General features: G+C 43.6%; 2 protein-coding genes and 1 long non-coding RNA gene across 4 annotated transcripts in view; 1 reads left to right on the forward strand and 2 right to left on the reverse strand.

The window, feature by feature from the left end:
- Positions 1 to 249: 249 nt before the first annotated feature.
- On the reverse strand, positions 250 to 22,034 carry LOC110487201 (myosin heavy chain, fast skeletal muscle). Its single transcript, XM_036972995.1, has 41 exons — positions 21,955 to 22,034; positions 21,085 to 21,130; positions 20,748 to 20,975; positions 20,220 to 20,366; positions 19,711 to 19,867; positions 19,139 to 19,166; positions 18,802 to 18,910; positions 18,544 to 18,636; positions 18,309 to 18,369; positions 18,115 to 18,213; positions 17,677 to 17,780; positions 17,032 to 17,170; positions 16,684 to 16,802; positions 16,367 to 16,516; positions 16,102 to 16,272; positions 15,584 to 15,887; positions 15,182 to 15,246; positions 15,001 to 15,088; positions 14,767 to 14,884; positions 13,765 to 13,888; positions 13,184 to 13,320; positions 12,137 to 12,392; positions 11,368 to 11,610; positions 10,845 to 11,021; positions 10,603 to 10,748; positions 6,503 to 6,593; positions 5,830 to 6,219; positions 5,582 to 5,708; positions 5,275 to 5,393; positions 4,814 to 5,010; positions 4,495 to 4,678; positions 4,234 to 4,399; positions 3,793 to 3,917; positions 3,323 to 3,631; positions 2,898 to 3,101; positions 2,621 to 2,746; positions 2,322 to 2,492; positions 1,315 to 1,419; positions 1,123 to 1,218; positions 624 to 755; positions 250 to 270 (listed from the first exon to the last, which is right to left on the reverse strand). Exons 3-41 carry the CDS (start codon positions 20,961 to 20,963, stop codon positions 250 to 252), a joined length of 5,814 nt encoding a protein of 1,937 aa, XP_036828890.1. The 5' UTR covers positions 20,964 to 20,975; positions 21,085 to 21,130; positions 21,955 to 22,034.
- LOC110485382 lies at positions 20,214 to 34,628 on the forward strand. Its single transcript, XR_005042044.1, has 2 exons — positions 20,214 to 20,252; positions 34,521 to 34,628. It is a non-coding gene; the product is annotated as an uncharacterized LOC110485382 (long non-coding RNA).
- Positions 34,629 to 61,642: 27,014 nt separating this feature from the next.
- Positions 61,643 to 72,089, reverse strand: part of LOC110494893 (myosin heavy chain, fast skeletal muscle-like) — an 18,582-nt gene continuing 8,135 nt past the window's right edge. For both annotated transcript variants that reach the window (XM_036972993.1, XM_036972994.1), the window contains 23 exons: positions 71,895 to 72,012; positions 71,624 to 71,747; positions 71,067 to 71,203; positions 70,341 to 70,596; positions 69,884 to 70,126; positions 69,360 to 69,536; positions 69,118 to 69,263; positions 68,848 to 68,938; positions 68,154 to 68,543; positions 67,906 to 68,032; positions 67,600 to 67,718; positions 67,104 to 67,300; positions 66,784 to 66,967; positions 66,507 to 66,672; positions 66,225 to 66,349; positions 65,756 to 66,064; positions 65,441 to 65,644; positions 65,163 to 65,288; positions 64,864 to 65,034; positions 63,368 to 63,472; positions 63,176 to 63,271; positions 62,643 to 62,774; positions 61,643 to 61,775 (listed from right to left, as the gene is read on the reverse strand). In XM_036972993.1, coding sequence (XP_036828888.1) covers positions 61,755 to 61,775; positions 62,643 to 62,774; positions 63,176 to 63,271; positions 63,368 to 63,472; positions 64,864 to 65,034; positions 65,163 to 65,288; positions 65,441 to 65,644; positions 65,756 to 66,064; positions 66,225 to 66,349; positions 66,507 to 66,672; positions 66,784 to 66,967; positions 67,104 to 67,300; positions 67,600 to 67,718; positions 67,906 to 68,032; positions 68,154 to 68,543; positions 68,848 to 68,938; positions 69,118 to 69,263; positions 69,360 to 69,536; positions 69,884 to 70,126; positions 70,341 to 70,596; positions 71,067 to 71,203; positions 71,624 to 71,747; positions 71,895 to 72,012 — 3,764 coding nt within the window. In that variant the 3' untranslated portion in view covers positions 61,643 to 61,754. The remainder of the gene's footprint in view (positions 61,776 to 62,642; positions 62,775 to 63,175; positions 63,272 to 63,367; positions 63,473 to 64,863; positions 65,035 to 65,162; positions 65,289 to 65,440; positions 65,645 to 65,755; positions 66,065 to 66,224; positions 66,350 to 66,506; positions 66,673 to 66,783; positions 66,968 to 67,103; positions 67,301 to 67,599; positions 67,719 to 67,905; positions 68,033 to 68,153; positions 68,544 to 68,847; positions 68,939 to 69,117; positions 69,264 to 69,359; positions 69,537 to 69,883; positions 70,127 to 70,340; positions 70,597 to 71,066; positions 71,204 to 71,623; positions 71,748 to 71,894; positions 72,013 to 72,089) is intronic.

Consider the following 72,089-nt stretch of genomic DNA (forward strand, 5'->3'; position numbering starts at 1 on the left):
ACCATAAAAACGGACTGCTTTTTCGGGGTGACCACGTTTGTTGTTGGAATCCCAGATTGCTCCATTATTTAAAGTACAATATATTATGATATTAAAAAGCTGTTTGTTGAGTAATAAATCCACAGTCACAAAGGAAGTGTATGTAGATCCACATGTTTTTAATCAATGCTCAACATTTCACCATGAAAATCATATTTTATGCATCACAGGAAAATGGTAAGACTTTGATCTTCAATACTTTGGTCTTGTTTATTCAGCAACCTCTTTACCCTGTAAGAAGAAATAAATAATATAATGGATCAGTAATAATAATGAACATGATAAATATATGGATAGAATATAATGGATCAGTAATAATAATCAACATGATAAATATATGGATAGAATATAATATATCAAGCATTTAGTGCGCAGTACTCAGCTTGGATATTAGATGTTGAAGTACTAACTGAATTACTCTCATTAGATTGTTTAGCCCTTCCTGAAATGTTCTTCTTAGAGATCTTCAATACAGTTGAGTGTAAAAGGTCTGTATTGACCTCTGAGAAGACTGAATCATAGGTGGTGTTGATGTGGTCATATCTGAACATGAGTCAGGTACAGGTTTAGCAGCAGTTCTGTACCTTTCCAGAGTCACGGGTCTTGGCTCTGAGCTTGTTGACCTGAGTCTCAGCGATGTCAGCACGCTCCTCAGCCTCCTCCAGCTCATGCTGAACCTTCCTGAACTTAGACATGTGCTGGTTTGCTGCTTCCTCCTGGGTGAGGAAAAGAGAGGGAGAGCAGAACATCAGCATTTAAAGTTTGATGCTTCAGGTAGCAAATTAATATTCTCTTGTTAGGATAACAATGTATACAGGGAGCTGGATGATACAGCAGAGGAAGTGAGTGGCAGAACAGGGGATCAAACCACTGCCTCCAGCACGATCACTAGACCAGCCCCTGGTGCAGCAAATTCATATTCAACCCCACCTCCTTTAAGTTGGAAACGAATAGGAGGCATTTAGAAATGTGCATCATTTCATCAGCATTTACTTGTACTGTCAATTGTCATTGTTGACTGATGTGTTGTTTCTGTAGCAACCCGTCAAACTGTATGGATATGAAGTTTTGTCAGTGACTCACCGCTTCCTCAGCCTGCCTCTTGTAGGCCTTCACTTTCATCTGCAGCTTATCTACCAGGTCCTGAAGTCTGCTAACGTTCTTCTTATCCTCCTCAGTCTGTGAGAGAAGAGCAAAGAATCAATGTCACGAGAGTTTTATACACAAACCTGTCATTGTAAGTGTCAAGAGTGTAAAGAATGCACTTTCTCTTACCTGGTAAGTAAGCTCCTTGACTCTGCGCTCATACTTGCGGACTCCCTTGACTGCGTCTACACCTCTTCTCTGCTCGGCCTCCACCTCAGTCTCGAGCTCACGCACCTTTGTGGAATAAATACATGTAGGCATTTGTTTGAGGTGGTGAATCAAATCTTTGTAAGCAGAGGTAGAGTCTTCTACCCAGTCAAGGAGGCACAATTGTTGTCTTTCATTATGTTCTTTTCCAAGTGGTTCCCAAAGTGGAATTTACATTTAAATTTGTGAATGAATATTGCTAGCAACAACAGATGAAACTACCAAGGATCTGTGGAACAAGATTAGAAGGTCCAATACAATGTAATATTATTCATCCACTGTTTATGTTCTTAACCCTTAGATGTACAACATGGGCCTGGGAGGCTCACGGGGATATTAGTAGGCCCACTATTCCCACAATGATCATTTTAATAGTCAATTCTTCTTGAAGTTATAATATATAGGACTCTTTTTTTATTTGACCGATTTTGTCGTGCATTTAGCAGTGCATGTTGCAGTACCAGTATGGCCAATAGAGGCCGCCACTCGTCTGCTTTAATGTTATGAGTTTGCTTCTGTTATGGGGGATTGCGAAGTTTGCCAAGTGAGTCCACAGCAAGACAGAAGCACCGACATAAATACATTTTTACGTCTTTATTTTTAAGGTAAGTGAGAGGAGAAGCACAATTTTCTAGAGAGTAATGTTTTTATGTTCTTTCCCGGGGGCCAAGACTTGATTAGTCCAACTATGCACTGCTGAAGTCATAGTAAAACTGTGTGGATAATATTTATATCTGACTCTAAAGTAAGAGTTGTGTTCTGATATTATGAAGGGGTCCCTGATGCAAAGAAGTTTGGGAACTCCTGACTAAGGTGGGTTAATGAGAGAGAAAGTTGTTACATAATTCTCCTCTGTATTTTACATGATCAAATACATTTCCAGCAATCAGTCTTTCAATCCACCCTAATCCACCCTGGTGGTAACTCACCCTGGACTCCAGTTTCTGGAGCTGCTTCTTGCCTCCCTTCATGGCCAGATTCTCAGCCTCATCCAGGCGGTGCTGCAGGTCCTTGACTGTGATCTCCAGGTTCTTCTTCATCCTCTCCAGGTGAGAGCTGGTGTCCTGCTCCTTCTTCAGCTCCTCAGCCATCATGGCCGCCTGGAATAATAGTTTGTTTAATTTATGCACCAATGATAATGTCCCTCTCAGATCTTTGTTGTTCTTATCCAGCCCAGCTACCATTGTCACACGGGGACAAATCAAGTTGATGTAATTCAAGGACTCACATCAGTGATTGCCTTCTTGGCTTTCTCCTCTGCATTCCTGGCCTCCTGGACGATGTCGTCTACCTCTCCCTGCACCTGCACCAGGTCAGTCTCCAGCTTCTTCTTGGTGTTCAAAAGGCTGGTGTTCTGAAAGAGGAAACAATACTATTTGTTTAGCTCTAAAGAGAACTTACAAGGCTGAAATGATTCAACTCTCAAAGCAAGAATTGTTGAATTCAAGGTGTGTTTAAACGGTATGCTTGGTTGAGTTTCATTAGAAACGGCTTTTGACCCATACCTGGGAGTGCAGCAGTCCAACACGCTCGCTGGCGTCTACCAGCTCAGTCTCAGCCACTTTGCGGCCTCTCTCTGTCTGCTCCAGAGCAACTCTTAGCTCCTCGATTTCAGCCACCATCAGACCGTTTCTGCGCTCCACCATGGCTGCCTGCTCCTTCATGTCTTCTGCGACACGGACGGCATCATCAAGGTGCAATTGGGCATCCTGGGGTTCACAATGACATACGTTCATTAGGACTTGTGGAAGTAGGGGTGATAGGATGTGTGATAGAAATGTTCACTGGGAAGAATTTCCCCAGTATCCCTCCCTTTCTACAGCACATTGTTCACTCTATTCAATTTCTCTGTTGTATTATTTTCTACAGATTCACAAACAAATCCCTCTCCATGTTCAGGTTTTTGAACCTGATGTCCCAGTCCCTTTACCTTGAGCTGTCCCTGGACATTCCTCAGCTGTTTCTGGGCCTCAGCGGCCTGCCTGTTGGAGTGGCTCAGCTGGATCTCCATCTCGTTCAGGTCTCCCTCCATCTTCTTCTTCACCCTCAGGGCATCATTCCTGCTCCTGACCTCAGAGTCCAGGGTGCTCTGCATGGAGTCAACCACCCTCTGGCTGTTCCTCTTGATCTGCTCCATCTCCTCGTCCTTCTCAGCGATCTTCCTGTCCACCTCACCCTTGATCTGGTTCAGCTCCAGCTGCACACGCAGAATCTTAGATTCCTCGTGCTCCAGTGTTCCCTGGACAAACAGAAGCAGTCAGGCCAATTGTGTTCAATACATTTGGATGTGGGAATTAAATATATATGACTACAATAACCTCCAATACAAGGATCATTGGACTGTAGCTGGTGTTGGCAAGTGTAACACTGCTTTTCCCATCAAACAGCTGTAGTTTGTACCTCAGCCTCCTCCAGAGCGGTCTGGATCTCAGACTTCTCTGTCTCCACGGTCTTCTTGGCCTTCTCCAGCTCATGGATGCTCTTGCCAGTCTCTCCAATCTGCTCAGTCAGGTCAGAGATCTCCTCTGCACACACACAAACACACAGGAGCAGTTTAGACTCATGGGATTTCCAGCGGATATCACCAATGTACTGAAGTTGATATTGAATCATAACTGTTCATTAATTAACAGCAATTCATATGGTCCTACAAATGTAATTGCGCTGAACTTCCTACTGTTGTTAAAGGAAATAGCAATTACAAGTAAAATGATATATACAAATGATACTGTACATGACATTTCTGAAATGGTGTAATAGTAGTTTTGATGATTGCAGTTCCCTCCATTTTCAAAACACTAGTCAAACATGGGCCAAATAGAACTGCTGTCAAATGCTCACGTTGCAGGTTCTTGTTCTCTCTCTTCAGAGTCTCCAGATGATCCAGAGCCTCCTCGTAGGAGTTCTTCATCTTGAAGAGTTCAGTGCTCATAGAGCGAGCCTCCTTCTGAGCTCCTTCCAGCTCAGCCTGGCCCTCCTCATACTTCTGCTTCCACTCTGCCAGAACCTAGGAGAATCCATGGAATTTTCATGAGAAGTCATAGATGAAGCGTTATTAAATTAGAAATAAGAAAGAAAAAATATAGGTTTATTCATTTTCACCTTGTCAAAGTTCCTCTGCTTCTTGTCGAGGTTGGCGGCCAATGCGTTGGCTCTCTCAACATCAATCATGAGGTCCTCCACCTCTCCCTGCAGCCTCTGCTTGGTCTTCTCCAGGGAGGCACATTTGGAGTTGGTCGCCTCAATGGTCTCCTCAGCATCCTGCAGACGCTGGGCCAGCTTCTTCCTGTTGGACAACAGAGGGTGTTTTAATGGAGTGAGAGATATGTTACAATACATATTGATGTAACATTTTGTCAGAGCCCCCTACCACCCTCACCATCCACACCATATCTGAGTTTTTCTGTTGCGTGCGACTCACTTGGCCTCCTCCAGCTCCTCTGTGCGCTGGATGGCATCAGTTTCATACTTAGTCCTCCACTGAGCCACCTCACTGTTGGCCTTGGACATGCCGCGTTGCAGCTCTGCCTTGGCCTCCTGCTCCTCCTCAAACTGCTCCCTCAGGAGGTCACAGTCATGGCGGGCAGACTGGACACCGTGGGCCAGTGCGTTTTTAGCCTGTGAGAAAGAAAGACAAAGACAGATTAGAGAGAGAGTCAAACAAATGACAGTAGGAGTCTCTGAGGGTGGAGAGACAGTAGGAGTCTCTGAGGGTGGAGAGACAGTAGGAGTCTCTGAGGGCGGAGAGACAGTAGGAGTCTCTGAGGGCGGAGAGACAGTAGGAGTCTCTGAGGGCGGAGAGACAGTAGGAGTCTCTGAGGGTGGCGTAGTCACCATCTATGTGAAGATATGGCTCTAAACTCTCCATCTTGGGTCCCTTACCTTGACCTCCTCCTCAACCGCCCTCTTTAGCTCCTCCACCTGCTGGGTGAAGGCCTGTTTGCCTCTGGTCAGCTGAGACACCAGGGCTTCCTTCTCCTCAAGCTGGCGACCAAACTCACCTGCAGGGACAGAGGGGCATCTTGTAAATAGGGTCTCTGTTCTCTTGGATTGAAAATGTATTTTGAGGTATCGTAGGGAAATGTAAGGTGGTGAATTATGCAGTATAAACTATGTGCATATAGCTCCCAGTACATTATTGTGTTTTACTGAAGGAAGGCATTGGCTTGTTGTTTATTGTTGATGGTACCATTTTCTGTCAGGAGTCTGGCTCTCTGTCCGCTGATGTCGTTGACCTGGCGAACATTCTCATCATTCTTAGTCTTGAGCTCGCTCAGCTGGTCCTCAAGAGTACGGCATATCTTCTCCAGATTGCCCTGTTAGTGAAACATGTTCCATCGTTACTTTATATATGTGACTCCTGTCAACATCAGTTGAGTTGAATGGTGATGTAGTTGACCCTCCTCAACACTGCTTGACCAAAACATCACTACTCACCTTAGCCTTGGCGACGGCCTCCATGTTGCTAGAGAGGTCATCAATCTCCATCTTGTACTCGCTCTTCTCCTTCTCCAGCTTCTGCTTGACGCGCTGCAGGTTGTCGATCTGCTCCCCGAGCTCAGCCACACTGTCGGCCTGCTTCTTGCGCAGAGCGGCGGCTGTGGCCTCATGCTGCAGGGTGGACTCTTCAAGATCACGACGCAGCTTCTGGAACTCAGCCTCACGCTTCTTGTTCATCTCAATCTGAGCAGCAGTGGCGCCTCCGGCCTCTTCCAGCCTCTCGCTGATCTCCTCAAGTTCCCTGGAGAGATCGGCCCTCTGCTTCTCAACCTTAGCCCTGGCAGCTCGCTCAGCCTCAATTTCCTCCTCCAGCTCCTCAATACGGGCCTAGAACAGGGGACAGTAGTAGTTGAAACAATTGAAACTCACAAAATAATAATAGTATTTATATTTTGCATAAATGTGTTTAATAAAAACCCAGTTACACTAATATATTCAGTAGACAGTGTCCCATGCAGGAACCAAAACCACAATGTTCAGAACCACCATCTTCCAACCTACTCAGCTGTCAGAAGCCACCTGGAAAAATGTTTGCTACCAGAATAATGTTTTTCAGGAAATGATTCAAGTCTGTGCTTTTCTGTACTGGAGCTTATATCCTGTACTGTACCTGGAGTTCCTTGATCTTCTTCTGCAGCTGAGCTCCCAGAGACTGCTCATCCTCAACCTTGCTGAGGAGCTGGGTGGTCTCAAACTCCTTCCTAAGAAACACAAACAGGTAAATTGCAGAGTTGGTTTTGTTTCTATAGTGTAAAGCAGTGGTCACCCACATTTTCTGAGTCAAAATGCATGCCGAGATCTACCGCTCTGATTTTTTTATTAACATAACTTTCAACATGTAAGCCTATGCAACATTAACCAATTAAAAACAGTACTGTAGCAATGTGGTTTGTTCAGTAAGCTATAGGCCCAATACATTATCACTGCATTCGGGCTTTGCTTGAATTTACCTGCCAATGCATTGTTGTTCAGGTCATTAAAAAAATACATATATATTTCAAAATTTGAGGTAGGCTATATGATCACACCAGTAATAGATCCGTTGTTGTACTACTTGTGAGGCACAGCTGAGTGAGCAGACATTTACATTATCTGCTTTTACTTCTATTTTACTGGGCTGATGGTGCCTGCATCTGAGGGTCCGTCTCAGCAGAGGGAGAGAGTAGCAGACTGAGGGTCTGTCTCAGCAGAGGGAGAGAGCAGCAGACTGAGGGTCTGTCTCAGCAGAGGGAGAGAGCAGCAGATTGAGGGTCTGTCTCAGCAGAGGGAGAGAGCAGCAGACTGAGGGTCTGTCTCAGCAGAGGGAGAGAGCAGCAGATTGAGGGTCTGTCTCAGCAGAGGGAGAGAGCAGCAGACTGAGGGTCTGTCTCAGCAGAGGGAGAGAGCAGCAGATTGAGGGTCTGTCTCAGCAGAGAGAGAGAGCAGCAGACTGAGGGTCCGTCTCAGCAGAGGGAGAGAGCAGCAGACTGATGGTCCGTCTCAGCAGAGAGAGAGAGCAGCAGATTGAGGGTCTGTCTCAGCAGAGAGAGAGAGCAGCAGATTGAGGGTCTGTCTCAGCAGAGGGAGAGAGCAGCAGATTGAGGTTCTGTCTCAGCAGAGGGAGAGAGCAGCAGATTGAGGTTCTGTCTCAGCAGAGTGAGAGAGCAGCAGACTGAGGGTCTGTCTCAGCAGAGGGAGAGAGCAGCAGATTGAGGGTCTGTCTCAGCAGAGGGAGAGAGCAGCAGACTGAGGGTCTGTCTCAGCAGAGGGAGAGAGCAGCAGATTGAGGGTCTGTCTCATCAGAGGGAGAGAGCAGCAGACTGAGGGTCTGTCTCAGCAGAGGGAGAGAGCAGCAGACTGAGGGTCTGTCTCAGCAGAGGGAGAGAGCAGCAGACTGAGGGTCTGTCTCAGCAGAGGGAGAGAGCAGCAGACTGAGGGTCTGTCTCAGCAGAGGGAGAGAGCAGCAGACTGAGGGTCTGTCTCAGCAGAGGGAGAGAGCAGCATATTGAGGGTCTGTCTCAGCAGAGGGAGAGAGCAGCAGATTGAGGGTCCGTCTCAGCAGAGGGAGAGAGCAGCAGACTGAGGGTCTGTCTCAGCAGAGGGAGAGAGCAGCAGACTGAGGGTCTGTCTCAGCAGAGGGAGAGAGCAGCAGATTGAGGGTCTGTCTCAGCAGAGGGAGAGAGCATCAGATTGAGGGTCTGTCTCAGCAGAGGGAGAGAGCAGCAGACTGAGGGTCTGTCTCAGCAGAGGGAGAGAGCAGCAGATTGAGGGTCTGTCTCAGCAGAGGGAGAGAGCAGCAGATTGAGGGTCTGTCTCAGCAAAGGGAGGGAGCAGCAGATTGAGGGTCTGTCTCAGCAGAGGGAGAGCGCATCAGATTGAGGGTCTGTCTCAGCAGAGGGAGAGAGCAGCAGACTGAGGGTCTGTCTCAGCAGAGGGAGAGAGCAGCAGATTGAGGGTCTGTCTCAGCAGAGGGAGAGAGCAGCAGATTGAGGGTCTGTCTCAGCAGAGGGAGAGAGCAGCAGACTGAGGGTCCGTCTCAGCAGAGGGAGAGAGCAGCAGATTGAGGGTCCGTCTCAGCAGAGGGAGAGAGCAGCAGATTGAGGGTCTGTCTCAGCAGAGGGAGAGAGCAGCAGACTGAGGGTCCGTCTCAGCAGAGGGAGAGAGCAGCAGATTGAGGGTCCGTCTCAGCAGAGGGAGAGAGCAGCAGATTGAGGGTCTGTCTCAGCAGAGGGAGAGAGCAGCAGATTGATGGTCTGTCTCATCAGAGGGAGAGAGCAGCAGATTGAGGGTCAGTCTCAGCAGAGGGAGAGAGCAGCAGATTGAGGGTCAGTCTCAGCAGAGGGAGAGAGCAGCAGATTGAGGGTCTGTCTCAGCAGAGGGAGAGAGTATCAGATTGAGGGTCTGTCTCAGCAGAGGGAGAGAGCAGCAGATTGAGGGTCAGTCTCAGCAGAGGGAGAGAGCAGCATATTGAGGGTCAGTCTCATCAGAGGGAGAGAGCAGCAGACTGAGGGTCTGTCTCAGCAGAGGGAGAGAGCAGCAGATTGAGGGTCAGTCTCAGCAGAGGGAGAGAGCAGCAGATTGAGGGTCAGTCTCAGCAGAGGGAGAGAGCAGCAGATTGAGGGTCTGTCTCAGCAGAGGGAGAGAGTATCAGATTGAGGGTCTGTCTCAGCAGAGGGAGAGAGCAGCAGATTGAGGGTCTGTCTCAGCAGAGGGAGAGAGCAGCAGATTGAGGGTCAGTCTCAGCAGAGGGAGAGAGCAGCATATTGAGGGTCAGTCTCATCAGAGGGAGAGAGCAGCAGACTGAGGGTCTGTCTCAGCAGAGGGAGAGAGCAGCAGATTGAGGGTCAGTCTCATCAGAGGGAGAGAGCAGCAGATTGAGGGTCTGTCTCAGCAGAGGGAGAGAGTATCAGATTGAGGGTCTGTCTCAGCAGAGGGAGAGAGCAGCAGATTGAGGGTCCGTCTCAGCAGAGGGAGAGAGCACCAGATTGAGGGTCTGTCTCAGCAGAGGGAGAGAGCAGCAGATTGAGGGTCTGTCTCAGCAGAGGGAGAGAGCAGCAGATTGAGGGTCTGTCTCAGCAGAGGGAGAGAGCAGCAGATTGAGGGTCAGTCTCAGCAGAGGGAGAGAGCAGCAGATTGAGGATCTGTCTCAGCAGAGGGAGAGAGCAGCAGATTGAGGGTCTGTCTCAGCAGAGGGAGAGAGCAGCAGATTGAGGGTCAGTCTCAGCAGAGGGAGAGAGCAGCAGATTGAGGGTCTGTCTCAGCAGAGGGAGAGAGCAGCAGATTGAGGGTCAGTCTCAGCAGAGGGAGAGAGCAGCAGATTAAGGGTCCGTCTCTCAACATCCCTCTGCTCTCCCTTTCCTCCACTGACACTGACCATAAAGGGGTCTTCCAGCTGATGGCGAAACTCGTGTCGCGCTTATTATTATCGCATTATTTCTGCCTCGTACACAAATTCATGTTGTTACTCCTATGAACAGAGAAAGGGAAATATTCATTGATATTAAAAGAGACCCAAAGCCGCTAATAATAACAACAACAACGCCTGTAGATACACTTTCCAATTCATTCATTACTGTTGCTCTGCTTGTTGTAGCGCTGAGTGGAAATAAGAAGAACGCGCATTTTATGGCTTATAAAAGTGTTGAAAACAAAGTGTTGACAGGGCTGAGTAAGAACTTAAACACGAACTCTCTCATAGAAACAGCAGCTCTTTGGTGTATTCGTTGACAGTCTCTCTCTCTAGTCGTGGTTTTGTAATCTCACAGTATCAATTTTGCCGTATCTTTCTTCCACGTTACTGCAGACTTGGTCATTTGAGCAATCTGATTGGCCAGCGGAGGCATAGTGCACTTGATTTTCTCTCCAGGCCCACCAGGAAGGCAGTGGTTGTACCTTCAGACACATTAAATGGCAACAGTTTGCCTACCCGGCCCACAGGGCAGCTGAATTGGCTGCACCTGACACCAACAGCCCGAGACAAAAATAAAAAATAGGGACAGAAGGCTTTATCATTGGGTTTTTACAAAAATGTTTGGCGATCGACTAGAAATGCCTTGGAGATCGACAAGTCGATCGCGATCGACCGGTTGGTGACCACTAGTGTAAAGGGAGAGAATAATACCATTCACTTTGCTTTTAAGAATCACAAGCAAGTGGTAATTCATAATTACAATAGTTAGTCAAGAACAACCATTATAGCAGGTAATACTGTAGTCATTTGTTTGTGTTTACTTCTTGATTTTCTCATCAGCTTGCTGCTTGTCATTCTCCAGGTCCATTATGGACTCCTGGGCCAGTTTCAGATCTCCCTCCAGCTTTCTCTTGGATCTCTCAAGGTCCATACGGAGCTTCTTCTCTTGCTCCAGAGAACCCTCAAGCTAGAAGATAAAAACACATATATTATTAAAATCTAAACAACTGAAGATAATATCATCTTACATACTATCATGGCCAAAATGTCAAACTCCACTCACGTCGTCCACTTGCTGTTCCAGCTTGGTCTTGGCCTTGGTCAGAGTGTTGACTTTGTCCTCCTCTGCCTGCAGGTCATCCAGTGTCTGCTGGTGGGCCTCTTGGAGGGCTTTCTTCTCCTTGGTCAGCTTGGCAACACTCTCATCCATAGACGCCATCTCCTCTGTCAGGTTTTTAACCTGAAAATGGCCACAACATAATTATACTTCACCATAAAGGGGAGATTTAGTTTGTTAAATATTGCATTAATTTAATTTAGATTAGAAATTAATCAACAACTACAGTAGATTCAACACTAGATGTCAGTGTTCACCATGCCAGTGTACTGAGTGGAAGTCATAAATGAGGGGGAGCAGAACATACAATGAATGTGAATGAGTACCAAGCAAGTGAAATTCCCCTATTGTATCTTAATATTTCCTGCACCCATAATACAACTTGAATTCCATTTCTGTTATGCTATGTTTTGAGTTGTTTAATGTTTGGATTATTGTTGGTTAGACTGTCTATAGTAAGACACAAGACCTTGTTTTCAGTGGCGTGCTTCTCCTTCTCCACTTTGGCCAGGGTGAGCTCCAGGTCATCAATATCCTTCTTCAGCTCAGAGCACTCATCCTCCAGCTTCCTCTTCTTTGCAGTCAACTCAGCATTGATCTCCTCCTCATCCTCCAGCCTCTCGGTCGTCTCTTTGAGCTTAGCCTCCTGCTGGATCTTGCTCTTGATGAGCCCCTCACACCTTTCCTCAGCATCGTTCAGACTCTCTCCTTCCTGGTTTCAGAACAGGAGTAAACAAAATCAGAGGCCTCACTTTGTGTATTGAAGGTCGAGCAAATCAAAAGAAATTAATGAATTTTATAAAGTATATAACACTGGCAATAAAAATGTGTCAGTTAACCACGTACTTTAGTGTGTTCGTATGTGTGTGTAAATCAAATAAAATGTATTTATATAGCCCTTCGTACATCAGCTGATGTCTCAAAGTGCTGTATAGAAACCCAGCCTAAAACCCCAAACAGCAAGCAATGCAGGTGTAGAAGCACGGTGGCTAGGAAAAACTCCCTAGAAAGGCCAAAACCTAAGAAGAAACCTAGAGAGGAAACAGGCTATGTGGGGTGGCCAGTCCTCTTCTGGCTGTGCCGGGTGGAGATTATAACAGAACATGGCCAAGATGTTCAAATGTTCATAAATGACCAGCATGGTCGAATAATAATAAGGCAGAACAGTTGAAACCAAGATGGTCAAATGTATTCATGTGTATGTAAATGTGCCCTCCTGAAGGTCGTTGCTGACTCACAGATGCGACTTGGAGTGACAGGTCGTTCTTCTCCTGTGTCAGGGCCACCAACTTCTCCTCCATTTGCTTCTTTGTGGACAGAGCCTTGGCCAGGTCTGTCTTCATCTTCTCATAGTTCTCCTTCATGTTGGCCAGCTCCTTCTCAGTCTCAGCGCTCTGCAACAGGGGCTTGATCTTGAAGTACAACTTCATCCATGGCCAGGTTTTGACATTCATGAATGAGCGGATGTTGTACTGGATGGCGTAAATTGATTCTCTGGTCGACAGAAAGGATGGAGTGGCATGGTGAGTGACATGGTGAGTGGCATGGTGAGTGACATACTTAAAGCTACATTCTGGGATTAGACTACACTACACTACATTACATTACATTGATAACTTTTTTTAAATCCAGGTTGTTTCAACGTCATCACATTTAATTTGGGGGTTGAAATGACCAGTGGGATGTTTCATAAAGCTACATTCTGGGAGTCGAAGAATAACTAAATGGAACCCCAACCACTGTCTGTTTACAGCTGAGGGAGGGGGCAAGGACTGACAGATTATCATTACGGGAATCGAAGAATAACTAAATGGAACCCCCACCACTTTCTGTTTACAGCTGAGGGAGGGGGCAAGGACTGACAGATTATCATTACGGGAATCGAAGAATCACAAAATGGAACCCCAACCACTTTTTGTATACAGCTGAAAGGGGCTTGGGAAATGTAACCCCTCTTAAATTCAAAGACAGTGCTCTAAATGCGAGGACTGACAGATTATGCTAAGCTCATGAGACATTTTTATATTCTTCAATAAGGAATGGGTTAATATCACACATTAAATGACAATTGAACAGCCAAATCCCAAACTGCAGCTATAAAGCTAGAATCCTTAGTTGCTACATCCATTTCTGGACTAAATGAATGAACCCTAAAGCTTTAGTAGACCATTATAAGATGTACTTTCTCATTCTGAACAACTCACAGCATATACAGTATGTAATCATAATGCATTAGATACAGGTGGTTGACAGAAAGCTTTGCCAAGATGTCTACTATTCCTCACCTCCTCTCCATCATCTTGCTAAACTCTCTCCTCATGAGGAATCCACGGCTGAGAGCCTGGACCATGCCGACCAGAGTGGCCAGCTTCTCATCTCTCATCTCCTCCAGGACACCCAGCAGACCGGCTTTGAAGAACACCTGAGACACAGGTTAACACGGTCAATGGAACCACAGATTGTGACAGATAGAAAGGCTTGATTCAAAAGAGGGGAACAACACCACTAGATTGATTTAAACAACATTAACTCTGCAATAGTTGCAACCAAACCATGTGACAGGTTGTTTCTAAGTTGTTAGTTATTGTACAGTTGTAGATTAATAATGTACACAGATACAGATAACTGCAGCCATACCACTCTAACACAATGTACATGATAATGAGTTTAGATTCTCTTCTATACTTGTGATGTATGACTTTGAAGAAAAACACTACAATGTTTTTCCACCTTTTCCATTAGTTAAATGAAGAAGAAAGAACAAAAGGATGGATAGATCAACTAGAGAGATTTTATATGGTACGGGTTTAAATTATCATTCCAGCTGTGTTTTGTTGTCAGATTTTTCTGGGGGGTTTTGACTGACCTTGGTGTGTCCAAACTTGTAATCCTCATGATTTACATCAATGGACCCAAGCAGCTTCTCTGAAGCCTTCTTGTTGTCCATGAACTGGCCCTCAGGGATGACACTGGCATTCAGTACTTTGTACCTGAATGAGAGGACAGTTTTAAAATATGCCAAATTGTCATTGGTTGGTTGGTTATAGAGTGAGGTTCATAATGATCGGCACCCTTGATAAAGATGAGCAAAATAGACTGTATAACATGAATAACACAAATACTGAGCTATATTCTATGGTCTAAAAGCTTTTTGGATTAAAAAAAATATGTATATGAAGAAAATAAACCCAAACCTGTAAAATATGGTGGTGGATCTCTGATGTTATGGGGCTACTTAACGTCAACTGATCCGGGGGCCTCGTTAAGGTCAACGGCATCATGACCTTTACCCAGTACCATGACATTTTAGCCAAAATCTCGGTTGCCTCAGCCAGGAGGCTGAAACGTGGCCACGGGTGGGTATTACAGCAAGACAATAACCCCAAGCACACATCAAAATCCACAAGGAAAGGGTTCATCAACCACATAATCAACATTTTACTATGGCCATCTCAGTATCCAGACTTGAAGCCCATTGAAAACCTGTGGTTTGAATTGAAGAGGGCCGTCCATAAGTGCAGACAATGGATATCAAGGATCTGGAAGGATTCTGTAAGGAGGGTCCAACATCCCTCCCATTGTGATCTACAATCTCATACAACATTCTAGAAAAAGACTCAGTGCCATTGTCCTCGTACTGAAAACAGGGGTGCCAATCATGATGCACCCTATCTTAAAATAAAATAAGAATTGTTGAACAAAATCTCGTTCTCTGAGTATAAAATAATATAATTCACAAATGTTTGACCGTACAATATAGCTCAGTATCAGTGTTATTTGATAGTCTTTTCTGCTCATCTTTATCAAGAGTGCCAATCATTTCTCTGTGTGTGTGTGTGTGTGTGTGTGTTTGTGAGAGTGTGTGTACCTCTGCTTGAAATCAGCATAGATGATTCTGCTGGGGAAGCCCTTTCTGCAGATCCTGATACCCTCCAGTACACCATTACACCTGAGCTGGTGGATAACCAGGAAGTTCTCCATCAGACCTGGTAAAACAAAACAAGTCTCTTTTAATACTCATAAACAGGTTAAAGATTGGAATGGTTAAGGTTACTCATACTGTACTGATAAGATGACATATTTAACTCAATATTTCTTGTACCTGGAGTCTTTGACTCGTTGGGGATCAGGCAGCGCACAAAGTGAGGATGAGTGCTCCTCAAGTTGGTCATCAGCTTATGTAAGTTCTCCTGTAAGAGGGTTACAAACCATTTTCTCAGACATCATTTATGATAATCAATGCAACTTTTGAAGGACTGAATATGCAGATCTCAAAAGCTCACCCTGAACTGGGAGGACACAGTCTGCATGGAACCACCCTTCTTCTTGCCTCCTTTCTTGGCTTTATCTGTTAAAATGGGGGAAAGTAAAAGATAACTAGAAAAGTACATTTCCTAGAGCGGGTGGAATAAATATAATAATAATAAGAGTATGTAAGAAATCTAGAGTGGTCTTGTCTTCAGCAAGCACACTAATTATAAACCAGAGAATCTCTGGTTAACTTCACACTTATCTAGAGGCAAATGCTGCCAATGAGATTGTTTAAAATAACATCTGGTGTATGAGTAAATCAACCAGGTGATAAACCCTGAGAAATTGTGATACATTGAAAGACTTTAAAGAACATTTGGTTCTTAGTTATAACTATTATTTAGTTAAATATTGTGACGTGATGCTAGTCTTACCCTCAGGAGGGGGAGGGGGATACAGGGCAGCCAGAATTTTCACTGGGGACTTCCCGTACAACTGACAAACTGAGTCGTTCAGGGGGTCCTTGTTCTTCTCCAGCCACCCAGTGATGTTGTAGTCCACAGTGCCGGCGTAGTGAACCAGGGAGAAGTGTGCCTCTTGCTTGCCTTTGGCAGGCTTGGGCTTCTCAAACGACTTTGTTTTGCCAAGATGCTGGGAGTACAGCTTGTCCTTGAAGGTAGTGTCTGAAGACTTGGGGAACATGCACTCCTCTTCAAGGATGGAGAAGATGCCCAATGGCTTTACAAAAAGAGATGTATATCAAATTAGTGATATTTACACTTTGGATTACATTCATTCCTTTAGTAAACATGCTGTTATAGGATTATATTCATTTAGAGGCACATAATTGGAAACATATTGAGATCTCAACAGTCAGATGCTGATAATATCTCACACAGCGTTCCATTTGAGCTTTGCTGTTGAGGTCCATTATAATCCTCAGACATCTTACCTTCTCAATAAGCTCAATGCAGGCAGCCAAGTCCATGCCAAAGTCAATGAAGGCCCAGACGATTCCCTCCTTCTTGTACTCCTCTTGCTCCAGGACGAACATGGTGTGGTTGAAAAACTGTTGCAGTTTCTCATTGGTGAAGTTGATGCACAGCTGCTCCATGCTGTTGTACTGTTGATGGAATTTTAAAAGGGATAATTTCATCATACAAGATTGTAATCAATCTGAATCACAACTAATTGTCTTGTTCTGGTCTCATACTCACATCAAAGATCTCAAACCCGGCAATGTCAAGCACACCAATATAGAACTGTCTTGGATTCTTGGTGTCCAACATCTCATTGATACGGATGACCATCCACAAGAACATCCTCTCATAGATGGACTTGGCCAGAGCACTGACTGAGTTATTAACCTGCAATGATAATACCTCAAATGAATACATGAGATGTTGACCATGTCCAGTGATAAGGTGATACGAGCTTGGAAAAAACAACATCACTATTCAAAAAAGCATAGCAGTCATCTCCACAAAGATTCCTGTGCTCAGAAAATGTTAGATGCTGTGTTTGGCAGTCTTACCTGAGCCACAGTCTGTCCCTTGGTCACATACTCGTTGCCGACCTTCACTCTGGGGTAGCACAGAGCCTTCAACATCTCAGCTGAGTTCAGGCCCAGCAGGTAGGCAATTTTATCAGCCACTGGAGAGAGAACCAACAACAACAGACTCAGGGACACAAGATCAATTGTTTATGATGTCATACTGACAAAAATTGTTTGGCACAATCATATCCGAATGTAGTATTTTGGTCTCCAAAAATGATCTCCTGCCTGACTTTCATGTGGCACTGTCTGTCTTAGGTGTTCTATTTCTATGTTGGGGAATGGGACTAATGCTCTACATATTGTATATCTATGAGTGGGACTCACCCTCTGTGCCGTCTGGCTCGGCCTGCTCCTCACGCTGCTTCTGCTTGAATTTCAAGTTTCCATGGTGCACTACAGCTCCTGTCAGCTTGTAGATGCCAATCTTCTCTTCATTAGTGAAGCCCAGGATTGTAATGGCATCCTGGCATTAAAGAGGAAGTACAACAGAGATTAACTGAACAGTTGTTTGCTCAGTTACACTACAGTTCTGGGCTCACTCCAGAACCAATGGGATGAATAGATATGACTCTGTGCCAACACATTAGTGATGGAAACACAAAAGGAGTTTTACACAGTTCCACAAGGCACTTAGCTCTCTTATGGAAGCTTTACATGACGAAATGTGAAGTTATGAAGAGTGGCTTGAGGCACATGCCTAACTAACACAAGTAATTTGTCCCATGTAGCTCAGTTGGTAGAGCAGGACACTTGATACCCCAGGGTTGTGGGTTCAAATCCCATGAGGGACCAGTATGAAAATGTATGCACTTACTAAGTTGCTATGGATAAGGGAGTCTCCTAAATGACTAAATTGTCAATGAGATTAAATCATGACAATTCCCAGCCGCTACTAAGTTGTATTTTCACACCGCATTCAGTGTGTATGGTGGTCCTACCCATTCTATATCTAGAGTTTGTTTAACTCACGTCTGTGGCATCCAGCTCGTCATTGTCGTTGATGCTGGCCACAGCGATCTGACCCTGACTACACATGGGGAAGTCGTAGGGGTTGGTGGTGATGAGCGCCATTTCTGTGGACAACAGAGAACAGCTTGTTAGTTAAAAATGTTAGAATTCTGCTCTCCTACCTTTACAGTATCTCTCCCTCCTTTACTCAATAGATGGACTCAATGATACATGTAGTATATAATGAATAGCATAAAGAGGAGACTGAGACTTGTGGACTAGTGCATCACAGTGCATTACTTGATAGATATTTCCCAGAGACCTAACCCGTGTCTAGATGTCTTGTTACCTTGGATGTAATCATTGTAATAGTATTATTAGTGTGGACTATGAATATTTTTAACAAGTTCCACAGATGGGGGTGGGAGTAATTTCCCCTGAACCTCTACTTTTTCGTACCAACTATCTCAGGTTTGTGGCCTGTCATCATCTGGAAGAAGATGTGGTAGCCTCTCTCATCGGGCAGCTGGAAGGACACCCTGGACTTCTCCAGCAGGTCTGAGAGAGAAAGAGAGAGAGAAAATGAAGATGATATAATTACATTTTATCTGTGAACTTAGGAAAGCATTGAGAAATAATCAAAGCCAACTCACAGGTCTCAATGTCAGCTTTAGCCAGTTTGCCAGCTTGGAAGTGAATCCTGATAAATTTACCCTACAGTAGAGCATGGGGGTTTGAAATAGGTCAACAAATAATTCTAACATTTTACTTTGATAAACCCTTTAAATGTTACAGTTTGTTGGACATCTATTGATTTAACAAAAGGGAACTACTGCAATAAATTTTTCCAATATAAGGTAACTTCCACAGTATGCCCTTCATACTTACAAAGCGAGACGAGTTGTCGTTCCTCACTGTCTTGGCATTACCGTAAGACTCCAGCAGAGGGTTAGCTGCAATGATCTGATCCTCAAGAGACCCCTGATTGAGACAAACACAAGTTTCTCAGAAACTGGAAAAGTGTTCAAGTTTGTTTTTCTCTATGACTTGAACAAATTTCTTGAAACATGATTCACTGATGGAAAAAAGTTTGCTCAGAAAACCAAACTGAAATGTGTTAAAAAGGCAAACATAAGAACAACCTACCTGCATTTTGTTGGGGTCTGCTTCCTTCTTGCCACCAGACACTGCAATGGTGGCAAAGTACTGGATGACACGCTTGGTGTTGACAGTCTTTCCTGCACCGGATTCTCCGCTGGTTTATATGACAGAGAAAGAGGGGTTTTAGTTACATGTTTGAGTGTCAGATTGTCTTTCACTAAGAAATAGCATAGAAAAATACACTGTTAACCTGTGTTCTGACATAAGTCTTTAACAAATAATCCTTCTCATCGACTCGATATTACACATAACCTGATGCTCTAATCCATTCATAATGTCATGTATTTTCATCATCAAAGTGAAATTTTAGTAAACAACTCACGTAATCAGGATGGACTGGTTCTCCTTATCTGGAACCAAAAAACATATTACTTATCATACTCAAGAAACATTATGGGGACATTATTTAATTCATAGCATCATCATGAATTTCATTTTTGAAAATGTTCCATTGAAGTGAAGCTTAGTGAAAATCAGATATTGTTAGAAACTGTTAGAAAACAGTAGATACCTGTCTGAGGCAGTTTTTAATTTCCATTGACAGATCCATCCATCTTTCCATATGCACTTATGTCCATCCATCCATCCATCCATCCATCCAACCAAACAATACATCCAACCAACCATCCATCAGTCCGTCCATCCATCCATCCATCCATCCATCCATCCATCCATCCAACCAAACAATACATCCAACCAACCATCCATCCATCCATCCATCCATCCATCCATCCAACCAAACAATACATACAACCAACCATCCATCCATCCATCCATTCATCCATCCATCCATCCATCCATCCAACCAAACAATACATACAACCAACCAACCATCCATCAGTCCATCCATCCATCCAACCATCCATCCATCCATCCATCCATGAGATTTCGTACCAATCATCATGAACTGAAAGGCGTTGTCAGAGACGGAGAAGATATGGGGTGGAGCCTCCATCCTCTTCTTCCCTCTGTAGGCGTTGACAACCTCTTCGTCGTACACTGGGAGCCACTTGTAGGGGTTCACCGTGGCACAGAAGAGCCCAGAGTAGGTCTGGATGAAAGCATAATTAATTTAGGAGATTAACAAAGTCATATGGACTTTTACCTGGATTGATGTGAGGATGTGGGTGTATTTTGGTTTACTGATGTGGGTCTACTGTATTGATATGTTTTGGTTTCTACCATTCATTTATGTGTAGGACTGTATGTGTATATTTATTATGTTCATGTGTGTGTGTTTATTATCTTCATGTATGTGTGTATTTATTATCTTCATGTGTATATTTATTATCTTCATGTATGTGTGTGTTTATTATCTTCATGTATGTGTGTGTTTATTATCTTCATGTATGTGTGTATTTATTATCTTCATGTGTATGTGTTTGTATGTGCAGGTTTCTTACATAGATCATCCATGCTGCATAACGCTCTTTGAGGTTATACAACACAGAGGCTTCATTCAGGTAGGTCATCATGGCCATGTCCTCAATCTTGTCGTACTTAGGGGGGTTCATCTCATAGATGTCTGCATCTTTGAACTCTTTTCCTTCCTGAAACAGTCAGAAATCTAGATTACAACACAGATCAAACTGGACATGACTGAATACTTCTTGCTCATTAAATAAATAAGTTTAATCATTAAAAAAATATACATCCGCATTTAATCCAACTACTTAGTTATCACCCACTGACACATAACTGGTGATTCTTGACTAGTCAACATTCTATGTCATGTTTAAATAGCAGCAATACAAATTATGTGTTTTAAGGTGATACATTGTCTGCAAAACAAAATGTAATGCTTCTTAATCTATTTTTTTTGTAACTGATTTCTAATTGCCTTATAGACATTGTTTGGATTTTCAGTGATTTTTTAAGAAATAGAGTAACTTCACAAAATTAAACTTGACTACTTTTCAGATCAGACTTACCTCCTTACTTCCGTCAGGTCTCGTGACTGTCACAGTACATTTCCCTTCTGTCCTGGCAGTGACTAAACCCTTAAGGTACAGCTCCACCTTGTCTGTAACGTAGCAGGCGTTCTTTGAATCAAAGGGTGCGGCTTGTGCCTCAATCCTCTCCCTCTCAGGCTTACGGAGGTATATGGCAGCCTTGCCGTAGATTTGCATCTCTGCGTCCGTACTCATGGTGACGGATAACTAGGAAAGAGATGAAACAACCACAGAGTCAGTCAACAGAGTTAGGTGAGCGGTATCTCTCTCAGAATATTCTCACACTTTTTATGTGAAGAGTCAAACCATGTCTCACCTTATTTTTCCCCTCCTACAGATGAATGTGTACTTCTTGGAGGACCCTGTGAAACATGAGTGTTGTGAAAACCCACAAGTCTAAAGCCTTATCATAGAACCCCTGAAGGGCTAGAAAACATTTAACTCAATCATTACATGTCAAATTCAACTACAGGTGCAACTGGTAACTTTCATTTTCCTAGTGGCAACTCACTTTACTACACATTCTGTCAGGAATTCAAATAAATTCCCATAAAACTCAGTTACATTCTAGAACACCAACTCAATTTACTACACATTCTGTCAGGAATTCAAATAAATTCCCATAAAACTCAGTTACATTCTAGAACACCAACTCAATTTACTACACATTCTGTCAGGAATTCAAATAAATTCCCATAAAACCCAGATACATTCTAGAACACCAACTCAATTTACTACACATTCTGTCAGGAATTCAAATAAATTCCCCTGAAACTCAGTTACATTCTAGAACACCAACTCAATTTACTACACATTCTGTCAGGAATTCAAATAAATTCCCCTGAAAACCCAGTTACATTCTAGAACACCAACTCAATTTACTACACATTCTGTCAGGAATTCAAATAAATTCCCCTGAAACTCAGTTACATTCTAGAACACCCTTTCAAGTGCAGGAGCACCACTGAAAGTTACAGATTTGAAATAAAACACATTTAAGTATAACACATAATACAAATATATATATATATATATTTTTTTTTATAAATGCCACTTGATTGCATATTGTCAAATCTTACAAGAGACATGCAGAAGTCAATTCAAACAGTGCAGTTAGCTACTGCCTCAGATGCTGAGTACAAAGATGAGATAAATGTAAACATCTAAGGAGGTGGAGAGGTCTTACCACAGAGGAAGAAGGTATCTGACTTATGGATGCTGGGGCCTCAGCCTCCTTATATCTGGTTGGAAGTGCCAACCAAGCAAAAGTTAATTATGGACCACTCTGGGAAAGGAAATAAATTGGATGAGAGAGCTGTTTATTTCTGTGTCTCACTAGCACCTCCCACTTCCAGGAGCACCACACTCCCATGACATTACTTTTTAATATCATATTTGTCTCTGAATTGAATTTCACTGAATTTACGTAAATGATAGATGTCATTATTAATAATTATGACGATAACAAAAGTTTGATTCTTCCCAATGTAACTTCCACTTTCACTGAACCTCATATACTGTAATGGACTGAGCCCACGTTGCTTGTGGCTGAATGGATGCAAGTCCACACAGCAATGTTCTAGTAGAAAGCCTTATCAGAGGAGTGGAGGCTGTTATAGCAGCAAAGGGGAGGCCAATTCCATATTAATGCCTATGATTTTAGAATGAGATGCCCGACGAGCAGGTGTCCACATACTTTTGGTCATGTAGTGTATTTATCTTCAGTTTGATAGTCGTTCCACGAAATGAGTCCCTTTCACATCCCTTTGACATTTTATGTAGACATTGTGTACAAATATTGCATTTTAAAAGCCTGTGGTATTAAATGAAATGCTCTGATTTCTAATATGAATCAAGACTTGCTAAAGTGGCATAATGCATTTAGGAATGTCCCTGTGTGAACCCTCTGTGACTTCTAGGAAGATTTTAGCCTCCTTAACCCCAAAATGCATTTAGGAATGTCCCTCTGTGAACCCTCTGTGACTTCTAGGAAGATTTTAACCGCCTTAACCCCAAAATGCATTTAGGAATGTCCCTCTGTGAACCCTCTGTGACTTCTAGGAAGATTTTAGCCTCCTTAACCCCAAAATGCATTTAGGAATGTCCCTCTGTGAACCCTCTGTGACTTCTAGGAAGATTTTAACCTCCTTAACCCCAAAATGCATTTAGGAATGTCCCTCTGTGAACCCTCTGTGACTTCTAGGAAGATTTTAACCTCCTTAACCCCAAAATGCATTTAGGAATGTCCCTCTGTGGACACTCTGTGACTTCTAGGAAGATTTTAACCTCCTTAACCTTATTATTTATGTCATGTGATTCATTTTAAGGTCAACGTGAACTGAACTCTCATTTTAATATGATGCATCTGTTCCCTTTTGAAACATTTTTGTTCAAAGCAACATTGAACATGGAATAGTCAGGTCTTGGTGCAGCTAGAAACACAAGCATTATGGACTAGTCAGGTCTTGGTGCAGCTAGAAACACAAGCATTATGGACTAGTCAGGTCTTGGTGCAGCTAGAAACACAAGCATTATGGACTAGTCAGGTCTTGGTGCAGCTAGAAACACAAGCATTATGGAATAGTCAGGTCTTGGTGCAGCTAGAAACACAAGCATTATGGACTAGTCAGGTCTTGGTGCAGCTAGAAACACAAGCATTATGGACTAGTCAGGTCTTGGTGCAGCTAGAAACACAAGCATTATGGACTAGTCAGGTCTTGGTGCAGCTAGAAACACAAGCATTATGGACTAGTCAGGTCTTGGTGCAGCTAGAAACACAAGCATTATGGACTAGTCAGGTCTTGGTGCAGCTAGAAACACAAGCATTATGGACTAGTCAGGTCTTGGTGCAGCTAGAAACACAAGCATTATGGAATAGTCAGGTCTTGGTGCAGCTAGAAACACAAGCATTATGGAATAGTCAGGTCTTGGTGCAGCTAGAAACACAAGCATTATGGAATAGTCAGGTCTTGGTGCAGCTAGAAACACAAGCATTATGGAATAGTCAGGTCTTGGTGTAGCTAGAAACACAAGCATTATGGACTAGTCAGGTCTTGGTGCAGCTAGAAACACAAGCATTATGGACTAGTCAGGTCTTGGTGCAGCTAGAAACACAAGCATTATGGACTAGTCAGGTCTTGGTGCAGCTAGAAACACAAGCATTATGGAATAGTCAGGTCTTGGTGCAGCTAGAAACACAAGCATTATGGAATAGTCAGGTCTTGGTGTAGCTAGAAACACAAGCATTATGGACTAGTCAGGTCTTGGTGCAGCTAGAAACACAAGCATTATGGACTAGTCAGGTCTTGGTGCAGCTAGAAACACAAGCATTATGGAATAGTCAGGTCTTGGTGCAGCTAGAAACACAAGCATTATGGACTAGTCAGGTCTTGGTGCAGCTAGAAACACATGCATTATGGACTAGTCAGGTCTTGGTGCAGCTAGAAACACAAGCATTATGGACTAGTCAGGTCTTGGTGCAGCTAGAAACACAAGCATTATGGACTAGTCAGGTCTTGGTGCAGCTAGAAACACAAGCATTATGGACTAGTCAGGTCTTGGTGCAGCTAGAAACACAAGCATTATGGAATAGTCAGGTCTTGGTGCAGCTAGAAACACAAGCATTATGGACTAGTCAGGTCTTGGTGCAGCTAGAAACACAAGCATTATGGAATAGTCAGGTCTTGGTGCAGCTAGAAACACAAGCATTATGGACTAGTCAGGTCTTGGTGCAGCTAGAAACACAAGCATTATGGACTAGTCAGGTCTTGGTGCAGCTAGAAACACAAGCATTATGGACTAGTCAGGTCTTGGTGCAGCTAGAAACACAAGCATTATGGACTAGTCAGGTCTTGGTGCAGCTAGAAACACAAGCATTATGGACTAGTCAGGTCTTGGTGCAGCTAGAAACACAAGCATTATGGACTAGTCAGGTCTTGGTGTAGCTAGAAACACAAGCATTATGGACTAGTCAGGCCTTGGTGCAGCTAGAAACACAAGCATTATGGACTAGTCAGGCCTTGGTGCAGCTAGAAACACAAGCATTATGGACTAGTCAGGTCTTGGTGCAGCTAGAAACACAAGCATTATGGAATAGTCAGGTCTTGGTGCAGCTAGAAACACAAGCATTATGGAATAGTCAGGTCTTGGTGCAGCTAGAAACACAAGCATTATGGAATAGTCAGGTCTTGGTGTAGCTAGAAACACAAGCATTATGGACTAGTCAGGTCTTGGTGCAGCTAGAAACACAAGCATTATGGACTAGTCAGGTCTTGGTGCAGCTAGAAACACAAGCATTATGGACTAGTCAGGTCTTGGTGCAGCTAGAAACACAAGCATTATGGAATAGTCAGGTCTTGGTGCAGCTAGAAACACAAGCATTATGGAATAGTCAGGTCTTGGTGTAGCTAGAAACACAAGCATTATGGACTAGTCAGGTCTTGGTGCAGCTAGAAACACAAGCATTATGGACTAGTCAGGTCTTGGTGCAGCTAGAAACACAAGCATTATGGAATAGTCAGGTCTTGGTGCAGCTAGAAACACAAGCATTATGGACTAGTCAGGTCTTGGTGCAGCTAGAAACACATGCATTATGGACTAGTCAGGTCTTGGTGCAGCTAGAAACACAAGCATTATGGACTAGTCAGGTCTTGGTGCAGCTAGAAACACAAGCATTATGGACTAGTCAGGTCTTGGTGCAGCTAGAAACACAAGCATTATGGACTAGTCAGGTCTTGGTGCAGCTAGAAACACAAGCATTATGGAATAGTCAGGTCTTGGTGCAGCTAGAAACACAAGCATTATGGACTAGTCAGGTCTTGGTGCAGCTAGAAACACAAGCATTATGGAATAGTCAGGTCTTGGTGCAGCTAGAAACACAAGCATTATGGACTAGTCAGGTCTTGGTGCAGCTAGAAACACAAGCATTATGGACTAGTCAGGTCTTGGTGCAGCTAGAAACACAAGCATTATGGACTAGTCAGGTCTTGGTGCAGCTAGAAACACAAGCATTATGGACTAGTCAGGTCTTGGTGCAGCTAGAAACACAAGCATTATGGACTAGTCAGGTCTTGGTGCAGCTAGAAACACAAGCATTATGGACTAGTCAGGTCTTGGTGTAGCTAGAAACACAAGCATTATGGACTAGTCAGGCCTTGGTGCAGCTAGAAACACAAGCATTATGGACTAGTCAGGCCTTGGTGCAGCTAGAAACACAAGCATTATGGACTAGTCAGGTCTTGGTGCAGCTAGAAACACAAGCATTATGGACTAGTCAGGTCTTGGTGCAGCTAGAAACACAAGCATTATGGAATAGTCAGGTCTTGGTGCAGCTAGAAACACAAGCATTATGGACTAGTCAGGTCTTGGTGCAGCTAGAAACACATGCATTATGGACTAGTCAGGTCTTGGTGCAGCTAGAAACACAAGCATTATGGAATAGTCAGGTCTTGGTGCAGCTAGAAACACAAGCATTATGGAATAGTCAGGTCTTGGTGCAGCTAGAAACACAAGCATTATGGAATAGTCAGGTCTTGGTGTAGCTAGAAACACAAGCATTATGGACTAGTCAGGTCTTGGTGCAGCTAGAAACACAAGCATTATGGACTAGTCAGGTCTTGGTGCAGCTAGAAACACAAGCATTATGGACTAGTCAGGTCTTGGTGCAGCTAGAAACACAAGCATTATGGAATAGTCAGGTCTTGGTGCAGCTAGAAACACAAGCATTATGGAATAGTCAGGTCTTGGTGTAGCTAGAAACACAAGCATTATGGACTAGTCAGGTCTTGGTGCAGCTAGAAACACAAGCATTATGGACTAGTCAGGTCTTGGTGCAGCTAGAAACACAAGCATTATGGAATAGTCAGGTCTTGGTGCAGCTAGAAACACAAGCATTATGGACTAGTCAGGTCTTGGTGCAGCTAGAAACACATGCATTATGGACTAGTCAGGTCTTGGTGCAGCTAGAAACACAAGCATTATGGACTAGTCAGGTCTTGGTGCAGCTAGAAACACAAGCATTATGGACTAGTCAGGTCTTGGTGCAGCTAGAAACACAAGCATTATGGACTAGTCAGGTCTTGGTGCAGCTAGAAACACAAGCATTATGGAATAGTCAGGTCTTGGTGCAGCTAGAAACACAAGCATTATGGACTAGTCAGGTCTTGGTGCAGCTAGAAACACAAGCATTATGGAATAGTCAGGTCTTGGTGCAGCTAGAAACACAAGCATTATGGACTAGTCAGGTCTTGGTGCAGCTAGAAACACAAGCATTATGGACTAGTCAGGTCTTGGTGCAGCTAGAAACACAAGCATTATGGACTAGTCAGGTCTTGGTGCAGCTAGAAACACAAGCATTATGGACTAGTCAGGTCTTGGTGCAGCTAGAAACACAAGCATTATGGACTAGTCAGGTCTTGGTGCAGCTAGAAACACAAGCATTATGGACTAGTCAGGTCTTGGTGTAGCTAGAAACACAAGCATTATGGACTAGTCAGGCCTTGGTGCAGCTAGAAACACAAGCATTATGGACTAGTCAGGCCTTGGTGCAGCTAGAAACACAAGCATTATGGACTAGTCAGGTCTTGGTGCAGCTAGAAACACAAGCATTATGGACTAGTCAGGTCTTGGTGCAGCTAGAAACACAAGCATTATGGAATAGTCAGGTCTTGGTGCAGCTAGAAACACAAGCATTATGGACTAGTCAGGTCTTGGTGCAGCTAGAAACACATGCATTATGGACTAGTCAGGTCTTGGTGCAGTTAGAAACACAAGCATTATGGAATAGTCAGGTCTTGGTGCAGCTAGAAACACAAGCATTATGGAATAGTCAGGTCTTGGTGCAGCTAGAAACACAAGCATTATGGACTAGTCAGGTCTTGGTGCAGCTAGAAACACAAGCATTATGGAATAGTCAGGTCTTGGTGCAGCTAGAAACACAAGCATTATGGAATAGTCAGGTCTTGGTGTAGCTAGAAACACAAGCATTATGGACTAGTCAGGTCTTGGTGCAGCTAGAAACACAAGCATTATGGACTAGTCAGGTCTTGGTGCAGCTAGAAACACAAGCATTATGGAATAGTCAGGTCTTGGTGCAGCTAGAAACACAAGCATTATGGACTAGTCAGGTCTTGGTGCAGCTAGAAACACATGCATTATGGACTAGTCAGGTCTTGGTGCAGCTAGAAACACAAGCATTATGGAATAGTCAGGTCTTGGTGTAGCTAGAAACACAAGCATTATGGACTAGTCAGGTCTTGGTGCAGCTAGAAACACAAGCATTATGGACTAGTCAGGTCTTGGTGCAGCTAGAAACACAAGCATTATGGAATAGTCAGGTCTTGGTGCAGCTAGAAACACAAGCATTATGGAATAGTCAGGTCTTGGTGCAGCTAGAAACACAAGCATTATGGAATAGTCAGGTCTTGGTGCAGCTAGAAACACAAGCATTATGGACTAGTCAGGTCTTGGTGCAGCTAGAAACACAAGCATTATGGACTAGTCAGGTCTTGGTGCAGCTAGAAACACAAGCATTATGGACTAGTCAGGTCTTGGTGCAGCTAGAAACACAAGCATTATGGAATAGTCAGGTCTTGGTGCAGCTAGAAACACAAGCATTATGGACTAGTCAGGTCTTGGTGTAGCTAGAAACACAAGCATTATGGACTAGTCAGGCCTTGGTGCAGCTAGAAACACAAGCATTATGGACTAGTCAGGCCTTGGTGCAGCTAGAAACACAAGCATTATGGACTAGTCAGGCCTTGGTGCAGCTAGAAACACAAGCATTATGGACTAGTCAGGTCTTGGTGCAGCTAGAAACACAAGCATTATGGAATAGTCAGGTCTTGGTGCAGCTAGAAACACAAGCATTATGGACTAGTCAGGTCTTGGTGCAGCTAGAAACACAAGCATTATGGACTAGTCAGGTCTTGGTGCAGCTAGAAACACAAGCATTATGGAATAGTCAGGTCTTGGTGCAGCTAGAAACACAAGCATTATGGAATAGTCAGGTCTTGGTGTAGCTAGAAACACAAGCATTATGGACTAGTCAGGTCTTGGTGCAGCTAGAAACACAAGCATTATGGAATAGTCAGGTCTTGGTGTAGCTAGAAACACAAGCATTATGGACTAGTCAGGTCTTGGTGCAGCTAGAAACACAAGCATTATGGAATAGTCAGGTCTTGGTGCAGCTAGAAACACAAGCATTATGGACTAGTCAGGTCTTGGTGCAGCTAGAAACACATGCATTATGGACTAGTCAGGTCTTGGTGCAGCTAGAAACACAAGCATTATGGAATAGTCAGGTCTTGGTGTAGCTAGAAACACAAGCATTATGGACTAGTCAGGTCTTGGTGCAGCTAGAAACACAAGCATTATGGACTAGTCAGGTCTTGGTGCAGCTAGAAACACAAGCATTATGGAATAGTCAGGTCTTGGTGCAGCTAGAAACACAAGCATTATGGAATAGTCAGGTCTTGGTGCAGCTAGAAACACAAGCATTATGGAATAGTCAGGTCTTGGTGCAGCTAGAAACACAAGCATTATGGACTAGTCAGGTCTTGGTGCAGCTAGAAACACAAGCATTATGGACTAGTCAGGTCTTGGTGCAGCTAGAAACACAAGCATTATGGACTAGTCAGGTCTTGGTGCAGCTAGAAACACAAGCATTATGGAATAGTCAGGTCTTGGTGCAGCTAGAAACACAAGCATTATGGAATAGTCAGGTCTTGGTGTAGCTAGAAACACAAGCATTATGGAATAGTCAGGTCTTGGTGTAGCTAGAAACACAAGCATTATGGACTAGTCAGGTCTTGGTGTAGCTAGAAACACAAGCATTATGGACTAGTCAGGTCTTGGTGTAGCTAGAAACACAAGCATTATGGAATAGTCAGGTCTTGGTGTAGCTAGAAACACAAGCATTATGGAATAGTCAGGTCTTGGTGCAGCTAGAAACACAAGCATTATGGACTAGTCAGGTCTTGGTGCAGCTAGAAACACAAGCATTATGGAATAGTCAGGTCTTGGTGTAGCTAGAAACACAAGCATTATGGAATAGTCAGGTCTTGGTGTAGCTAGAAACACAAGCATTATGGAATAGTCAGGTCTTGGTGCAGCTAGAAACACAAGCATTTCGCTACACACGCAAACACATCTGCTAAAAGTGCGTGACCAATAAAATTTGATTTGATCATGTGGAAGGACCCATGTTCCTATTAAAGATTCTAGAGGCACTTTTATTTGTCTCACATTTCAGTTGGCTAAAACGGTCCAGTAGGATTCTTATGACACATATCACCAGTACAGTATTTCAACAATCTTTTCCACTCATATTGCTGACAGCGATATAACTGCCTCAAACGTTTATTACACTCTGAAGTTAACCGCTTAGCAGCTGAGCTGGCTTCAACGATGACCTTTATTTATGACCTTTTCTGTTTGGCCATGAAGTTTCTGAGCGACCACAGAGCATCACTCAGGGCAAAATATACATATCCTGCAAAGGGCCTAAATGTAAGAAAATAAATGTGCCTAATGATTTCCTCTGGCCTGAAATGGCAGAACACTGAGAGAACTCATCAGAAGACAGTGTGGAGAAACACAACTTGATTTAGACGTGGGGTATGAAACATTTTGTTATATCCTATATTCTGAAATGGTCAAAAAATGATGTGAATAGAGAATACACCCCCAAGTCAGGAAGGTTTACAAGCTGAACAACAAGCCTTATTGGAATGATGAGTTAAGGGACCTGTGGTCTGTAATGTGCAGAGCGGAGCACTTATTTATACAGTGTAAAGATAGGAATACAAGAGGCCATCTAAGAAAGGAATTTAAGATAAAAGACTGCCTATTCTAACACAGATATCAGAGAGGGCAGTTATTAAACCGTGAGTAGATACAGATATGACATACTCTACAGTTCTGGAACCTAATAAGTTAGGAACAAAACAACACAAAAAATTCCAATGGAAGTCCAGGATGAGCAGGGGGAGGTTGAACTCTGATAACACACAGGTACTTAATGAAGAGCAGGGGGAGGTTGAACTCTGATAACACACAGGTACTTAATGAAGAGCAGGGGGAGGTTGAACTCTGATAACACACAGGTACTTAATGAAGAGCAGGGGGAGGTTGAACTCTGATAACACACAGGTACTTAATGAAGAACAGGGGGGAGGTTGAACTCTGATAACACACAGGTACTTCATGAAGAGCAGGGGGAGGTTGAACTCTGATAACACACAGGTACTTAATGAAGAACAGGGGGAGGTTGAACTCTGATAACACACAGGTACTTAATGAAGAGCAGGGGGGAGGTTGAACTCTGATAACACACAGGTACTTAATGAAGAGCAGGGGGAGGTTGAACTCTGATAACACACAGGTACTTAATGAAGAACAGGGGGAGGTTGAACTCTGATAACACACAGGTACTTCATGAAGAGCAGGGGGAGGTTGAACTCTGATAACACACAGGTACTTAATGAAGAGCAGGGGGAGGTTGAACTCTGATAACACACAGGTACTTAATGAAGAGCAGGGGGAGGTTGAACTCTGATAACACACAGGTACTTAATGAAGAGCAGGGGGAGGTTGAACTCTGATAACACACAGGTACTTAATGAAGCGCAGGGGGGAGGTTGAACTCTGATAACACACAGGTACTTAATGAAGAGCAGGGGGAGGTTGAACTCTGATAACACACAGGTACTTAATGAAGAGCAGGGGGGAGGTTGAACTCTGATAACACACAGGTACTTAATGAAGAGCAGGGGGAGGTTGAACTCTGATAACACACAGGTACTTAATGAAGAGCAGGGGGGAGGTTGAACTCTGATAACACACAGGTACTTAATGAAGAGCAGGGGGGAGGTTGAACTCTGATAACACACAGGTACTTAATGAAGAGCAGGGGGGAGGTTGAACTCTGATAACACACAGGTACTTAATGTAGAGCAGGGGGAGGTTGAACTCTGATAACACACAGGTACTTAATGAAGAGCAGGGGGGAGGTTGAACTCTGATAACACACAGGTACTTAATGAAGAGCAGGGGGGAGGTTGAACTCTGATAACACACAGGTACTTAATGAAGAGCAGGGGGGAGGTTGAACTCTGATAACACACAGGTACTTAATGAAGAGCAGGGGGGAGGTTGAACTCTGATAACACACAGGTACTTAATGTAGAGCAGGGGGAGGTTGAACTCTGATAACACACAGGTACTTAATGAAGAACAGGGGGGAGGTTGAACTCTGATAACACACAGGTACTTAATGAAGAACAGGGGGGAGGTTGAACTCTGATAACACACAGGTACTTAATGAAGAACAGGGGGGAGGTTGAACTCTGATAACACACAGGTACTTAATGAAGAGCAGGGGGAGGTTGAACTCTGATAACACACAGGTACTTAATGAAGAGCAGGGGGAGGTTGAACTCTGATAACACACAGGTACTTAATGAAGAGCAGGGGGAGGTTGAACTCTGATAACACACAGGTACTTAATGAAGAGCAGGGGGAGGTTGAACTCTGATAACACACAGGTACTTAATGAAGAGCAGGGGGAGGTTGAACTCTGATAACACACAGGTACTTAATGAAGAGCAGGGGGAGGTTGAACTCTGATAACACACAGGTACTTAATGAAGAGCAGGGGGAGGTTGAACTCTGATAACACACAGGTACTTAATGAAGAGCAGGGGAGGAGGTTGAACTCTGATAACACGCAGGCACTTAATGAAGAGCGGGGGGAGGTTGAACTCTGATATCACACAGGTACTTAATGAAGAGCAGGGGGAGGTTGAACTCTGATAACACACAGGTACTTAATGAAGAGCAGGGGGAGGTTGAAGGGGGGGTTGAACTCTGATAATACACAGGTACTTATGCTTAATGAAGAGCAGGGGGAGGTTGAACTCTGATAACACACAGGTACTTAATGAAGAGCAGGGGGAGGAGGTTGAACTCTGATAACACACAGGTACTTAAAGAAGAGCAGGGGGAGGTTGAACTCTGATAACACACAGGTACTTAATGAAGAGCAGGGGGGAGGTTGAACTCTGATAACACACAGGTACTTAATGAAGAGCAGGGGAGGAGAAGAAGGGGTTTGCAAGTTTGTTCTCAGGTAACAAAAATGTGGCGTATTTTGAGTAAGAATTTTATAAAAACGTTCACTGAACACTGGAAAACACAATGTCAGAACCCTGTTATTTCTAGCATTATATATAACATTCCCAACATAAGAACAGAGTTTGGTAGGATATAATTTTATATAATGTTCCCAACATAAGAACAGAGTTTGGTAGAATATAACTTTATGTAACGTTCCCAACATAAGAACAGAGTTTGGTAGGATATAACGTTCCCAACATAAGAACAGAGTTTGGTAGGATATAATTTTATATCATGTTCCCAACATGAGAACAGAGTTAGGTAGGATATAATTTTATATCATGTTCCCAACATAAGAACAGAGTTTGGTAGGATATCATTTTATATAACGTTCCCAACATAAGAACAGAGTTTGGTAGGATATCATTTTATATAACGTTCCCAACATAAGAACAGAGTTTGGTAGGATATCATTTTATATAACGTTCCCAACATAAGAACAGAGTTTGGTAGGATATCATTTTATATAACGTTCCCAACATAAGAACAGAGTTTGGTAGGATAATATTTTATATAACGTTCCCAACATAAGAACAGAGTTTGGTAGGAGTGCTTTTAGCTTTGCCCCATCACCATGGAACATTTTACAAAAAGGATATAAAGCTGGATCCTTTTATTCTGATTGATGATTTTGGACAGCTGTTTTGTTTTCTTTTAGGTACTTTGGGGTTCCTTCGGCTTGTTTTGGGTCTGAATACTTATATTCATAAATGTGCAAAAATGTCTAAAACAGTTTTTCACTTTGGCATTATGGGCTATTGTGATGTCATTATGGGATATAGATGTGTAGATGTGTAGATTGATGAGGAAAAAAGTGATTTAATCAATTTTAGAATAAGGCTGTGACGTAACAAAATGTGGAAAAAGTCAAGGGGTTTGAATACTTTCCGAAGGCACCATATTTATTTGTTCCCTCTCTAGGGTTATTGTTATTGCTTGGATTACCTTATCTACTATTATGTATTGATATTGATACGTTCTTTATGCCCAGTGTCCACACAGCACATCAGTACAAGAAGCCTCATATCTGCTGGATACACTAGTTGAGCAGGGTGACCATCTGGAAGGATCCCATCAAGGCCTTTTCATTTCTTGGACTGTGCTCTCGTCTTCGCTGCAGCCAAGGTTTATTGTTTGGTATATCAGCCAACACAGCCTAATTCTGGCACTGATACCACTGTTATTAGACAATATATTTACTTGCCGTGTTTGTGGGTGCAGAGAAAATTAGCACCATGCAGACTAAACGTTTATGACATGAAGTTATTTGAATGTGCAAAGATCTTGCATGATATATGATCTGTGTTTTTGTATTTGAGGGACATGTTTCTCTAAGCTCCAAACTTGCTCTGGGCAGAAGTTACCCTCTGGGAAATGTACAGCTGTCATACCCAACTAGACAACTGTGCATTTGGCCACAAAGACCTCATCTGACTTTACAGCCATGGTCTTCTCACAATGCAGTGAGCACTGTGTCGTTGTATTTTAAAATGTTAGACAAACCACTTCCCATGAGACAATAGCTTGTCATTTAGTGGGTTAGGCCAATAGTCTACCCTTTTGCAGTGTGACTTTGAGGTTATACAACACAGAGGCTTCATTCAGGTAGGTCATCATGGCCATGTCCTCAATCTTGTCGTACTTAGGGGGGTTCATCTCATAGATGTCTGCATCTTTGAACTCTTTTCCTTCCTGAAACAGTCAGAAATCTAGATTACACACAGATCAAACTGGACATGACTGAATACTTCTTGCTCATTAAATACAAGTTTAATAATTAAAAAATATATATCCATATTTAATCCAGCTACTTAGTTAACACCCACTGACACATAACTAACTGGTGATTGTTGACCTGTCAACATTCTATGTCATTTTTAAATAGCAGTAATAAAAATGATCTGTTTTAAGGTGATATATTGTCTGCCCTTTTGCAGTGTGACTTATCGAGGAAACTTGCGGGGCGGGGGACTATGCGGGGCGGGGGCCTATGTGGGGCGGGGGCCTATGCGGGGCGGGGGCCTATGCGGGGCGGGGGCCTATGCGGGGCGGGGGACTATGCGGGGCGGGGGCCTATGCGGGGCGGGGGCCTATGCGGGGCGGGGTCCTATGCGGGGCGGGGGCCTATGCGGGGCGGGGGACTATGCGGGGCGGGGGACTATGCGGGGCGGGGGACTATGCGGGGCGGGGGCCTATGCGGGGCGGGGGCCTATGCGGGGCGGGGGACTATGCGGGGCAGGGGACTATGCGGGGCAGGGGACTATGCGGGGCGGGGGACTATGCGGGGCAGGGGACTATGCGGGGCGGGGGACTATGCGGGGCGGGGGACTATGCGGGGCAGGGGACTATGCGGGGCAGGGGACTATGCGGGGCGGGGGACTATGCGGGGCAGGGGACTATGCATTTATGTAAACAACAGCTGGTGCACGATATCTAAAGAAGCCTCAAGGTTTTGCTCGCCTGAGGTAGAGTATCTCACGATAAGCTCCAGACCACACTATCTACCTAGAGAGTTTTCATCTGTATTTTTTGTACATGTAGCTGTCTACATACCACCACAGAGTGAAGTTGGCACTAAAACCGCACTAAATGAGCTGTATACCGCCATAAGCAAACAGGAAATGCTCATCCAGAGGCGGCGCTCCTAGTGGCCAGTGACTTAAATGCAGGGAAATTTAAATCAGTTTTACAGAATTTCTATTGGCATGTTAAATGTGCAACCAGAGGGGAAAACATTCTAGACCCCCTTTACCCCACACACAGAGACAAGAACAAAGCTCTCCCTCGCCCTCCATTTGGCAAATCTGACGCTAACTATCATCTTGATTCCTGCTTACAAGCCAAAATTAAAGCAGGAATCACCAGTAACTCGGTCTATAAAAAAGTGGTCAGATGAAGCAGATGCTAAACTACAGGACTGTTTTGCAGCACAGACTGGAATATGTTCTGGGATTATTCAGATGGCATTGAGGAGTACACCACATCAGTCACTGGCTTTATCAATAAGTGTGCCGAGGACGTCGTTCCCACTGTGACTGTACGTACATACCTCAACCAGAAGCCACGGATTACAGGCAACATTCGCACTGAGCTAAAGGGTAGAGCTGCCACTTTCAAGGAGCGGGACTCTAACCCAGAAGCTTTTAAGAAATCCCACTATGCCCTCCGACGAACCATCAAACAGGCAAAGCGTCAATACAGGACTAAGATTGAATCGTAGTACACCGGCTCCGATGCTCATCGGATGTGGCCGGGCTTGCAAACTATTAGACTACAAAGGAAAGCACAGCCGCGAGCTGCCTAGTGACACAAGCCTACCAGATGAGCTAAATTACTTCTATGCTCGCTTCTAGGCAAGTAACACTGAAACATGCATGAGAGCATCAGCTATTCCGGATGACTTTGTGATCACGCTCTCCGCAGCCGATGTGAGTAAGACCTTAAAACAGGTCAACATTCACAAGGCCGCTGGGCCAGATGGATTACCAGAACGTGTACTCTGAGTATGCGCTGACCAACTGGCAGGTGTCTTCACTGACGTTTTCAACCTCTCCCTGTCTGAGTCTATAATACCAACACGTTTCAAGCAGACCACCATAGTCCCTGTGCCCAAGAACACTAAGATAACCTGCCTAAATGACTACCGACTGGTAGCACTCACGTCTGCAGACATGACATGCTTTGAAAGGCTGGTCATGGCTCATATCAACATCATTACCCCAGAAATCCTAAAACCACTCCAATTTGTATAGCACACCAACAGATCTAGCCATTATGCAATCTCTATTGCACTCCATACTACACTTTCACACCTGTACAAAAGGAACACCTATGTGAGAATGATATTCATTGACTACAACTCAGCGTTTGACACCATAGTGCCCTCAAAAGCTCATCACTAAGCTAAGGACCCTGGGACTAAATACCTCATTGACCTCATTGACCTCATTGACTCTGTACCGGTACCACCTGTATATAGCCTCCACATTGACACGTTGACTCTGTACCGGTACCCCCTGTATATAGTCTCCACATTGACTCTGTACCGGTACCCCCTGTATATAGTCTCCACATTGACTCTGTACCGGTACCCCCTGTATATAGCCTCCACATTGACTCTGTACCGGTACCCCCTGTATATAGTCTCCACATTGACTCTGTACCGGTACCCCCTGTATATAGCCTCCACATTGACTCTGTACCGGTACCCCCTGTATATAGCCTCCACATTGACACATTGACTCTGTACCGGTACCCCCTGTATATACCCTCCACATTGACACGTTGACTCTGTACCGGTACCCCCTGTATATAGCCTCCACATTGACTCTGTACCGGTACCCCCTGTATATAGCCTCCACATTGACTCTGTACCGGTACCCCCTGTATATAGCCTCCACATTGACACATTGACTCTGTACCGGTACCCCCTGTATATAGCCTCCACATTGACTCTGTACCGGTACCCCCTGTATATAGCCTCCACATTGACTCTGTACCGGTACCCCCTGTATATAGCCTCCACATTGACTCTGTACCGGTACCCCCTGTATATAGCCTCCACATTGACTCTGTACCGGTACCCCCTGTATATAGCCTCCACATTGACTCTGTACCGGTACCACCTGTATATAGCCTCCACATTGACACGTTGACTCTGTACCGGTACCCCCTGTATATAGTCTCCACATTGACTCTGTACCGGTACCCCCTGTATATAGCCTCCACATTGACTCTGTACCGGTACCCCCTGTATATAGCCTCCACATTGACACATTGACTCTGTACCGGTACCCCCTGTATATACCCTCCACATTGACACGTTGACTCTGTACCGGTACCCCCTGTATATAGCCTCCACATTGACTCTGTACCGGTACCCCCTGTATATAGCCTCCACATTGACTCTGTACCCGTACCCCCTGTATATAGCCTCCACATTGACACATTGACTCTGTACCGGTACCACCTGTATATAGCCTCCACATTGACTCTGTACCGGTACCCCCTGTATATAGCCTCCACATTGACTCTGTACCGGTACCCCCTGTATATAGCCTCCACATTGACTCTGTACCGGTACCCCCTGTATATAGCCTCCACATTGACTCTGTAGTGGTACCCCCCTGTATATAGCCTCCACATTGACTCTGTAGTGGTACCCCCCTGTATATAGCCTCCACATTGACTCTGTACTGGTACCCCCCTGTATATAGCCTCCACATTGACTCTGTACCGGTACCCCCTGTATATAGCCTCCACATTGACACATTGACTCTGTACCATTAAGCATTTCACTGTAAGGTGTGTCACCTGTTGTATTTGGCAGATGTGACAAATACAATCTGTTTTGAAGTGTTTGCAACTGATGTTGGGACTTTATTAGATATGCAGTGAAATGAAGTGTGACATTTATCCTAACTGAGTGCAGTGAACCACTTCTATATGGAAATGAAAGGCGTGTGAAAAGGCAGAGGAGAGGTGATTGGGGAGTGGTAACAGGTTTGGAGGATAGGGGAGTGGTAACAGGTTTGGAGGATGGTGGAGTGGTAACAGGTTTGGAGGATAGGGGAGTGGTAACAGGTTTGGAGGATAGGGGAGTGGTAACAGGTTTGGAGGATAGGGGAGTGGTAACAGGTTTAGAGAATAGGGGAGTGGTAACAGGTTTGGAGGATAGGGGAGTGGTAACAGGTTTGGAGGATAGGGGAGTGGTAACAGGTTTGGAGGATAGGGGAGTGGTAACAGGTTTGGAGGATAGGGGAGTGGTAACAGGTTTGTAGGGAAGGGGCGTAATTAGGAGCAATTGGGAGTCCTGTTTATATGACCATGTTCAGAAACGGGTGTGTCAGAAATACATCCAGTTTGCACAGCAATATATCTCAGGTAATTTGGCTTTGGTTTATTGACAGATTTGCTGCCATTTGAGAGAGAGGATATGACCATACAGACTCCACCATATAGACACACCAATGATCAATGTTTAGAAGTAGAAAACTTCACATTCAGTAGCCAAATTGGAAGACTGATTTAAATCATGGGAAAAATTGAAAATATTCCTGTCTGTGTGTAACCTTCATTTAACTAGTGGCATGACCCTTCACAACAAGTTGATTTTGCCAAAGATTGTGTATTATATTGACAAGATATTCGAGTGACCACTCTAACAATGGAAATACATGTCCTCAAAGATGGAAGGCAGGGGGGAGGAGACGAGATTAGGCAGGACCCTTTTAGCCAATGAGAGGGCAGATACACGTGTTAACAACAGATAGATAGAGGACTCATATTTGTATCTGTGCCATTATAGTGTCTCTGACCGCATGGGCAGTGCCATTGAGGCTATCTCCATTTTAGAGCGGTCAATTATATTCTTCTTCATTGGCTGATGGCTCCCAACTCATAGGAATCCCAACCTGATTTCTAGTAATTAAGGGCTAAATTGAAGGTTATGATAATTTGATTTAGCTGAACCCACTGTGTTAGTGCTGGTATGGAATAAAAGCCTGTACCCCATGTGGATGGGCTGTCCAGAACAGGAGTTGCAGGCCCCTGATATACTGTTATTAACTGACAGATGTCATTAAGCAGTTGAGGAAACTGTCATTATAAAAGTGTGATTGTACATTTGTATTTTAGCAGGGCTTTGGGGGGATCGGATAGTAACTGCTGATCCAATACATTTTGCTCTGTAAAATGACCTGCAAAGTTGTTTTGCCTGAGACGCCCCAGAGCCTTGGCTCACGTCAGCATTTCATTTACATGATTCAATCCATTAAAATGTCAAAGCCACAAAAAATCTAAATCTGGATGTGGTATGTCACATGCTGTGGCATGGACCCACAAAACATCCAATCTTGGCTCGGTTAATTCAGATTTTATTTTCCATATTACATATCTCACTGTAAATCTATTACGGTGTCAGCAATGTGATGACCTCATGGTCGATTAATAAGGTCAAAATAATGTGCTGGCCTGTATCAGATCTCTCTGTGGTCCACAGTATAGGTATGAGGTCTTCACCTTTTAGCACGCAGTGTGAAATCAATGGAAGACTAAATGTAATATGAATCTAATGCATTTACAATAAGAAACACTTGGATCAAATGGGGAGCTGTTGTGTTTTACAGAATGCTTTACAGATCTTTGGACAAACAAGTCCACAATTATTACCCCCTGCCTAGTGACCTTCTCCAACCATGACCGTGTTCCAGAACTGGCTGCCTAAAGTAGTTTGGGATTTCTTCATGCTTCATGACCCTGCCTCTTAGAGATGGTATCAAACCTGCTGAGCTGTTCATGAAACTCCAATTTGATCCCAATACAGTCGAAGCAAACTAAAGCAACAGATATTTTACAAGCCCAATATGTCCATGTTCAGAAACGGGTGTGTCAGAAATACATCCAGCTTCCACAGCAATATATCTCAGGTAATATGGCTTTGCTTATTTGGCAGATTTGCTGCCATTTTCACCAGAGGATATGACCATACAAACTCCACTAGACACCAGAGGATATGACCATACAAACTCCACTAGACACCAGAGGATATGACCATACAAACTCCACTAGACACCAGAGGATATGACCATACAAACTCCACTAGACACCAGAGGATATGACCATACAAACTCCACTAGACACCAGAGGATATGACCATACAAACTCCACTAGACACCAGAGGATATGACCATACAAACTCCACTAGACACCAGAGGATATGACCATACAAACTCCACTAGACACCAGAGGATGTGACCATACAGACTCCACTAGACACCAGAGGATATGACCATACAAACTCCACTAGACACCAGAGGATGTGACCATACAAACTCCACTAGACACCAGAGGATATGACCATACAAACTCCACTAGACACCAGAGGATATGACCATACAAACTCCACTAGACACCAGAGGATGTGACCATACAAACTCCACTAGACACCAGAGGATATGACCATACAAACTCCACTAGACACCAGAGGATATGACCATACAAACTCCACTAGACACCAGAGGATATGACCATACAAACTCCACTAGACACCAGAGGATGTGACCATACAAACTCCACTAGACACCAGAGGATATGACCATACAAACTCCACTAGACACCAGAGGATGTGACCATACAAACTCCACTAGACACCAGAGGATATGACCATACAAACTCCACTAGACACCAGAGGATATGACCATACAAGCTCCACTAGACACCAGAGGATATGACCATACAAACTCCACTAGACACCAGAGGATGTGACCATACAAACTCCACTAGACACCAGAGGATATGACCATACAAACTCCACTAGACACCAGAGGATATGACCATACAAACTCCACTAGACACCAGAGGATGTGACCATACAAACTCCACTAGACACCAGAGGATATGACCATACAAACTCCACTAGACACCAGAGGATGTGACCATACAAACTCCACTAGACACCAGAGGATATGACCATACAAACTCCACTAGACACCAGAGGATGTGACCATACAAACTCCACTAGACACCAGAGGATATGACCATACAAACTCCACTAGACACCAGAGGATATGACCATACAGACTCCACTAGACACCAGAGGATATGACCATACAAACTCCACTAGACACCAGAGGATATGACCATACAAACTCCACTAGACACCAGAGGATATGACCATACAAACTCCACTAGACACCAGAGGATGTGACCATACAGACTCCACTAGACACCAGAGGATATGACCATACAAACTCCACTAGACACCAGAGGATATGACCATACAAACTCCACTAGACACCAGAGGATATGACCATACAAACTCCACTAGACACCAGAGGATGAGACCATACAAACTCCACTAGACACCAGAGGATATGACCATACAAACTCCACTAGACACCAGAGGATATGACCATACAAACTCCACTAGACACCAGAGGATGTGACCATACAAACTCCACTAGACACCAGAGGATATGACCATACAAACTCCACTAGACACCAGAGGATGTGACCATACAAACTCCACTAGACACCAGAGGATATGACCATACAAACTCCACTAGACACCAGAGGATGTGACCATACAAACTCCACTAGACACCAGAGGATATGACCATACAAACTCCACTAGACACCAGAGGATATGACCATACAGACTCCACTAGACACCAGAGGATATGACCATACAAACTCCACTAGACACCAGAGGATATGACCATTCAAACTCCACTAGACACCAGAGGATATGAACATACAAACTGCACTAGATACCAGAGGATATGACCATACAAACTCCACTAGACACCAGAGGATGTGACCATACAGACTCCACTAGACACCAGAGGATATGACCATACAAACTCCACTAGACACCAGAGGATATGACCATACAAACTCCACTAGACACCAGAGGATGTGACCATACAGACTCCACTAGACACCAGAGGATATGACCATACAAACTCCAAACGTTTGACTGGTACTGTATGTGGGCACTACTTCATATTAGAGGATTTGGGATATTTCAGCCACACCAGTTGATGACAGGTGTATAAAATCGAGCACACAGCCGTGTAATCTCCATAGACAAACATTGGCAGTGGAATGGCCTTACTGAAAAGCTCAGTGACTTTCAACGTGGCACCGTCAAATTCCGGCCTTGCTCTAGCTGTCCCGGTCAACTGTAAGTGCTGTTATTGTGAAGTGGAAACATCTAGGAGAAACAATGGCTCAGCCGTGAAGTGGTAAGCCATACAAGCTCACAGAACGGGACCGCCGAGTTCTGCTGCTGGCTATTGTTTTTGTTTGAATGATGCATCTGGACACAGTACCAGCTTCTTGTTTCACCTGGCTGCTGGTTCCTTCATTTGAGGAGTCACCTGAAGCTAGAGAGGAATAGGAGATCCAGTAGGAATGTAGTGCTGAGGCAGAGGGCTCAGTGAGGACGACTGGCTACTACTCTGAACTGTATATGTGGAGAGCTTTCTGGTGCCCAGAGCTGCTGTGGCAGATGGCTCAGTGAGGACGACTGGCTACTACTCTGAACTGTATACGTGGAGAGCTTTCTGGTACCCAGAGCCGCTGTGGCAGAGGGCTCAGTGAGGACGACTGGCTACTACTCTGAACTGTATATGTGGAGAGCTTTCTGGTGTCCAGAGCCGCTGAGGCAGAGGGCTCAGTGATGATGACTGGCTACTACTCTGAACTGTATACGTGGAGAGCTTTCTGGCACCCAGAGCTGCTGAGGCAGATGGCTCAGTGAGGACGACTGGCTAGCACTATGAACTGTATATGTGGAGAGCTTTCTGGCACCCAGAGCTGCTGAGGCAGATGGCTCAGTGATGATGACTGGCTAGCACTATGAACTGTATATGTGGAGAGCTTTCTGGTGTCCAGAGCCGCTGAGGCAGAGGGCTCAGTGATGATGACTGGCTACTACTCTGAACTGTATACGTGGAGAGCTTTCTGGTGCCCAGAGCTGCTGAGGCAGATGGCTCAGTGATGACGACTGGCTAGCACTATGAACTGTATATGTGGAGAGCTTTCTGGCACCCAGAGCTGCTGAGGCAGAGGGCTCAGTGAGGACGACTGGCTAGCACTATGAACTGTATATGTGGAGAGCTTTCTGGTGTCCAGAGCCGCTGAGGCAGAGGGCTCAGTGATGATGACTGGCTAGCACTATGAACTTTGTGTGTGGAGATCTCTCCTCTCCTTCTTGCTTATGAAGCACCTGGAGAGATTCATGTTATATAACTTTAATACATTTTTATTAAGGTTGAACTGCTCATGCTAATTAAGATATCCACATCTTTAAAGATGTTTCATTGTGTTTCTATTGTGGTGATCCCCTGCCTGTTTCCTAAATATAACACACTGTGTCTGTATGGTCACCAACTGTCAGGGAAAGCCCTCACTACATGCTGACTCAGACAGTTAGGGTGGAGAGGTTAACTGTGGTTATTTTAAATGTTTTGTTTGGCTCCTCCCATTCCCAATGCTTTAGGCTCCTCCCATTCCCAATGCTTTAGGCTACTCCCATTCCCAATGCTTTAGGCTCCTCCCATTCCCAATACTTTAGGCTCCCCTGATTCCCCAACGCTTTAGGCTCCGCCGATTCCTCAATGCTTTAAGGCTGTCACGTTCGTCGTCTGGAGATAGAGAGGAGGACCAAGATGCGGCGTGGTAAGTGTTCGTCATTTTAATGGAAAAACGGAACACAACAAAACAACAACGTGACAACCGTGAAGCTAATGAATAATCGTGCTGACACAAACACTACACATAGACAATCACCCACAATTCACAATGACAAAACAGGCTACCTAAATATGGTTCCCAATCAGAGACAACGACTAACACCGGCCTCTGATTGAGAACCATATCAGGCCAAACACAGAAACAGACAAACTAGACATACAACATAGAATGCCCACTCAGATCATACCCTGACCATACAAAACATAGAAACATACAAAGCAAACTATGGTCAGGGCATGACAAAGACTCCTCCGATTCCCTATGGTTTAGGCTCCTCCAATTTCCCAATGGTTTAGGCTCCTCCGATTCCCCAATGCTTTAGGCTCCTCCGATTCCCCAATGCTTTAGGCTCCTCCAATTTCCCAATGCTTTAGGCTCCTCCAATTCCCCAATGCTTTAGGCTCCTCCAATTTCCCAATGCTTTAGGCTCCTCCAATTTCCCAATGCTTTAGGCTCCTCTGATTCCCCAATGCTTTAGGCTCCTCTGATTCCCCAGTGCTTTATGCTCCTCTGATTCCCCAATGCTTTAGGCTCCTCTGATTCCCCAATGCTTTAGACTCCTCTGATTCCCCAATGCTTTAGGCTCCTCTGATTCCCCAATGCTTTAGACTCCTCTGATTCCCCAATGCTTTAGGCTCCTCTGATTCCCCAATGCTTTAGGCCCCTCCGATTCCCCTCTAGGATCTCTTTTAGGGACCTCCAATAACCTTTGCAGTGTCAGGTATAAAAAGGCCCTTGGCCTTTAGTGCCCTCTATTGAAGAGTAGTTACTACATGTTGTTTGGAGATTTTGAAATAAATAGTAAGGCCCTTGAGGTGGGTCATGTTCATTAATACTTCCCAACCCTCTCCTCAGGGATCCCCAGATATTTCACAAATGTGACGTAGCCCTGAACTGGCACACCTGATTCTATTAGTCAAGAACTTGGAGATAGTTGGCTATTGGAATCAGCTGTGCCAGTTTAGGGCTACAACAAATATATGAAACATTAGGTGATCCCCGAGGAGAACAAGCAATGAAAAACATCTTCAAACATTTTGCAAAGGAAAAAACTCAAATGTATGGTTGGCCCTTGGTAATAGAATGTCTGAAAGTTGTGCAACATCATGGAAAAATAATCCCTATGTACCTTTTATGACCAGAGATCTGCTAATGAATCCTCATCCTGCTGACTTTATCCCGTCTCCACAATGTTTCTGATTGTTTACCAGACCACGTCTTGGACATTGTATAGTGCTCCTTGTTTTATCACCTTTACCTGGTTGTAATCTGGTTAGTTGATATACATACAACTAGAAAACCAGTTTACTACCATAAAATATCTCTCTCTCACTCAACAATTTCAAAGATTTTCCTGAGTTACAGTTAATCTAAGGAAATCAGTCAATTTAAATAAATGCATTAGGACCTAACCTATGGATTTCACATGGCTGGGAATACAGATATGCATCTGTTGGTCACAGATATCTTAAAAAAAGGTAGGGGCGTGGATCAGAAAACCAATCAGTATCTGGTGTGACCACCATTTGCCTCATGCAGCGCGCGACACATCTCCCTTTCGCATAGAGTTGATCAGGCTGTTGACTGTGGCCTGTAGAATGTTTCCTCTTCAACGGCTGTGTGAAGTTGCTGGATATTGGAACATGCTGTCGGTCATGCATGCTCACGCTGTCGTACACTTCAATCCAGAGCAACCCAAACATGCTCAATGGGTGACATGTCTTGTGAGTATGCAGGCCATGGAAGAACTGGGACATTTTCAGCTTTGAGTACAGATCTTTGTGACATGGACCCATGAATTGTCATGAAACATGAGGTGATGACGGCAGAATAAAGGCATGACAATGGGCCTCAAGATCTCATCACAGTATCGTTGTGCATTCAAATTGTCATTGATAAAATGCAATTCTGTTTGTTGTCCGTAGCTTATGCCTGCACATACCATAACCACATCGTCACTATTGGGCTCTCTGTTCACAACGTTGACATCAGCAAACCGCTCGCCCAAACAACGCTATACATGTGGTCTGCGGTTGTGAGGCTGGTTGGACATACTCCCAAATTCTCTCAAACGATGGTAGAGAAATTAACATTAAATTCTCTGGTAACAGCTCTGGTGGACAATCCTGCAGTCAGCATGTCAATTGCACAATCCTTCAAAACTTGAGACATCTGTGGCATTGTGTTGTGTGACAAAACTGAACATTTTAGAGTGGCCTTTTATTGTCCCCAGCACAAGGTGCACCTGTGTAATGAACATGCTGTTTAATCATCTTCATGATATGCCACACTTGTCAGGTGGATGGAATATCTTGGCAAAGGAGAAATGCTCACTAACAGGGATGTAAACAAATGTGTGCACAAAATTTGAGAGAAATAAGCTTTTTGTGAGTACGGAACATTTCTGGGGTCTTTTTATTTCAGTGAATGAAACATGGGACCAACACTTTACATGTTGCGTTTATATTTTTGTTCAGTGTAGTATAAAATAGTATTTTAAAACATTAGACAAACCACTTCCCATGAGACATTAGCTTGTCATGTAGTTGGTTAGGCCAATAATTTCCCCTTTTGCAGTGTGACTTATCAGGTTGCAGTACAACCTGTCATTTAAATGGATTTTTATTTGGATTTCATGTAATGGGCGTACACAAAATAGTCCAAATTGGTGAAGTGAAAAAAAATAAAAATTTAAAAAATGTGAAAACATTTCAAACTGAAAAGTGGTGTGTACATACTATGTATTCACCCCCTTTGCTAGGAAGCTTGAAAATAAGATATGGTGTAACCAATTACCTTTAGAAGTCACAGAATTAGTTAAATAAAGTCCACCAGTGTGCAATCTAAGTGTCACATGATCTGTCACATGATCTCAGTATATATACACCTGTTCTGAAAGGCCCCAGAGTCTGCAACACCACTAAGCAAGGGGCACCACCAAGCAAGTGGCACTTTAAAGACCAAGGAGCTCTCTAAACAGGCCAGGGACAAAGTTGTGTAGAAGTACAGATAAGGGTTGGGTTATAACAAAAAATACCCGAAACTTTGAACATCCCACGAAGCACCATTAAATACATTATTAAAAAACGGAAAGAATATGGCACCACAACAAACCTGCCAGGAGAGGGCCGCCCACCAAATCTCACCGACCAGGCAAGGAGGGCATTAATCAGAGAGGCAACAAAGAGACCAAAGATAACCCTGAAGGAGCTGCAAAGCTCCACAACAGAGATTGTAGTATCTGTCCATAGGACCACTTTAAGCCGTACCCTCCACAGAGAGGGGCTTTACTGAAATGTGGCCAGAAAAAAATATATTGCTTAAAGAAAAAAATAAGCAAACACGTTTGGTGTTCAGCTAAAAGGCATGTGGAAGACTCCACAAACATATGGTCCGCCACTGACCCAGAGGATAGGGTGATCACTCTCTGAGGCCAACGTGTGTAAAGTCTTCAATCAGGTCAACACCCGCAAAGCCACGGGGCCCTACGGTATTCCAGGGTGCATTCTCAGAGCAAAGCCACGGGGCCCTACGGTATTCCAGGGTGCATTCTCAGAGCAAAGCCCTGGGGCCCTACGGTATTCCAGGGTGCATTCTCAGAGCAAAGCCATGGGGCCCTACGGTATTCCAGGGTGCATTCTCAGAGCAAAGCCATGGGGCCCTACGGTATTCCAGGGTGCATTCTCAGAGCAAAGCCACGGGGCCCTACGGTATTCCAGGGTGCATTCTCAGAGCAAAGCCACGGGGCCCTACGGTATTCCAGGGTGCATTCTCAGAGCAAAGCCACGGGGCCCTACGGTATTCCAGGGTGCATTCTCAGAGCAAAGCCACGGGGCCCTACGGTATTCCAGGGTGCATTCTCAGAGCAAAGCCCCGGGGCCCTACGGTATTCCAGGGTGCATTCTCAGAGCAAAGCCCCGGGGCCCTACGGTATTCCAGGGTGCATTCTCAGAGCAAAGCCCTGGGGCCCTACGGTATTCCAGGGTGCATTCTCAGAGCAAAGCCCCGGGGCCCTACGGTATTCCAGGGTGCATTCTCAGAGCGTGCGCAGAACAGCTGGCAGGCATATTCATGGTCATTTTCAACCTCTTTTCATCCCCACGTGTTTTAAGATGATCATCATCATTCCTGTTCACAAAAACTCCAAGGCTTCATGCCACATGACTACCATCCTATAGCACTCACGTCTGTAATCATGAAGTTCTTTGAGAGGTTGGTTATAGCACACATCAACAACATCATCCCAGTCACCCTAGATCCACTCCAATTCACATACCACACCAACAGATCAATAGATAATGCAACACCAATTGTACTCCACACTGCCCTCACCCACCTACATAAGAAACATACTGTACACTGCATTCGGAAAGTATTCAGACCCGTTTAATTTTGACATCTTATTACGTTACAGCCTTATTCTAAAATGGACTAAATCGTTTTTTCCCCCCCTCATCAATCTACACACAATACCCCATAATGAATAAGCAAATCTATAAAAATGTAAAACCGAAATGTTACATTTACATAAGTATTCAGACCCATTACTAAGTACTTTGTTGAAGCACCTTTGGCAGCAATTACAGCCTCTAGTCTTCTTGGGTATGACGCTACATGCTTGGCACTCCTGTTTTTGGGGGAGTTTCTCCCATTCTTCTTTTGTTTCTCATGGTCTAAGAGTCCAAGTGGGCTGTCATGTGCTTTTTACGGAGGAGTGGCTTCCGTCTGGACACTCTACCATAAAGGCCTTTTTGGAGGAGTGCTGCAGAGATGGTTTTCCTTCTGGAAGGTTCTCCCATCTCCACAGAGGAACACTAGAGCTCTGTCAGAGTGACCATTGGTTTCTTGGTCACCTCCCTGACCAAGGCCCTTCTCCCCCAATTGCTCAGTTTGGCCGGGCGGCTCTAGGAATAGTCTTGGTGGTTCTTCTTTCATTTAAGAATGATGGAGGCCACTGTGCTCTTGGGGATCTTCAATGCTTTTTTTGTACCTTTCCCCAGATCTGTACCTCGACACAATCCTGTCTCTCTACAGACAAGTCCATCATCCTCATGGCTTGGTTTCTGCTCTGACATGCACTGTCAACTTTAGGACCTTATATAGACAGGTGTGTGCCTTTCCAAATCATGTCCAATCAATTGAATTTACCACAGGTGGACACCAATCAAGTTGTAGAAACATCTCAAGGATGATCAATGGAAACAGGACAACAGCCTCTCCCGCAACGCGAGTAACACCAAGGAGCTGATCTACAGAAAACATGGGGCGAGCAGTGGAGCGGGTTGATATTTTCAAGTTCCTCGGGGGAACAAATCATTAAGGATTTTAAAAATGGTCCACACACACACAAGCACACTCGTGTCTCTTCTAACCTCATAAGGTTGAAAAGGTTTGGCACTGGCTCTGAAATCCTACAAAAGTTCTACAGCTGCACCATTGAGAGCATCTTGACTGGCTGCGTCACCGCTTGATACGGCAACTGCACCGCCCTCGATCACAGCCCAGTAGACAGCCCAGTAGACAGCCCAGTAGTCAGCCCAGTAGACAGCCCAGTAGACAGCCCAGTAGACAGCCCAGTAGACAGCCCAGTAGACAGCCCAGTAGACAGCCCAGTCCTGCCATCCAGAACCTCTATATCAGGCTGTGTGAAAGGAACCGCTTGGTATGGCAAGAGCATCGCCCTCGATCACAGCCCAGTAGGCAGCCCAGTAGACAGCCCAGTAGACAGCCCAGTAGACAGCCCAGTAGTCCCTGCCATCCAGGACCTCTATATCAGGCGGTGTGAAAGGAACCGCTTGGTATGGCAAGAGCATCGCCCTAGATCACAGCCCAGTAGGCAGCCCAGTAGGCAGCCCAGTAGACAGCCCAGTAGACAGCCCAGTAGACAGCCCAGTAGTCAGCCCAGTAGACAGCCCAGTAGACAGCCCAGTAGACAGCCCAGTAGACAGCCCAGTAGACAGCCCAGTAGACAGCCCAGTAGTCAGCCCAGTAGACAGCCCAGTAGACAGCCCAGTAGACAGCCCAGTAGTCAGCCCAGTAGACAGCCCAGTAGACAGCCCAGTAGTCAGCCCAGTAGACAGCCCAGTAGACAGCCCAGTAGTCAGCCCAGTAGTCAGCCCAGTAGACAGCCCAGTAGACAGCCCAGTAGACAGCCCAGTAGTCAGCCCAGTAGACAGCCCAGTAGACAGCCCAGTAGACAGCCCAGTAGACAGCCCAGTAGACAGCCCAGTAGTCAGCCCAGTAGACAGCCCAGTAGACAGCCCAGTAGACAGCCCAGTAGACAGCCCAGTAGACAGCCCAGTAGACAGCCCAGTAGACAGCCCAGTATTCCCTGCCGTCCAGGACCTCTATATCAGGCGGTGTGAAAGGAAGGCCCGGAAAATCATTAAAGACTCCAGCCACCCAAGCCACAGACTTTTCTCTCTGTTTCCGCACGACCACCGCTACCGGTGCATCAAGTCTGACACCAACAGGCTCCTGAACAGCTTCTATCCACAAACCATAAGACTGCTAAGTAGCTATCTGAGTTGACCCTTGTATTTTATTTTTTTGCACTGTCCTTATGCACAGGCACAGGGCCCCACACACACAAACAATCACTCCATAATTTGCCTACACACACATAATATACACATACATGTATACTGACTCTACACACACATAATATACACATACATTTATACTGACTCTACACACACATAATATACACATACATTTATACTGACTCTACACACACACACACACACACACACACACACACACTCACATACAATCCTCATATACGCTGCTGCTCCTGTGTTTTTTTTATCATATACTGAATCCTGATGCCTTGTCAACTTACCATTATCCATATCAACCTCTTTCACTCCAGTATCTCTGCACATTGTAAATATGGTACTGGAACTGACCCTGTATCTGTTATGATGTCTTACTTGGCCGTGTTCTTATTTATTATTTGTATATTGATTACTGTATCTGTCACGTTCTGACCTTTATTCCTTTGTTTTGTCTTTATTTAGTATGGTCAGGGTGTGAGTTGGGGTGGGCAGTCTATGTTAGTTTTTCTATATTTTCTATTTCTGTGTTTGGCCTGATATGGTTCTCAATCAGGGGCAGCTGTCTATCGTTGTCCCTGATTGAGAACCATATTTAGGCAGCCTGTTTTCCTTTGTGTTTTGTGGGTTATTTTCAGTCTTTGTGTGTCTGCACCAGATAGAACGGTTTCGGTTGTCACGTTGTATTTTTGAAGTGTTCAGTTGTTTATTAAAAAGATGAACACTAACCACGCTGTGCTTTGGTCCTCTCCTTCTTCCACCCAAGACAGCCGTTACAGTATCGTTGTGTTTAGAGCTGCAATAAAGGCATTTCACTGTACTTGTGCACGTGACATTAAAACTTGAAACTGACACACCATGTGGATGGGCCGTCCAGAACAGGAGTTACAGGCCCCTGATATACTGTTATTAACTGACACACCATGTGGATGGGCCGTCCAGAACAGGAGTTACAGGCCCCTGATATACTGTTATTAACTGACACACCATGTGGATGGGTCGTCCAGAACAGGAGTTACAGGCCCCTGATATACTGGTATTAACTGACACACCATGTGGATGGGCCGTCCAGAACAGGAGTTACAGGCCCCTGATATACTGTTATTAACTGACACACCATGTGGATGGGCTGTCCAGAACAGGAGTTACAGACCCCTGATATACTGTTATTAACTGACACACCATGTGGATGGGCCGTCCAGAACAGGAGTTACAGGCCCCTGATATACTGTTATTAACTGACACACCATGTGGATGGGCCGTCCAGAACAGGAGTTACAGGCCCCTCATATACTGTTATTAACTGACACACCATGTGGATGGGCCGTCCAGAACAGGAGTTACAGGCCCCTCATATACTGTTATTAACTGACACACCATGTGGATGGGCCGTCCAGAACAGGAGTTACAGACCCCTGATATACTGTTATTAACTGACACACCATGTGGATGGGCCGTCCAGAACAGGAGTTACAGGCCCCTCATATACTGTTATTAACTGACACACCATGTGGATGGGCCGTCCAGAACAGGAGTTACAGGCCCCTCATATACTGGTATTAACTGACACACCATGTGGATGGGCTGTCCAGAACAGGAGTTGAAGGCCCCTGATATACTGTTATTAACTGCCAGATGTCATTAAGTAGTTGAGTAAACTGTCATTATAAAACTGTATTGTACATATTTGAAGTATTTTAGCAGGGCCTTGGGAGGATCAGATAGTAACTCCTGATCTAATTGATTTTGTTCCGTAAAAATGACTCTGTCCTCACAAAGTAGTTTTGCCTGAGACGCCCCAGAGCTTTGGCTGAGACGCCCCAGAGCCTTGGCCTGAGACACTCCAGCACCTTGGATCACGTCAGCATTTATTTTCATGATTCATCCATTAAAATGTCACAGCCAGTAAAAATCTAAATCTGGATATGAAAGGTCAGATGCTGTTGCATGGATCCCACAAAACCACCAGTCTTGGCTCGGTTAATTCAGATCTTATTTTCCAGGTCACATATCTCTCTGTAAATCTATTACCGTGTCAGCAATGTGAGGACCTCATAGACGACTAATCTAATCAAATTGTATTTGTCACATGCACCGAATACAACAGTGAAATGCTTACTTACAAGCCCTTAAACAACAATGTTTTAAGAAATTAAGGATAAAAAACATGCTAACTAAAAAATAGTTAAGTTTAAAAAAAATAATAAATCAAAGTAACAAATAATTAAAATAACAATAGTGAGGCTACATACAGGGGGTACCAGTTTTTTATTTATTTTTATTTTACCTTTATTTAACCAGGCAAGTCAGTTAAGAACAAATTCTTATTTTCAATGACGGCCTGGGAACAGTGGGTTAACTGCCTGTTCAGGGGCAGAACGACAGATTTGTACCTTGTCAGCTCGGGGGTTTGAACTCGCAACCTTCCGGTTACTAGTCCAACGCTCTAACCACTAGGCTACCCTGCCGCCCCAGGGTAGGGGGTACCAGTACAGAGTCAATGTGGAGACTATATACAGGGGCTACCGGTACAGAGTCAATGTGGAGGCTATATACAGGGGGTACCAGTACAGAGTCAATGTGGAGGCTATATACAGGGGCTACCGGTACAGAGTCAATGTGGAGGCTATATACAGGGGGCTACCAGTACAGAGTCAATGTGGAGACTATATACAGGGGGTACCGGTACAGAGTCAATGTGGAGACTATATACAGGGGGTACCGGTACAGAGTCAATGTGGAGACTATATACAGGTGGTACCAGTACAGAGTCAATGTGGAGACTATATACAGGGGGTACCGGTACAGAGTCAATGTGCGGGGGCACCGGTTAGTCGAGGTAATTGAGGTATTATTTACATGTAGGTACAGGTAAAGTGACTATGCATAGATAATAAACAGAGAGTAGCAGCAGCGTAAAAGAGGGGTCTGGGTAGCCATTTGATTAGCTGTTCAGGAGTCTTATGGCTTGGGGGTAGAAGCTGTTAAGAAGCCTCTTGGACCTAGACTTGGTGCTCCGGTACCGCTTGCCTTGCGGCAGAAGAGAGAAGTCTATGACTAGGATGGTCCACAGTATAGGTATGATGTCTTCACTTTTCAGCATGCAGAGTGAACAGTCTATGGAGGGATAAATGTAATATTAATCTAATACATTTACGAGGAGAAACACTTGGATTAAATGGGGAGTTGTTGTGTTTTTCAACCAGCTGTACAGATCTTTAGACAAACAAGTAGTCCATATTATTACTCCGTCAGTGACCTTCTCCAACCATGGATGTCAGAAATACATGCAGCCTGAAGTAGTTTAGGATTACTGTATGACCCTGCCTCATAGAGATGGTATCAAACCTGCTGAACTGTTCTTGAAACTCCAATCTGATCCCATACAGTCCATGGTAAATTTCGTGAAACTCAAATTTGATCCCGTACAGTTGATGACAGAGTTACAAGAAACGTGCCAAAGCAACAGATCATTTACAATCCCAATATGGCCATGTTCAGAAATGAGTGTATCAGAAATACATCCAGCTTCCACAGCGATATATCTCAGGTATTTTGACATTGGTTTATTGGCAGATGTGCTGCAATTTGAGCCGTACACCAGGGGATATGACCATATATGGAACAGACTTATAACTGATATGACCATATATGGAACAGACTTATATCTGATATGGTCATTAAACAGACCAGTCAAATACCTGCTTCTTTTGGACAGCTTTATTTTTAGACTTTCAAATGTAAAAACAACAGAGATTGCAGGAAGAAAAGGATATGGAGAATTTTCCAAATATCATTATGATACGAGTATCTTTTGTAATAGTCCATAATAATATAGAAAACTCTAAAAGGAGATGTCAAAAGAAAGATACAAAATAAAAGTCCTGCTGGTGAAACAAAATATTTGTGAAACAAAACATTTAACCTCCCTCGAAAAAAAAGTTAAACAAATGTAAAATATATGTCAACAATCCTTCCTTCAACAGACCCTTCTGTGGATTAAATGTGGTGAAAATCCACAAAATAATGATTATTTTTTTGTTGCTCTAGTTCCTTCAGGAATCACCCTAATAGCTTCTCTAATACAATAATGTGGCACACAGACTGACTTTCGAGATAATCTTCCTTCTTCCAGTAGTTAATGTTTCCTCTTTCAGAACCTGTTCATAATGTTCAGCAGATTAGCTCAGTAATCCCTCCCAGTTGTGCACACCACAGACCTCTAATGCAGACCAGAGCTTCAATGCTTGGCCCCGCCTCCACTGCCCCCTAGGGGATGGGATGTGCAGCACGTATCTCTCTTTAACTCAAATAGTGTGAAGTGCTGTGTGCTCTTAACAACTATTGGCTAGTTCTTCTGTCTTAAAAGAAATGGGGCGGGGCATCGGTTGAGCCTGCTGCAACGATTGGATTAGAACAAGCCGCTCTCCCTCTGCTCTCATTCCCCAGTCACACGCTCGGCTCTGTTTCATTCACGGTTATAAGTCTCTCCAAACATCGTGTATGAATCAGAATCCATAGCTATTCAGATGTTGTTAAATCTAGTTATTTCCTGATTGACTTTGCTGAGCGTTTATGGGTTTTTTTTCTCGGCATGTCTACCAGGACCGAGTTTGGGAAACCCTGGTTTAGTACGACTACTTTGTCTGTCCGTATAATTATTCCATTGCCGACGTCTGTTATGTTATGTTACGTTATGTCGTGATCCAAGCCCATGCTTGCTTGATATTATTATTTATTCTCGCCGAGGCATGTTTACCAAGAAACAGATCATTAAAAAATAACATATTTATTTTGGTTGTATAAATGTTGTGGCGTAAATGTCAGGAGGGAAAGGTTTTGCTCCCCTCCAAAGTGAAACAATACATGGGGCAAGATAATTCAAAATAACCTAAATCTGTGTCTGGAATGCATGCAGGCAGTGGTAAGCAGCCATCCATTAGGCGATGTATTAGCCTATTTAGTTTATCATTGAATAGGACTAAGTAAGTAAACCATGGAGGATGTTCATCAGTCGGGGTCTTTTACCTTTGAACAACGTGTGTGAAGGAACATAAGGATGTGCTCTGACATGCGCTGTGAGGTGATTTACCAGCATTTAAGGCGCACGTCCGAGTTTCCGATCACGAGTAAATACGATTATAAGTATCAAGTGTGATAAAATGAATACGATTACTAATACTGAGATGAGATCTGCACAACCCTAGTTTATATGCAAACGGGGGTATGAATTGTTGCCATAATTGTAATCCTAACCAAACCTTCATGTACCCCTTGTTACTCAGTCACTTACCAAACTTCGTTTTTATGACCAAAATGATCATATTCACACTTTGTAGTCAATTTTGACACTAGAGTAAATGTTTGACTCATATCATGCATCATATGCCGTTTTACAAACGAGAAGTTGGTTTTTAAGGGCAGTCGACCTTTAACTGCTGATTTGGTAATCGGCTAGACCTCTATGGCAGCTGTTATATCTGGGATGACTGAAGACCTGATGATAGGAGCCTCTGCTTTATAGTTCTGCAATTTATCCCACGAACAGGGCCATGTACCAACAAGTCCTACTATGTCAAACAGTCATAATAACGGTACACTTTAACATCGCAATCATCTCAATAACGCACCGGCTTCTTAGGCATTGATCAATGTGCAATGTTAAATTAAAATATTTCTACCATTACATCTAAGCCAATATGAAAACAATTTCGATGAAAATTAGCAAATCAACTTGGATGTACACAACACCCTCCCCTACTCACGCCATGTTCCGTTCAGCCATTATCGAGAACCACATACCTGATTTTTAACAGGGTCGTTAAATGTCGTAAATGTTCCAACTTCAAGTAATTATTTCTCAAAGATACGGATTTGGAAATCGCATGTTGACCATCTTAGAGAATGGTTTGTATAGTTGGCGTTTTGTTTTTGTGTTGTGTTGTTCGTGAAACAAAATATTTCACCCCCCCCCCAATTTTTTTTTGTTGTTGTTGCTCTAGTTTCTTCAGGAATCACCCTAATAGCTTCTCTAATACAATAATGTGTCACACAGACTAACTTTCTAGATAACCTTCCTTCTTCCAGTAGTTAATGTTTCCTCTTTCAGAACCTGTTCATAATCCACTTCCCTCTTCCTACTTACATGATGAACACTACATCTGTTCATAATCCACTTCCCTCTTCCTATTTACATGATGAACACTACATCTGTTCATAATCCACTTCCCTCTTCCTATTTACATGATGAACACTACATCTGTTCATAATCCACTTCCCTCTTCCTATTTACATGATGAACACTACATCTGTTCATAATCCACTTCCCTCTTCCTATTTACATGATGAACACTACATCTGTTCATAATCCACTTCCCTCTTCCTATTTACATGATGAACACTACATCTGTTCATAATCCACTTCCCTCTTCCTATTTACATGATGAACACTACATCTGTTCATAATCCACTTCCCTCTTCCTATTTACATGATGAACACTACATCTGTTCATAATCCACTTCCCTCTTCCTATTTACATGATGAACACTACATCTGTTCATAATCCACTTCCCTCTTCCTATTTACATGATGAACACTACATCTGTTCATAATCCACTTCCCTCTTCCTATTTACATGATGAACACTACACCTGTTCATAATCCACTTCCCTCTTCCTATTTACATGATGAACACTACATCTGTTCATAATCCACTTCCCTCTTCCTATTTACATGTTGAACACTACATCTGTTCATAATCCACTTCCCTCTTCCTATTTACATGATGAACACTACATCTGTTCATAATCCACTTCCCTCTTCCTATTTACATGATGAACACTACATCTGTTCATAATCCACTTCCCTCTTCCTATTTACATGATGAACACTACATCTGTTCATAATCCACTTCCCTCTTCCTATTTACATGATGAACACTACATCTGTTCATAATCCACTTCCCTCTTCCTATTTACATGATGAACACTACATCTGTTCATAATCCACTTCCCTCTTCCTATTTACATGATGAACACTACATCTGTTCATAATCCACTTCCCTCTTCCTATTTACATGATGAACACTACACCTGTTCATAATCCACTTCCCTCTTCCTATTTACATGATGAACACTGCATCTGTTCAAATTCACAACATGGAAGTGACATCAGTGTGGAACCAATGTGTCTGATCAGCTTCCCCTCGCACTCCATGGTCCTGGACCTTTCTCTTTAGGTCATATAGGATCATGATTACAGAGTCTCTTATTGGTTGCATTGCATTAATGAATGGTTAAGTGCCACGTCAGATTGCTAAACCATATGATGTGGTTAACTGATATGTTAATGAACATCAATCCAGGCGTTCTGAGAACTTGCATGCGTCTTCATTGTTGTCAGCATGGAGGGTGGCCATTTCACAAAACCTGCAACTAACGTAATCTGACAGAGTAGGTAAACTGCTCACTGCTAACAAAACCTGCCTTCTGACACCATGTATCTAGTCTGTGTTGGCTGACTGTTGGGCCTTCATTCCAACCTCTCCCACCACTCTGGATTCTATTTATAGCCATCTCATAAAAGTGTGACGCCTCGGCTATGTGTGAAGCCTCCGCTATGCTGACAAAGCTATTTAGCATCTAACTCATTGCAATTTGAACCCTCTGGTAAATCTGGAAAAGTATAGCATTACCAAAACATTAAAATGCTTTTTCCTAAACTGGTTATTGATTGTGTAGCAGATGGGGGATCTGTGAACCTCAGTCCTCAGCGTCTCCACTTGTGCTGCTGAATAGTTAGCTTTTTGGTGGCGCGACTGGTTAAGATGCTTCAGGAGGTCATGTGTTTGTGAGAGACTTCCTGGGTTTGAGCCTCGGTACAGTGCAGTCTGATAGTATTCAGACCCCTTGACTTTTTCCATAATTTGTTACGTCACAGCCTTATTCTTTAAGGGATTACATTTTTTTCCCACCTCATCATTTCCTCACCCCACACACTACCCCATAATGAAAAACTAAAAACATGTTTTTAGAAATATTTGCAAATTTTAACAAAAACAAAAAAACTAAAATATCACATTTACATAAGTATTCAGACCCTTTACTCAGTACTTTTTTGAAGCACTTTTGACTGCGATTACAGCGTCAAGTCTTCATGGCACACTTGTATTTGGGGAGTTTCTCCCATTCCTCTCTGCAGATCCTCTCAAGCTCTGTCAGGTTGGATGGGGAGTGTCGCTGCACAGCTATTTTCAGGTCTCTCCAGAGATGTTCGATCGGGTTCAAGTCCGGGCTCTGGCTGGGCCACTCAAGGACATTCAGAGGCTTGTACCGAAGCCACTCCTGCATTGTCTTGGCACATTCCATGTCTCAATTGTCTGAAGGCTTAAAAATGATTCCTCAACCTGTCTCCTCCCCTTCATCTACACTGATTGAAGTGGATATCTTTGGTCATCTATGAACCTTTGAACATCTGCATTGCTTGCTGTTTGGGGTTTCAGGCTGGGTTTCTGTACAGCACTTTGTGACATTGTCTGATGTAAAAAGGCCTTTATAAATACATTTGATTGATTGACATAAATTACATCAATAAGGGATTGTAGCTTTCACCTGGTCAGTCTGTTGTGGAAAGAGCAGGTGTTCCTAATGTTTTGTACACTCAATGTATTAGTTATGTACTTACCATACTACCAGTATATTCTATTTACAACATGCATCAAGTAGCAAATACCAACGCACTAGGCTCGTCCATACTGAGAAGGCATGATCTAATGAAGGCTATGGGGAACGTGCATCAAGATGGCAGAACAGATGCCACATCATTGTTTCAGCTCCATCCACAGATTTTTATTCTACAGTCTGTGACATGGTTCAATGTGCCAATATTCTGAGTCTGAAAAGACGATTCTCTTCCTCAATAGTGTGCAGGGAATTCATACTAGATGAAAAGCCTGAATGACATCCTGGCATTATAAAATATAACTGCGTATGTAACATAAATTACAAACAATCAATTCAATGTAATGCAACAAAGGTAATTCAGCCCTGAAAGGCAATCATTTCTGGCAGGCATGGGACACAGTTAAAAGGCAATAATCATACAGTTAAGATAAACATTTTGAAAGATGTTCCATTGTGTTTCCTTCTACACACACGTATCTACTGCAGTGATCCCTCTACACACCACAGTAATCCATAAATACTTCCTGCCAGACAGCCCAGGGGAAGCCCTTGCCGAGTACAGCCGTTGATCCCCAGTTTCCTAAAACACTCACGCATGTTGTCTATAAATATGCTAGCCAACCAACTGTCAGGGAAAGCCCTCACTACTGTTTTGACAATGCTTTAGTCTCCTCTGATTCCCAGCCAGGATTTCTTTCAGGCACCTTCCACTAACCTTTGCAGTGGCAGGCAAAAGAAAACCCCCTTGCGTTGCCTCTTCTAACCTTGGTGTTCAGCGCCCTCTATTGGAAAGTTGTTATACTAAATGTTGTTTGGAGTTTTGATATAAATAGAAAGGCCCATGTGGCGGGTCATGTTCATTAAGGCAACAAAACATATTCAAAACATTTTGCAGTGGAAAACAAAATCATTTCTGCGGCACCGGAAGAAATCTAACAATATATTACTGTGTTTATAATGTGTATTTCCGTGTTTATCACTGTGTTTATAATGTGTATTACTGTACTTTCTCTTAGAAATTAAATGACATTTTATTACCATAAAAACACGAATCATTACAGCAGTGTATATCTGCCGAAAAGCTTCTTTGCAAATGCAAACTGTCTAATGATAAAACAACATCACATGTGTGATTTATTTTCTCATTTATATGGATATAATATCAGTAAAAGCCAGAACTAAAATCTTCAGTAATTTGGTCAGATGCTCTATCGCCATTTCTGTTTATGCAGTGTGTCCACAACAGATTCATATTTGCATAATCTGTGACAAACTTCAAATGCAAAAATCTGGTTTGTTGTTTTCTGAGAACGTTGTTCTGAGAATATCCCTACATTTCCACTTAGTGTAAAGAGTTAAAACTATAACTTTTACGTTATGGATGGTGTCAGGGGAAAAATGACATACTTATCTGATTTGTTTGATATTAATAGTAAACAGTTATATATTTAACTAAGATTAAGACTGGCCTGCTAATACTGAGTTTTTATGGTGTCCACTCTAGCTTCCTGCAGTTAGTCTGGGCGTCTGGTTAAGGAATGGGTTTTGCTAGGGATAATGGTGATAAACACCTAAAAGCTGGCATTCTATAGACAAGATGTGGTGTGTGTGACCCGAGATAGAGAGAGCCTGGAAGAGTTTATAGCAATGCCTCATTGTCTCATCTTCCTGGCATCTGGGAAACTAAACCGGGTTGGAAGTTAATTAACATCCCGTGCAGACAACCAGGAGATTATACCAAGGTGGCTTATGGGAACGGTAGAAATGTCTGACTGAGCATTTAGGGCCTATATAAGATCTCTGTTAATTCATTATCAGCTATGCTCTCTGCAACACAACTTGGAGTGTGCGGTCGACGATTTCGGTCGACCGGTCGACGGTTTCATTATTAGAATAATTAATCGATGTTGAATAAAGATGATTGTTTGAATAATAACGAATAATGAATAATTGTCCAAGTCTTTCTCTGTACTGAAATTTCCACTACAGTGGTCAGTCCTTACATACATAGCTCAGTCTAAGAATTTGATAGTGGTTACATTTCTCCATCCTCATCCCTCAGATGTTTACCAAAAGAGGTTACCGCTTTGTTGGGGTGTCTGCTTTGTTGTTGTTGGAATCCCAAATCGCTCCATTAATTAAAGTACAATATTTTATGGTTTAAAAACTGTTTGCTGAGTAATAAATCCACAGTCACAAAGGAAGTGTATGTAGATCCACATGTTTTTAATCAATGCTCAACATTTCACCATGAAAATCATATTTTATGCATCACAGGAAAATGGTAAGACTTTGATCTTCAATACTTTGGTCTTGTTTATTCAGCAACTTCTTTTCCCTGTAAGAATAAAGAAATAATATAATGGATCAGTAATAATAATGAACATGATAAATATATGGATAGAATATAATGGATCAGTAATAATAATGAACATGATAAATATATGTATAGAATATAATGGATCAGTAATAATAATGAACATGATAAATATATGGATAGAATATAATGGATCAGTAATAACAATGAACATGATAAATATATGGATAGAATTGGATAGAATATAATGGATCAGTAATAACAATCAACATGATAAATATATGGATAGAATATAATGGATCAGTAATAATAATGAACATGATAAATATATGGATAGAATATAATGGATCAGTAATAACAATGAACATGATAAATATATGGATAGAATATAATGGATCAGTAATAACAATCAACATGATAAATATATGGATAGAATTGGATAGAATATAATGGATCAGTAATAACAATCAACATGATAAATATATGGATAGAATATAATGGATCAGTAATAATAATGAACATGATAAATATATGGATAGAATATAATGGATCAGTAATAACAATGAACATGATAAATATATGGATAGAATATAATGGATCAGTAATAACAATCAACATGATAAATATATGGATAGAATTGGATAGAATATAATGGATCAAGTCTTTAGTGCTCAGTGCTCAGCTTGGATTTTAGATGTTGAAGTAAGTACTAACTGAATTACTCTCATTAGATTGTTTAGCCCTTCCTGAAATGTTCTTCTTAGGGATATTCAATACAGTTGAGTGTAAAAGGTCTGTATTGACCTCTGAGAAGACTGAATCATAGGTGGTGTTGATGTGGTCATATTTAAACATGAGTCAGGTACAGGTTTAGCAGCAGTTCTGTACCTTTCCAGAGTCACGGGTCTTGGCTCTGAGCTTGTTGACCTGAGTCTCAGCGATGTCAGCACGCTCCTCAGCCTCCTCCAGCTCATGCTGAACCTTCCTGAACTTAGACATGTGCTGGTTTGCTGCTTCCTCCTGGGTGAGGAAAGGAGAGGGAGAGCAGAACATCAGCATTTAAAGTTTGAAACCAGGAAGCAAATTACTATTCTGTTTTTAAAGGTATTTTAAAAAACGAAATACAAAAAAAGACAGCTTTAGAATAGCAATGTATACAGGGAGCTAGATGATACAGCAGAGGAAGTGAGTGGCAGAACGGGGGACCAATCCGCTGCCTCCAGCACGATCACTAGACCAGCCCCCAGCGCAGCAAACACTCAGAAATGTTGATAATTTCTTAAGCAATTACTTGTAATATCAATTGAGTCATTGATGACAGGTGTGCTGTAGCAACACTTCAACTAAACCACATGGACATTACGTTTTGTAGGGGGAAAAAATGTTTCTTTTCAGAGTATTTGACTAAGTCTGTGACTCACCGCTTCCTCAGAATGCCTCTTGTAGGCCTTCACTTTCATCTGCAGCTTATCTACCAGGTCCTGAAGTCTGTTAACGTTCTTCTTATCCTCCTCAGTCTGTGGGAGAAGAGCAAAGAATCAATGTCACAATAGTTTTATACACAAACCTGTCTGTGTTAGTTCATTCTTCACAAACTTGACACTTTCTCTTACCTGGTAAGTAAGCTCCTTGACTCTGCGCTCATACTTGCGGACTCCCTTTACTGCGTCTACACCTCTTCTCTGCTCGGCCTCCACCTCAGTCTCGAGCTCACGCACCTTTGTGGAAGAAATACATGTAGGCATTTGTTTGAGCTGGTGAAATCAGACGTTTTGTAAAACAGAGGTATAGTCTTCTACTCAGTCAAGTCATTTCATTATTTTAATTGAAGTGGTCTGTAATAATAACATAAACTTTTCATTAACTAGGTCAGTGGTTCCCAAAGTGAAATTTACATTTAAATTTGTTTATGAATATTTATAGCAAGAACAGATTAAACAGCCAGGGATCTTGGCAAAATGTTTAGAGGGTGCAATACAGTACAATGTAATATTATTTATCCACAATGAATGTTATTAACTCTTAGATAAACAACGGGTCTGGGAGGCTCACAACTCAATTCTTCTTGTTTTTGAAATATGACTTTTAACCATTTTGTCATGCGTTTTGTGGTGTATGGTGCAGTACCAGTATGGCAACTAGAGGCCGCCACTCGCATGTTTTAATGTTGTGACATTGCTTCTATTATGGAGCTCGCGCCATGGCAGTTGGGAGTAGTTTGCCAAGTGAGCCAACAGAAAGACAGAAGCACCGACATAAATACATTTTTACGTCTTAATTTTGAAGGTAAGCGAGTGTAAAAATCACCATATTCAAACGGTACTGTTTCTGGAGTGTGTACATATTTTTGAGATGTTATGTTGTATTTTCAGGTTTTATGAACTTATTAAACTCCGCTAGCCTAAAAGCTAATTCAGCCATTAGCCTGCTAGCTGGTAGCCCCGCATAGCAACGCTAGCTTCCCTAGCAACGGCCAGTGAATGAGACGTAACAATAGAGAGATAAATTATTACTATGACATCAATTCGATGAATGTATATTATATTGTGTGTTGATATTTATTGGGAATTATTATTATTATTATTATTATGAATGAAATGGCAGATTAGAAGAAGTCTGCTGAGACAACAGTTTAAGCCTGAAGGAAGCAACTAGATGAATACGTTTGCGTCTATTTAAAGGTTTTGGATCAACTCCACTAAATAAATGTAAAATTATTATAATTGGTTTTGTTGTGATCATAAATTCACTGTAATGTAAGCTTTAAAACTGCAACATTTTCTCTCTGATGCAAAGAGGGGGGACTTGAGGGCCTGAGACTTGATTAGTCCAGTGATGCACTGCAGAAGTCATAGTAAATCTGAGTGGATGCAATTTTTATCGCACTTTAAAGTAGGAGTTGTGTTCTGATATTATGAGGGGGGTCTCTGATGAATTCGCTACCACAAAAGTGGTCCTTGCCATAAAACAGTTTGGGAACCCCTGATCTAGATGGGTTATTTGAGATAAAAAGTAATTACAAAATGCTCCTGTGTATTTTAACATGATCAAATACATTTCCAGCAATCGGTCTTTCAATCCACCCTAATCCACCCTGGTGGTAACTCACCCTGGACTCCAGTTTCTGGAGCTGCTTCTTGCCTCCCTTCATGGCCAGATTCTCAGCCTCATCCAGGCGGTGCTGCAGGTCCTTGACTGTGACCTCCAGGTTCTTCTTCATCCTCTCCAGGTGAGAGCTGGTGTCCTGCTCCTTCTTCAGCTCCTCAGCCATCATGGCCGCCTGGAATAGTAGTTTGTTTAATTTATGCACCAATCATAATGTCCCTTGCAGATCTTTGTTGTTCTTAACCAGCCCAGCTACCATTGGACCTTAGGGACCAATTAAGTTGATGTAATTCAAGGACTCACATCAGTGATTGCCTTCTTGGCCTTCTCCTCTGCATTCCTGGCCTCCTGGACGATGTCGTCCACCTCTCCCTGCACCTGCACCAGGTCAGTCTCCAGCTTCTTCTTGGTGTTCAGAAGGCTGGTGTTCTGAAGGAGGAAGATGATTTGTTTGACCCCAAGGAGAACTTACAAGTCACAAGACTGAAATTATGAAAATCTAAGGCAAGCACGGTCCAATTACAGGTGTGTTTAAATTGTTTGCTTGGTTGAGTTTCATTAGAAATGGCTTTGACCCATACCTGGGAGTGCAGCAGTCCAACACGCTCGCTGGCGTCTACCAGCTCAGTCTCAGCCACTTTGCGGCCTCTCTCTGTCTGCTCCAGAGCAACTCTCAGCTCCTCGATTTCAGCCACCATCAGACCGTTTCTGCGCTCCACCATGGCTGCCTGCTCCTTCATGTCCTCTGCGACACGGACAGCATCATCAAGGTGCAATTGGGCATCCTGGGGTTCACAATGACATACGTTCATTAGGACTTGTGGAAGTAGGGGTGTTTCACAAACAAATCCCTAGCCATGTTCAGGTTTTTGAGCCTGATGTCCCAGTCCCTTTACCTTGAGCTGTCCCTGGACATTCCTCAGCTGTTTCTGGGCCTCAGCGGCCTGCCTGTTGGAGTGGCTCAGCTGGATCTCCATCTCGTTCAGGTCTCCCTCCATCTTCTTCTTCACCCTCAGGGCATCATTCCTGCTCCTGACCTCAGAGTCCAGGGTGCTCTGCATGGAGTCAACCACCCTCTGGCTGTTCCTCTTGATCTGCTCCATCTCCTCGTCCTTCTCAGCAATCTTCCTGTCCACCTCACCCTTGATCTGGTTCAGCTCCAGCTGCACACGCAGAATCTTGGATTCCTCGTGCTCCAGTGTTCCCTGGACAAACAGAAGCAGTCAGGCCAATTGTGTTCAATACATTTGGATGTAGGAATTAAATATATATGACTACAATAAACACCCATACACAGGGCCTTTCACTGTAGCTGGCATTGGTTAGATAACACTGCTTTTCCCAACAAACAGCTGTAGTTTGTACCTCAGCCTCCTCCAGAGCGGTCTGGATCTCAGACTTTTCTGTCTCCACGGTCTTCTTGGCCTTCTCCAGCTCATGGATGCTCTTGCCAGTCTCTCCGATCTGCTCAGTAAGGTCAGAGATCTCCTCTGCACACACACACAAGAAGTTTAGACTTGGGGGATTTTAAGTGGATATGTCAATGTACTGAAGTTGATATTGAATCATAATAACAGTGAATTAATTAACAGCAATTCATCTTGCTAATTAAACATAAGCCAAATAGATTTGCTGTCAAATGCTCACGTTGCAGGTTCTTGTTCTCTCTCTTCAGAGTCTCCAGATGATCCAGAGCCTCCTCGTAGGAGTTCTTCATTTTGAAGAGTTCAGTGCTCATAGAGCGAGCCTCCTTCTGAGCTCCTTCCAGCTCAGCCTGGCCCTCCTCATACTTCTGCTTCCACTCTGCCAGAACCTAGGAGAATCCATGGGATTTTCATCAGAAGTCATTGATGTGGAGTTTTTAAATTAGAAATATGCAACAATTATAAACTTGATAAAAAAATATAGCTTTATTTATTTTCACCTTGTCAAAGTTCCTCTGCTTCTTGTCGAGGTTGGCGGCCAATGCGTTGGCTCTCTCAACATCAATCATGAGGTCCTCCACCTCTCCCTGCAGCCTCTGCTTGGTCTTCTCCAGGGAGGCGCACTTGGAGTTGGTCGCCTCAATGGTCTCCTCAGCATCCTGCAGACGCTGGGCCAGCTTCTTCCTGTTGGACAACAGAGGGTGGTTTGATGGTGTGAAAGAAATGTTACAATACATATTGATGTAACATTTTGTCAGAGCCCCCTACCACCCTCACCATCCACACAATATCTGAGTTTTTTCTGTTGCGTGCGACTCACTTGGCCTCCTCCAGCTCCTCTGTGCGCTGGATGGCATCAGTTTCATACTTAGTCCTCCACTGAGCCACCTCACTGTTGGCCTTGGACATGCCGCGTTGCAGCTCTGCCTTGGCCTCCTGCTCCTCCTCAAACTGCTCCCTCAGGAGGTCACAGTCATGGCGGGCAGACTGAACACCGTGGGCCAGTGCATTTTTAGCCTGTGAGAATGAAAGACAAGGAGAGATGAGTGAGATAGTCAAACACATTATGGTCGAAGTCTCTGAGGATGGAGAGACAATAGGAGTCTCTGAGGGTGGAGAGACAATAGGAGTCTCTGAGGGTGGAGAGAGGAGTCTGTGAGGTTGGAGAGACAGTAGGAGTCTCTGCGGATGGTGAGACAGTAGGAGTCTCTGAATGTGGTGAGATAGTAGGAGTCTCAGAGGGTTGCGTAGTCACAGTCTATATGAAGATATAGCTCTAAACTCTGTGGACGCGGAGTCCATTTTGGGTCCCTTACCTTGACCTCCTCCTCAACTGCCCTCTTTAGCTCCTCCACCTGCTGGGTGAAGGCCTGTTTTCCTCTGGTCAGCTGAGACACCAGTGCTTCTTTCTCCTCCAGCTGGCGACCAAACTCACCTGCAGGGACAGAGGGACATCTTGTTAATAGGGTCTCTGTTCTCTACGATTGAAAATGTATTTTGAGGTATCATAGGGAATGTTAGGTGGTGAATAGTACAGTATAAATTATGTGGATACAGCCCCCAACATGTTATTGTGTTTTACTGAAGGAAAGCATTGGCTTATTGTTCATTGTTGATGGTACCATTTTCTGTCAGGAGTCTGGCCCTCTGTCCGCTGATGTCGTTGACCTGGCGAACATTCTCATCATTCTTAGTCTTCAGCTCGCTCAGCTGGTCCTCAAGAGTACGGCACATCTTCTCCAGATTGCCCTGTTAGTGAAACATGTACCATCATTACTTTATATGTGGGACTCCTGTCAACTTCAGTTCACTTGAATGGTAATGTAGTTGGCCCTCCTCAACACTGCTTGACCAAAACATCACTACTCACCTTAGCCTTGGCGACGGCCTCCATGTTGCTGGAGAGGTCATCAATCTCCATCTTGTACTCGCTCTTCTCCTTCTCCAGCTTCTGCTTGACGCGCTGCAGGTTGTCGATCTGCTCCCCGAGCTCAGCCACACTGTCGGCCTGCTTCTTGCGCAGAGCGGCGGCTGTGGCCTCATGCTGCAGGGTGGACTCTTCAAGATCACGACGCAGCTTCTGGAACTCAGCCTCACGCTTCTTGTTCATCTCAATCTGAGCAGCAGTGGCGCCTCCGGCCTCCTCCAGCCTCTCGCTGATCTCCTCAAGTTCCCTGGAGAGATCGGCCCTCTGCTTCTCAACCTTAGCCCTGGCAGCACGCTCAGCCTCAATTTCCTCCTCCAGCTCCTCAATACGGGCCTAGAACAGGGGTAGGAGCAGGGGGATGAACACTACAATACAGTTGAAACAATTGAACCTCACAAAGTAATAATAGTATTTATATTTTGCATAAATGTGTTTAATAAAAACCCAGTTACACTAATATATTCAGTAGACAGTGTCCCATTAAGGAACCAAAACCACAATGTTAAGAAACACCATCTTCCAACCTACTCAGCTGTCAGAAGCCAACTGGAAAAATGTTTGCTACCAGAATAATATTTTTCAAGAATTGATTCAAGTCTGTGCTTTTCTGTACTGAAGCTTATATCCTGTACTGTACCTGGAGTTCCTTGATCTTCTTCTGCAGCTGAGCTCCCAGAGACTGCTCATCCTCAACCTTGCTGAGGAGCTGGGTGGTCTCAAACTCCTTCCTAAGAAACACAAACAGGTCAATTGCAGAGTTGGTTTTGTTTCTATAGTGTAAAGGCAGAGGATAATACCATTCACTTTGCTTTTAAGAATCACATGCAAATAATAATTAATAATTACAATAGTTAGTCAAGAACAACCATTATAGCAGGTAATACTGTATTCATTTGTTTGTGTTTACTTCTTGATTTTCTCATCAGCTTGTTGCTTGTCATTCTCCAGGTCCATTATGGACTCCTGGGCCAGTTTCAGATCTCCCTCCAGCTTTCTCTTGGATCTCTCAAGGTCCATACGGAGCTTCTTCTCTTGCTCCAGAGAACCCTCAAGCTAGAAGATAAAAACACATATATTGTTAAAATCTAAACAACTGAAGATAATATCATCTTACATACTATCATGGCCAAAATGTCAAACTCCACTCACGTCGTCCACTTGCTGTTCCAGCTTGGTCTTGGCCTTGGTCAGAGTGTTGACTTTGTCCTCCTCTGCCTGCAGGTCATCCAGTGTCTGCTGGTGGGCCTCTTGGAGGGCTTTCTTCTCCTTGGTCAGCTTGGCAACACTCTCATCCATAGACGCCATCTCCTCTGTCAGGTTTTTAACCTGAAAACGGCCACATCAAAATTAGTCTTTGGTCACTTCACCATAAAGGGGAGATTTAGTTTGTTAAATATTGCATTCATTTAATTTAGATTTGCACAGCATTAACAATTACTGTACTATATATTCAACACTAGATGTCAGTGTTCACCATGCCAGTGTACTGAATGGAAGTCATAAATGAGGTGGAGTAGAACATGCAATGAATGTTGGGAGTACCACGCAACTGAAATTCCTCCGTTGTGTCTTAATTTTTCCTGCACCCACAATACAACTTGAATTCCAATTCTGTAAAGCTATGTTTTGAGTTGATTATTGTTGGTTAGACTGTCTATGGTAAGACACAATACCTTGTTTTCAGTGGCGTGCTTCTCCTTCTCCACTTTGGCCAGGGTGAGCTCCAGGTCATCAATGTCCTTCTTCAGCTCAGAGCACTCATCCTCCAGCTTCCTCTTCTTAGCAGTCAACTCAGCATTGATCTCCTCCTCATCCTCCAGCCTCTCGGTCGTCTCTTTGAGTTTGGCCTCCTGCTGGATCTTGCTCTTGATGAGCCCCTCGCACCTTTCCTCAGCATCGTTCAGACTCTCTCCTTCCTGGTTTCAGAACAGCAGAAAAAAAATCAGAGGCCTCACTTTGTGTATTGAAGGTCAGATTAAATCAATAGAAATTCATGAAATATATAATAATGGCAATAAAAACATGTTAAACCTTCACAGTGTGTTCATATGTGTTTGTGGGTTTGTATGTATGTCTGTCTGTGTATTTGTGTGTGTGGATGTGCCCTTATGAAGCTTGTTGCTGACTCACAGATGCTACTTGGAGCGCCAGGTCGTTCTTCTCCTGCGTCAGGGACACCAACTTCTCCTCCATTTGCTTCTTTGTGGCCAGAGCCTTGGCCAGGTCTGCCGTCATCTTGTCATAGTTCTCCTTCATGTTGGCCAGCTCCTTCTCAGTCTCAGCGCTCTGCAGCAGGGGCTTGATCTTGAAGTACAACTTCATCCATGGCCAGGTTTTGACATTCATGAATGAGCGGATGTTGTACTGGATGGCGTAAATTGATTCTCTGGTCGACAGAAAGGAGAGTGACATGGTGAGTGACATGCTTAAAGCTACATTCTGGGATTAGATGAACAACAAAATGGGGCCCCACACCACTGTTTGTTAACAGCTGAGGAATGGAGCTAGGGAAATGTAACCCCTATTAAATTCATAGTGAGTGCCCTAGATGCAATGACTGACAGTCATGCTAAGCTCATGAGACATTTTATATTCTTCCAGAATTAATGGATAAATACCACAAATTTAAATGCCAATTGAAAAGCCAAATCCGAAACTGCAGCTATAAAGCTAGAATCCTTAGTTGCTACATCCATTTCTGGACTTATAAATGAATTAACCCAAAAGCTTTAGTTGACCATTATAAGATGTACTTTCTCATTCTGAACAACTCACAGCATATATAGTATGTAATCATAATGCATTAGATACAGGTGGTTGACAGAAAGCTTTGCCAAGATGTCTACTATTCCTCACCTCCTCTCCATCATCTTGCTAAACTCTCTCCTCATGAGGAATCCACGGCTGAGAGCCTGGACCATGCCGACCAGAGAGGCCAGCTTCTCATCTCTCATCTCCTCCAGGACACCCAGCAGACCGGCTTTGAAGAACACCTGAGACACAGGTTAACACGGTCAATGGAACCACAGATAGAAAGGCTTGAATCAAAAGAGGGGAACAACACCACTAGATTGATTTAAACAACATTAACTTTGCAATAGTTGCAAACAAACCATGTGACAGGTTGTTTCTAAGTTGTTAGTTATTGTACAGTTGTAGATTAATAATGTACAGATACATATACCTGCAACTATACCACTCTATCACAATGCAAATTATAATGAGTTTAGTTTCTCTTCTATACTTGTGATGAATAAACACTACAATGTTTTTCCACCTTTTCCATTAGTTAAAGGAAGAAGAAAGAACAAAAGGATGGATAGATCAACTGGAGAGATTTTATATGGTATGGGTTTAAATTATTATTCAAGCTGTGTTTTGTTGTCAGATTTTGCTGGGGGTATTTGACTGACCTTGGTGTGTCCAAACTTGTAATCCTCGTGATTCACATCAATGGACCCAAGCAGCTTCTCAGAAGCCTTCTTGTTGTCCATGAACTGGCCCTCAGGGATGACACTGGCATTCAGTACTTTGTACCTGAATGAGGAGACATTTTTAACATGTCAAGTTGTAATATGTTGGTTATATTTCGTAAAAGGTAAGACTATTCTGATGCTGGGAAAACCCTTGGAGCAGATATTTTATGTGGTGTGTGTGCGTGTGTGTGTGCTTGTGTGTGTGTACCTTTGCTTGAAGTCAGCATAGATGATTCTGCTGGGGAAGCCCTTCCTGCAGATCCTGATACCCTCCAGTACACCATTACACCTGAGCTGGTGGATAACCAGGAAGTTCTCCATCAGACCTGGTAAAACAAAACACGTCTCTTTTAATAATAATAAACAGGTTATAGATTGGGATTGTTAAGGTCACTGATACTGT

Source organism: Oncorhynchus mykiss, unplaced genomic scaffold (assembly GCF_013265735.2).
Source record: "Oncorhynchus mykiss isolate Arlee unplaced genomic scaffold, USDA_OmykA_1.1 un_scaffold_216, whole genome shotgun sequence".
NCBI lineage: Eukaryota > Metazoa > Chordata > Actinopteri > Salmoniformes > Salmonidae > Oncorhynchus > Oncorhynchus mykiss.

Excerpts from the sequence above, each read along its gene's own strand:
- LOC110487201 (XM_036972995.1), bottom strand. The coding sequence starts at position 20,963 with ATGAGTACGGACGCAGAGATGCAAATCTACGGCAAGGCTGCCATATAC. Across the intron at positions 15,089-15,181 it reads CTGTGTCCTCCCAGTTCAGG|GAGAACTTACATAAGCTGAT; the intron begins GTGAGCTTTTGA and ends ACCCTCTTACAG. Across the intron at positions 5,011-5,274 it reads CGGTTGAGGAGGAGGTCAAG|GCTAAAAACGCACTGGCCCA; the intron begins GTAAGGGACCCA and ends TCTTTCTCACAG.